The 72,089-nt window shown below is 43.9% G+C and overlaps 2 protein-coding genes across 4 annotated transcripts in view; one reads left to right on the top strand and one right to left on the bottom strand.

Moving 5' to 3' along the window:
- The window catches only part of GAD2 (glutamate decarboxylase 2), a 103,824-nt gene extending 95,928 nt beyond the window's left edge, over positions 1-7,896 (top strand). For both annotated transcript variants that reach the window (XM_083189238.1, XM_083189237.1), the window contains exon 16: positions 2,127-7,896. In XM_083189238.1, the coding sequence (XP_083045364.1) occupies positions 2,127-2,300 (174 nt within the window). In that variant the 3' untranslated portion in view covers positions 2,301-7,896. The remainder of the gene's footprint in view (positions 1-2,126) is intronic.
- Positions 7,897-36,577: 28,681 nt separating this feature from the next.
- LOC146081183 (uncharacterized) lies at positions 36,578-67,992 on the bottom strand. 2 transcript variants are annotated; one of them, XM_083189235.1, is made up of 5 exons: positions 67,219-67,992; positions 65,310-65,856; positions 46,275-46,813; positions 40,457-40,523; positions 36,578-39,668 (listed from the first exon to the last, which is right to left on the bottom strand). In XM_083189235.1, the coding sequence occupies exons 2-5, from the start codon at positions 65,848-65,850 to the stop codon at positions 38,149-38,151; spliced, it is 2,667 nt and encodes an 888-aa protein (XP_083045361.1). In that variant the 5' UTR covers positions 65,851-65,856; positions 67,219-67,992; the 3' UTR covers positions 36,578-38,148. The 2 variants fall into 2 exon arrangements, with proteins under 2 accessions (XP_083045361.1, XP_083045362.1); XM_083189236.1 differs by having other exon boundaries at positions 67,470-67,992.
- Positions 67,993-72,089: the final 4,097 nt, after the last annotated feature.

The following is a 72,089-nucleotide window of genomic DNA, read 5'->3' as shown; positions in this document are numbered from 1 at the left end:
ACATACGTGCCAATTGATATTAATTTTCTGTGTGACTACAGCAGGGCTAGGGACACCTGGCATGATGGGTAATTGGTGCCAATGTGCCACTTTTCTATAATTTACTAGTTCCATCTATAGCCTCAATTTCATGCTGCTTTCCATTTACCGCCTGGGCAGGTCTGTGTACACAGAGAGCTGCCCCAGATTGTTTTATGATGACACAAATGTATTATGGAGCTTCTGCTACCAACAAAACCTCCTTAGCAAGTCATCTCTCCCCACTCAGTCAATGTTTAGATGGTTGCTGTGCAGATTCTTGTTTTACTGTACTATGAGTTTGGATGCTGGAGGTCAATATATGGAAAGAAACCCCATTTCATTGTGGGAGACCCTTACATGATCGTTACTATCTAGCTGTGATTATAAGTGGCTATATAATAATATGTACTTACGCAAACATTGCGCAAATACAGATTTTGAATTGCAGTATGGAACATTGAACAGTAGAGCAGCATGGATGGTGTAATGGTTAGCATTACTGCCTAACAGCGCTGAAGTCATAGGTTCAATTCCCACCATGGCTCTAACTGTGCCGAGTTTGTATATTCTTCTCCTGCTTGTGTGGGTTTCCTCTGGGTACTCTGGTTTCCTTCCATAATTCTAAATCTACTAATGTTTAAGGACCATACACACAATAAGATAAAGTAAAATATATCCTTTCAGAAATACCTGTTCTGAAAGATATCTTTTACTTTATCTTCTAGTGTGTGTGTACACTTGATGTCATTTACGATGTGCGACCCCACGTGTCATTAAGGACCCCAGCAAGTCTAGATGAAGGGAGGTCCTCGTTAATGGCCATTGCCCCCTCCCCCCTTGACCTCAGAGCCTGCATCAGCAAGTGTGTATGCCAGTAAATCAGGTTGGAATGGCAGTTGGTGTAACTCACCATTTGAATTGTGAACTGTGCTGCAGAGCCTCCTCTGAAGCCTCCACTGAATATAATAGAGAAATGATAGCTAAAATCTAGTTGCTATGGGCAACACTACCACCATATTTGCACTAGAGGAATTACATGATCATTGTGTAATAAGTCCTGGTGGCATTTTTGATTCAGAGTATAGCTACCAAGAGAAAGACTGATGCTGGCGTTTCCATGTTCCGGGCTTGTTTCTCTGATCCTAAAGACTGGAATTCCTGTTTGACCCTGCTGTCTGCTTTTCTCCATTGTTGGTCTCTGACATTTTCCTGTTTGGCCTCTCTTAACTTCCATGAACATTAGTCTTCTTTATATTCGGACCCCTCTTTAAGTTAACTATTGTCCTTCTCAGCCGTTCCTCTGACCATCTTAGCATACATATGGTGATGCTCAGAATGTTCCCGAAGAGTTTATCGTTTGTTTTTGATACTGAATACTGAAGTGATGACATTACAAGAATAGGATTAGAATTGAATGTATCAGTAGACAGTAGAAAATAGTAAAACCGTCAAGGAGATTATGAACAAATAAACATCTGCTGATTACTTATGACATGCATATTTTGTATGCCAAAGCTGTATCCATTTTAAAGGATAATCCCACTCGCTTTCATCCCCAACAAAGTTCCCCTTATACAGTGTACATCATTTCCTATAAACATTAATAAATAGAATCGCCTAGCAATGCGGACTATTGCAATGCTAAATTGAGCAGTATTTTAGCAGAAAATGTAAAGTTTACACAGCGTCTAGAATTGTATTTATGCTGAGTGACAGGTTCAGGAGCAACAGTACAGGGCCTTACTTTGTTCATCCAGTATAATTATTTATTAAATTCTCCTATGCATTTTCAAAGACTTTCCAAGATTTGAAGCCGAGTTCTAGCTGCAATCATACACACATCTAGAGAAAGAACATTTAATAAACTCATTTAATTCTTACACACGGTGCGATTAAAGCCCCATTTCTAAGCAAGCTGACTAGATCTGGCTTCAGCTCCCAAATGGAAAAGTGGAAAGTCTGTAGAGGAAGGACAGGAGAGTGGTGGAAGGAGGTGGAACATCTTCCTAGCACTTACATGCTGACGCTCTGATGTGGCATCTATAATGCGTTTGTCCATGCGTAAACCCCCATCTGTACCGTTATGCTTCTTTGCCCTTATGCAGGTGGCTCCTGTGATCAAAGCCAGGATGATGGAATATGGAACCACCATGGTGAGCTACCAGCCCCACGGGGACAAAGTAAACTTTTTCCGCATGGTGATCTCTAACCCAGCAGCGGCTCATCAAGACATTGATTTCCTGATTGAAGAAATTGAACGTCTCGGACAGGATTTATAAAGTTATCAGTAATCTGTTTGAAAGTCATAGGTACACAATAGATCTGTTAGAGCTGTGTGGATATACAGTATATGTAGTGCGTTAAACAGTAATTCTATATTGTGCCGTATTACTTGAGTATAGACGTATTTGAGAAACACTTATGCCATTTAGTCTTGCTTTTAGACGATCAACTTGCTTCCATTCAGACCTATAGGTAAAATGATGTGTGTTAAACAAAATAATTACTACAGTACTTTATGTGACTGTACCTCGCATAGTAAAAAGATCAGGGCATTTCAAAGTATACTTCCTAGGGCAATGACACAAGAAGAAATACATTACAGTATATGTATTGCCTTTCATAGTGTTAGAATGGGGTTTCTAATTGACATTTGATATATTTCAAAGATATAATTTTCCAAAATAATCTATCTATATCTATATATATTACAAATATCCTATTTTATAAAAGTACAGATTTTATTTTGTATGGGTTATAAAAATGAGCATAAGGATAAATATTTAAGAGGCTTTTAAAAAAAATGATATAATCAATGATGCACTGAATACATATTTTAGAAGTAGGTGGAATAAAAAAAAATTTACAAGTCATTCCATTGATTGCTAGTTTAAATCTGAAATTTATTTTGAATGTGAATGTTCATACTGTATGTTATCTGTATTTTTCATTTGCGGAAGCGAAAACTGAGCTGGGTGTACTAAAATCACAGGGAAATCAGAATTAGGACTAGATGGAGGAACCCTAAGAAAATCATTTCTTCTTGAACTCTCTGCGAAAAACTTTCCTTTAATTCTCCTTTCAATAAGCAAAATGTCCAGTGAGCGAATGTAATGATGAGCATACAGTATTAAGCAGATTTGTATTTATTTCAAACCCAAGAATGCAATTAAGTTGCAGTAAAACAACTTTGAATAATTGTGCACTAACTGCCACCCAGGAACCCAGGGTATTGTCCATTAATATATTTTTCCCTGGGCTGCATAATTAGTTTATCATCCCAAGCTGAGAACAAGGACTGTGTGTCATATTCCAGAGGTGAGTACAGCTGGCCACCTCAGCCACCCACAAATTTAATTCTGGGGGACCCTTGGATGCCTGATGCCAGGGAACGCTCTCCACAACTGATCCCAGTCTTGCCTTTTGGACCAAGCTACTGGCTATACGTTAGGGATGGCCATCAGTGAGTGAATTATTGATGATCAACATAGATGGTACCATTGATGGTTATCCTAAATGGAATAAATTATTTGCAAGGTAACCATTGATAGTTTCAACCACTGATGGTTATCCCTGCTTTTCTATTGTCCAGACTTCAGGCCAATCAGATCCTGAGTACAGGGCTTCATGAATGCCAGGGTGGAGCTATGGAAAAAAAAATTGGGTAAATTCATATTATCTATGGCAAGAAACCATATGGTTCTCCACCCATAATGTTAAAAGTATTCACCATCAGGCATAGACCATAAATGATTTTAAAACATTGATGGCCGATGGCTATCCCTACTATAGGCTTACCTAGCTACTGGCTCCGTCACAGTGCCACCACGATGAAGTATAGCCCAGAAGTACAGCGCAGCATGGGTGACATCATGATGTCATAATGAGCAGCAGAGCAAGTCCTTCTCTTTACCAGGTGACTCGGGCCCTTAAATATACTACTGAATTGTGAGCATTCATATAAACTGTGGCTCCTCATTGATCCATCAGCCAACTTAAAGTGATCGCTCAAATTTGTTTATCATTTTAGGTGCACAGATGTCCGGAGTAAGTCATGGCCCTGGTTAATAACATGCAATGCCCATGTAAATACCCCTCGTAGCCTCAGAACTAGATGCACAATCAGTATGCACTGTGACCAGTACTTGATGTACTGTATGGTGATGTTACATTGATGATGTCATACCTATTGTATATGATGATAAATAATTTCTTATATATGTTTTACAATGGCAAAGTAATATGACGCTTTCTGTTGTATTTCTCATATTGTTCTTTAACGCTGGTGTACCCAAAAGTAAATTATTAGTATTTAAAATGGCTGAAATATCTACAGTCTGCATAAATATAAAGTATACAGTTTTATCTGTTTAGATGCATGCGCTTTTACATGTTTCCTGCAGCTTATGGTAAGATGAAGTGAGTCTAATGGAGTCATAATCAGTTCTAATTTTAAATGGTGTCCCCTCTAAATCAATTTGCTTACTACTCTATGTTATTATCAACAAAAGGGAGCCCAGGCTTGTGAATGCTGCTAATTTCAGATGATTGCTCTGTCTAATTTGGCTATTTCTTCTGCTCAGTTTAAAACCACTGAAGCCGAGTGATTGGAAGTTCTCCTCGTTAAAATAAATGTTCCACATAGTGCATCCTAGCACTGTATACATACATATTAGAAATCAAAATCATTCATCAGCTGTTTACTGATTTGTAGGACATATGTTTCCAGATATCCACCAAACTATTAAAATCATTACAATACAAAAAAAACTGTCAGGGAGCCCGGATTAGCATAATATAGACCAATTGCTCAATTATTTTACAAAGAAGGGAGAATTACGGAGTCCCCGGCTGTGAGATCCCAATTTGCTTTCAAACCTTTTCTGTCCATATTTAAAGTGATTTATTTGAAACTTATTTGAAGATTGTAGTTATTTATATATATTTTTTGTGAAATTGAATTTAACATTTTACTATTTTTTAATTTTCACTTACTGGTCTTGTTCCCCATGAATATATACTTTTTCAAATTTAAATTGTCAGTTTTTATTGTTTTTTTTTACCAAGGATAAAATCTGTCCCCAAATTTTCAGGAAGGAAATACTGTGGTTATAATTAAATTTTCTGCAGCTGTAATGGAGATGACCCTTCTGTAACCTGTGTCATGTCCTCCTATCTATATGTGTATTGGAAGAATTCATGCAAATTACTTTTGCTGACCATTTGTAAAGCCTTTCTGATTTATATATATATGATCGAACCTTTGTGGCAGCAGACTACTTATTGCATGACTGATCGTGAGTGCCGCACCTTCGTCTGATTATCACAGCACCTACTGGCAGTGAAGGCACCGATCGCTGAAAGATAGTGTCACTGGGAGTGCCGGACCTTCCTTCTCTATATATATATATATAGATATATATATATCTATATATATATATATATATATATATATATATATATATAAATAACATGACACGTCCCCTGTTCCCAGTGACTAAATGCTGACCAGTGTCAGATTATCACAGGGCAAATTGGGAACCCAGGGCCCCCCAACATAGCTACATCACCAATGTTGGGGCCCTGTGGTATATGTCAACTGTGGATTCTGTGTGGCATATTGTGTACTAGGGGCACTGCAGTGTCTTCAACACATGTGAGGTGCTAGAAAAATGTACACATTACAATTATTGCCAATTTTATTGGTAGAAGCCTCCACAAGTTAATTGACCTGTTTTCACCACAAAATTTAATTTGGACCTGATGTGTACAGGATACTGCTTCAAAAAATATCACATTTACTGATACACACTGTTTTACTGTGACCATTTGGATGATGTGATATGACTTCAAACTGGGCAATACACAGATGAGCAAGAGAGTTACTTACACTTTATACTCACTTGGAAACAAAACTTGGACAAGTGGAGAAGTTACAAATAGTAACCAATTACCTAGCTTTAATTTATCAAGTACATAGTTAAAAATTATAGCTACAGTAGAAGCAGGGGTGTAACTAGAATTTTAATGTTTACTTCTTTCCCAGTACTCCACTGGAGTAAGCATTCACTGTGCTGCCCAGTGGCCATGCTTACTGCATTTTTAATACAAGCATTAAGCCAGATCTACTTCCATATACCTTTCTTTGCTTATCAAACGCTCCCTGCTTCCTCCATCCATATGTATCTTGACCGTCCTCTCCAAAGCTGTCTCACTGCTCCCTCCCTTCATATCGGACTGTCAAGACCATCCTCTCCAGTGCTGTCTTGTCACATCCCTCCATATCCATGATTATTACCCCAGCCATAGTTATCTCACTGCTTCCTCTCTCCATATCTGACTATCTTGACTATTCTCTTCAGATATGTCTCATTGGGGCAGATGTATTAAGCTTTAACAAGAGATAAATGCAAGGGTGATAAGGAGAGATAAACGTCCAGCCAATCAGCTCTTTACTGACTTTTTTCAAACACAGGCTGTAGCATGGCTCACTGCTACCTTCCTCCATATCTGACTATCATGACCATCCTCTCCAGAGCTGTCTGTCCAGCTACGTGCCCAGCTCTGCACTGACTGGAGCCTAGCGGAACACTGAGCGTACTAGATTACCCTTACTCTCGGCCGGTTCCTAGACATATGCACCTAAACGGTTCTAATAATAACTTATGGTGCTCTTAAAATTACATGCCATTAAACGAATATTTTGATTGTTACTCATAACCAAAATTAAAAAATAGCACAGACTTTGACAGATAATAGGATTGGTTATAAAAAATTTAAAAAATACTTACATTATGGTACACATACAGTATCTGCTGCCCAACATAGCCGCCATTTGTTCTCACTCCAGAAGATAATTACAATTATTGGCAAAAAGGGCTAACTGGCACAAAGGTCGAATTGGCATAAGAGATGGGACTTAAATAAATCTACACTTCCATATATGACACAGGTTACAGATGTAAAATAATTTTGAGCTTATTTTGTAATATGCAACTTTTTTATCAAATAATCCCTTTAAATGCCTCGACATTTATGTATACTGACTCTTTTTGTTTGTTTGTTTTTTTAGATAACCCTAGTTCAACTTTATTTCCGAAAATGTATAAAATTCACGTTACTGTGCAATATCTTTAATTTAAAAAAATATAAATAAAGTGCAATGTGTGGTTCTGTTTCCTGCACACATGCATTGGTGTTGATCTTATGTCACGCAGATGTGAATTAAGAAATAGAAACAAATTTGTCTGTAACTGTGTTGCCTTTCTTATATTTAATATTACTGTCTCGTCACCTCAGATTGAGGTTGTGTATAGTGTGGCAGTTCAACGTGTGTTGATGTATAAGCTTTGTACAATATATTATTGAGATTAGTTTTATTTTTAGTACACTTGTATTATTCTATGTTGTTATTGTGAAACTGGCTTATTACAGATTTTTTGGAACAATGTACTTTTCTTATGAGAATCGCTGTCGATAGCACAATATATTCGAAAATCATACCCTTTACCCCCAGGATTAGCTGAATATTTTTAATAAATATTTGTGATAGAAGCACTGCCATTCAGTATCAAAAATAGACCAAATATGCCCTGTATTTTAGGAGTAACCGCACATAAATGCTGTATGGAAGCTCATCCACTGGTGATTGTGATTGTCCTACAGTCAGTAATACGTTCTTTTTTAGTGTCTAAAGCGTGTGCTTACGGGTCTTTGTTAATTCCTGAAATTGTTGTGTAATAAAGAAGATTCTGTTGTCTCTTTAATGAGGGAAGAGCTACTTCTGTCTACCAAATACACGTGTTTTATTAAAGTGTTGTATTTTACCAATGTTGTCTATTTTAAATCTAATAAAGATCTACCGAAGCCATCATATTTTATTGTTACTTTTGTTGTTTTTTATTATTATTATTATTATTATTATTATTATTATTAATTTTACCACTACTACAACTGCTATTATTATTACTACTATAATTATTACTATTATTATTATTACTACTACTACTACTACTATTATTATTATTATTATTATTATTATTATTACTATTACTACTACTAGAACTATTACTGTTATTATTATTAGTAGTAGTAGTAGTAGTATTTTTATTATTTTTACTATTACTACTACTAGAACTACTACTGTTGTTATTATTACTACTATTACTACTACTATTACTACAACTGCTATTATTATTACTACTATAACTACTAGTGTTAATATTATTGGTATTATTATTATTATTAGAATGAACTGTTATTATTCTGAATAATAATCACAATAATAATAATAATAATAATAATAATAATATTGTTGTTGTTATTAATGTTATAAGGCATAGGTTCCCAAATGCGGTCCTCAAGGCACCTCAACAGTCCAGGTATTAAGTATATCCATGCTTGGCCACAGGTGACTTAATTAGTAACTCAGTCAGTCTGATTTAATCATATGTGATGAGCCATGGCTATACCTAAAACCTGGACCGTTGGGGTGCCCTGAGGACCGTGTTTGGGAACCTCTGTTATAAGGTTTTTGCACTACTTCTCCCAGTGGAATAAAGATACCTTGTACATTGCAGTGTCGACATTATGAACATAGCTACTGTCAACCATTCGACTGCATACATCGTATTGCTGGTGTCTTCGATTCAATTACGACTCTAAACTGTACAGTGTATACCCCAAATGTTCATGCTGGTTTCTTCCAGGAGCTCTGATTATCTGCCATGAGTCCTAGTCAGAATGTTGGAGTGTTTGGCATCTGATACAGAGAGACCATTGTGTGTGCTTTTGTGACTATGCTATGGAGTGTGGAATTTCCCAATAGGCACATGAGGCACATGCCTAGTATATGGCATTAGTTGGGGGTGGCACTCGGATGATTGTGTTTTTACTCTCAGACCAAAATGTATCAGTAACTGCTAAATATTACCATTGTGCTGTACCATATGCCAGCTTGAATGCAGTGTAAACAGGTAAGACATGTACATACTGCCCATGTAAGCTGTATGCATTACCATTGGGCCTAGGGACGCACTCACCCCTAAATCTGCAGCTGGTGGTATGGAAATTATGTTGAAGCATAAATGGGAAAAGTCATGTATCGGAATAATGTATGATGCATACGTTTCGGTGCTGTTTAAATAAAGTATAATACAGTACAGTACAGTACATGCCGTACATGGGACATATTAATTTTCTACCCACAAATTTTCAGGCTATAAGACACGGCCATCCAGGGCAAGATTAAAAATGAGGCGGATGGAGCTGCAACTCCAGGTCTACATATAATAATAGGCCCATTATCATGACACCATGATGATAACCAGACAGACACCAGCTGGCCACATGGTTGACCATAAATCATAGGTCATACTATTTTACACATTTATGCAATTTAGATATTATGGGAGTCATTGGGGCTTATAGTGCATGAGTTTTACATGGCTACAGGGCATTGGGACTTATAGTGTATGGGTTCTACATGCCTACATGGCACTAGGACTTATAGTCTATGGGTTCGACATGCCTACATGACACTGGGACTTATAGTCTACAGGCTCTACATGCCTACATGACATTGGGACTTATAGAATATGGGTTCTACATGCCTACATGACACTGGGACTTATAGTGTATGGGTTCTACATGCCTACATGACATTGGGGATTATAGTGTATGGGTTCTACATGCCTACATGACACTGGGACTTATAGTCTATGGGTTATACATGCCTACATGACATTGGGACTTATAGAATATGGGTTCTACATGCCTACATGACATTGGGACTTATAGTGTATGGTTTCTACATGCCTACATGACATTGGCCTTACCTCCTCAACTTCTTAAAAAAGGCACTTGAAGATTTTTACTTCTAGGCCCATTAGGCCCTTAATCAGGCCATGACACCACCTAGGAGTTGCTGGTATTCGGATAGGTCAACCTATCCGGTAGTCAATAGGCCAACCTCGTATGGCCAACATGCATTAGGTCGACATGCAAAGGGTGTACAGTGCTTAAGGCTGACAGGTACAAAAGATTGACAGATTCAAATGATTCAATGGTCGACACACAGATGATTAACATGTTTTTGAGAGGTTCAACTTTTCCATCCTTTACCACCATCCACGTGACCTTTCCCGGAGCAGAGCAGGAAAAGCAGGACAATAATTGGGCTTATATGTGGCTTTAATATAGGCATACCAAAAAATATATATGCATCAACCTTATGACTGTGTCGACCGTTCATTCCTTTCAACTTTTCCATCTGTCTAATTTTTCCATGTAGACCTAAAGACCCTGTGGACTTATACCATGTCGATCATACAGTATGTGGTCAACCAGGTGAATGTTGACCTAATTATAATCTGCTTAATGAACCATTTCCAGCCTACCTTTGCTATGTTTAATAATATATCCTAGCATAATTTACAAATACAGTTGGAGACGCTCTCATGTGAGCGGCACCTAGCACGCTGATCACCATCCCCAACGGCAAATGTGGCGCAGAGACGCGTTGGACGTGCGAGCGTGTGAGCGTGGCAACAACAATGAGAGTGGCTATCTATGTAGAGATAGGGTTATGGTTAGTGTTAGGATTAACAGAAGGGAGGTTAGGGTTATGATTAGAATTAGGGTTACCATTAGAGAAAAGGTTAGGGTCACCATTACGGATAGGGTCATGGTTCGCATTAGGGTTACTGTTAGAGATAAGGTTATGGTCAGTGTTAGGGTTACCAGAAGGGATAAGGTTAGGGTTATGGTTAGCATTAGGGATACAGTTAGAGACAGGGTTATGATTAGTATTAGGGTTACCATTATCGAGAAGGTTAGAGTTACCATTAGGGAGAAGGATAGTTACCATTAGGGTTAGGGCCATGGTTAGCATTAGGGTTACTGTTAGAGATTGGCTTACGGTTAGAGTTAGGGTTACCAGAAAGGGGAAGGTTAGGGTTAGGGCTAGTGTTAGGATTACCAGAAGGGAGAAGGCTAGGGTTATGGTATTAGAGTTACCATTAGGGAAAAGGTTAGAGTTACCATTAGAGTTAGGGTTAGCATTAGGGTTACTGTTAGAAATAGGGTTATGTCTAGAGTTAGGTTTACCAGAAGGGAGAAGGTTAGGGTCACCATTAGGGTTAAGGTCTTGGTTAAAATTAGGGTTACTGTTAGATATAGACTTATGGTTAGTGTTAGGGTTAACAGACGGGAGAAGGCTAGGGTAACGGTATTCAGGTTACCAATAGAGATAAGGTTGGGGTCACCATTAGGGTTAAGTCATGGTTAGAATTAGGGTTACTGTTAGATATAGGGTTATGGTAGTTAGGGTTACCAGAAGGGAGAAGTCTAGGGTTACGGTATTCAGGTTACCAATAGAGAGACGGTTAGAGTTACCATTAGGGTTAGGGTCATGTTAGCATTAAAGTTACTATTAGAGATAGGGCAGGCAACTCTAGTTTTATTTCTTCACACAGTCCAGTTCAACCAGCTTAAGGTAATGTTTGCTCTTTGTTTTTAGCTCACATTGATACCAAATTAAAAACAAAAAAATATATAAATGGGTCCTGCTTGCAAAAGTATACATTTTAAATGGAAATGGAGAGATGCAGAGAAGGTGTGGGGAGCAGAGTAGTGGCATGTAACAGTAGAAGAGAGGTGGTAGGCTTTAGTAACACTTAAGTTTATAGGGCACAATTCCAGGCTAGGAAGTTATGCAAACGCATAGTTACCTCCCCTCCTGCATTCTGCAGGAGACTCCCTGAAATAACAGCAATCTCCCTCTCTCCCTCATTAGTCTAGCAATCTCCCTCATTTCACCTGGCCCACATTACACTGTTACATTTTTTGGGAAAAAATTTATGAGAGATAGATATATTTACATTGAATCATCAGCACCATTTCCCAGCACTTTACAAAGTATAGTATCTCTTCTAAACTGCTTTGGGGCTCATCTACATTTGTATATAAGTCATTTTACAAGATTCCTCTCAGATGTAGCAGTACACCCCCACGCTTCTAGGTGCCACGTTCACAATCTCTTTTCACAATGTCTCCATGGGCCTTATTCTACTTCAGTCTTTCTGACAAAATCCTTCTTAGATGGACAAAACCATGTGCACTGCAGGGGGTCAGATATAACATGTGCAGAGAGAATTAGATTTGGGTGAGTTATTTTGTTTATGTGCAGGGTAAATACTGGCTGCTTTATTTTTACACTGCAATATAAATCTCACTTTGAAGTAAAACCCCACCCAAATCTATAGTGGAGATTTCTTTCAGAAATATTTTATGTTTTCTTTCATACGTATTTATGGCTATGCTAGGGGCTAATATTGCAATACCATTGGTACTACCTTTCCATACTAATTAATAATAAATATTAAAGACAACCTTTTCTCTATCCCCTAATATGGACTTCATATATATGTTTAGTAATCCAACATGTCTGTCTAGCTAATTATAGTTTAGTTTCCTCAGTAGACTGACTGCTATTAGCTTGTTTGGATACAGAGGTAAGAGGGGTATGTTTGTAAAATTTTGGGGGAAGAAGTTGTAGATTTTGCACATTTTATGTAAGGTTTTTAATTTAACATTTAAAAGAAAACCAAACAAATTATTCAAAGCACAAGCAGATCATTAACAATATACAGTAGCCACATAAATAAAAAAAAATTGTGGCATGCCAGCACCAGTGCTATTTTTCAGCAGGAGCCAGCAGGAACTCAGTTCCTGAACCTCTAATTAAATATGACATCATCAGGAACTGAAAATCTACTTTTCATAAGATAAGTTTTATTTTAAAGTCACCTGTGAGTGCCTTTGTTTCTAAATGCAATATATACATCTATCTCTCCCTCCCTCTCTCTATTATATATGTTTTTTTTATTTAATTGATCCACCCCCAGACCTGAAGTTCCTGAACCTATTTATCCGGAAAAACAGTACTGGCCAGCAGTGTTCCCTCTAAGCTGTGCGCACGTGCGCGCGCACACAACTCAACAAGCGTGCGCACAGACATTACAACAGAGCGCACAAAGCAGCAGTGGTCCCTTTTTGCAGTTGTGGACTCAATTAATGTGTGTTTCACCCATTAACTACATTGTGTGCTGTGTTTTGAATGTTTAAATGTTTATTATCATTTTGAAGTAAAGTTAACACAAATACTGAACATCATTTTCCAGTTATATATAAGTGACGCACAAAAATTAAAATTTCCTTCCAAAGTTGCACAGCCAAAATCTTTTGCCGCACACAGCCTTCGTAAAATAAGAGGGAACATTGCTGGCCAGCACACACATTTATCCATTTAATCTTAAATTGTATTTGAGTGCAGAAAACAAACTTACTCTACATAAAATGGAAGTGTACTGTTTTAGCCACAAGATGGCGATATGCTAAAAATAATCAAAAACGTAAAAAAAAATTGTGTATGTTATATACTGATTCTGGTAGTTGAACTTATGATTTAATTTTTTTGACATGTCTACTTAATTCAGAAACAACATTGTAGTTTTTTTTCTCTTTATCCAATTCAGAAATGAATAAGAAATTATCAGTTAACAATTTAAAATCAAAAATTAATTTAACCATTTTCTAAGAATACGAATACGAAAATTTGTATTTGTATTCTTAATACGAATGAATATGACATTGCCGTCATATTTAATTTACAAATTTGTATTCCGGAGGAAAATTTACAAAGCACTGCTTCGTATTTTCCGATGGTGTATGGATTAGTATTTTTAAATACAAATTTGTATTTAGTTGTCATATATTATATACTGACGCTTAGTAAATTAGGAATCATCATTCTTTTGTGTGAGAGACACTGGCATTTTTAACAGATATTTTGAGGATCTCTCAAAGCAATGTTGACACTCAAAGGGTTAAAGAATTTTTTATTTTTGTTCAATAAAGGAAATTAAAAAATACGATTGGCTAGTAAAACATAATGGGCAAAATGTGATAGAGGTCGATTTTTTAGACATGTGCGATTTTTGGTGAAAAACGGACAAAATTGCATGTTTTCCAAAAATCGTACATGTAATAGGGTGCGATTTTCTGTAAAAAATCACACTTTTTGCCTCAAAATCACACATTTTGAAGTGGCGATTTTTAGTCACACTTCAATTCGTATCCAGATGTTTTCCCATTATAAAGTATACAAATCATATATGTAATAGGATGCGATTTTTGGTAAGCGTTACCAAAAATCGCAAAAAATTTAGGTTCTGACAGGTGAATTTAACAGAACCATGCACAGATCATGGTTCTGTCTTTAAAAATGTGTAAAAGTTCACTAAAATGAGCATAACCAGCCTTGGGCTCATTAAGCCGGACCTGGTTCCAAAAAACACGGATGACAAAGTGTAGGGGTCCCTCGTATTTCTGAAACCAGCACCGGACTCTTGCACCGGTCCTGGTTCCAAAAATCTGGGGGTTCCCCATATTTTGAAACCAGCACCAGGCTCCAACAGCCCGCGGTGTCATGCCACAGCCGGGGGACACTTTTTACATAAGGTCCCCCGGCCATACCATTAGCACCTTGGCTGGTCAGCCTTGGACGGGGTACCTGGGGTTCCCTTGGCTTTGGACGCCAGCCTGATAGGGTTAAATCATTTATACATAACATTGTTTTATACAGGTGAACTACAAGTACCAGCAGGCCTCCCCCGCATGCTGGGACTTGGTGAACCACAAGTCCCATCATGCGGGGCATTAATGGGCCCGCTGGGACTTGTAGTCTAACTGTAAAAAAGAATGTTAAAATAAAACATACAACTTTATTACACACACACACCTCACTTTTACACCAACATACTTACCGCACCAGGGTCCAGCGCTGCCTTCTTTCTCCACAGCTAGCTCCCTGCGGCGCTGCTAACAACTTTTATAGTGCTGTCCCAGCACTTTAGAGGCTGCTAGCGTCCTTGGCTCGATGCATCTCCATGGAGACGCATAGCTCAGCCCTGATTGGCTGAAAGCATCTCCATGGAGACGCATCAAGCCAACCAAGCTTACAGCCTCTATAGCATTGGGACAGCGCTATAGAAGCTGTTAGCAGCGCCGCAGGAAGTCGGCTCACCCCACTGTCAGTGCTGGACCCTTTTCTTTTCATTTTGTTTTTACACAAAATCACACATTTTCATGACTAAAAATCGCACATTTGCATTATTAAAAATCTTTAATTTTCATGACTAAAAATTTCTTAAAATCACAATGTTTAGTGAAATCGCAAGCCAAAAATCGCACTCTATTACATTTGCGAAATTAACATAAAATGTACGATTTTTGCACATGCGATTTGATGCGAATTTTAAAGATGACCAAAAATCGCCCCCTATTACATTTCGGTCAAAATTTCCAGCACAATATTAACTGCCTATGTTCTAAAAATAGCATAATCTTCTCCCACTATTTATGATCAGAACTTTTTATTAGCTCTATATAAGGTTTCGTTAGGTTGTACCTTATGGAGCTGTGGAAAGAAAGAGGAAGAGAGAAGATAAGGAAAATATGGACATAAAATCCAATCCACAGTATTCAGAAAAGTATGACTGGAAGCCAGGGCCATAACGAGGTGCCTATAGTGGGTGCCAGAGGCAAAACTACCATTGGTGCAGAAGTTGCATTGCACCAGGGCACCTGAGGATAAGTGGCCCACTGCTGCCCCTGTCACCCTCTTCCTGTCACACTCTGCCTTCCCGTGCCTCTCACTGTCACCCTCTGCCTCTCCCTGCCACTCACTGCTGTGAACTTGGGTTGGGATGGAAGTCCTGGGCCCAAATTATATTTTTGCACCAGGACTTACCACCCTCAAGTTCCAGCACTGGTGAGTGCTGCTGTCTATGGTGTAAGGCCAAGTAGATAGCCAAAATAAAGTTGTTACTGGTCTAACATGTAGAAGTGGTGGCTGAGAGGAAACATTAATGCTGCACCTACAAATGGAATTTAATTATTTTAACACTGGAGAGGGTTCATGTGCAGATTTCTCAGTCACCCCTGAAGGAAAAAAATGAAACCGGCATATTTCAGGCAGTACAAGCCCCTTATTTTAGATGTCATATTTCCAAAGTTAGTGCCAAAAATGTGGTGACCGCCATCACAAAGCTGGAATAAAGCCTCATGGATTCCTAGGTCAATTACTGGTTTGAAGCCCCCAACTGATATTTCTACAAAGATATCTTAGTAGCATATTTATTCAATATTGGGTTGTAGAACTGAAAATGACAAGTTCTCATCGTCATTTATCACAGCTATAAGAAATAATAAGGTGCGTTAATTTATTAAAAATCATATCCATGGTCGCTGCTATGTGTTCGAAGTAAAGTGATCACTTCACTTTTCTTTGGGGACCCCACCTCCTGGTGACATGTAGTTAAATGGTTAAATGCTACAAGCTGTTTCTTAACTGAGGTCACGTTGATTAGATTGCAGATGAATGTTGTCTGCAATATGCCCACGTGTCACTTTGTTATTGGAGCATCACAGTGCTGTATAATCTGTACAGTACTTAACTAAAAAGCTATTGATACCTTATCAATAAATACCTACTGTGGTTTAGTGTGAACTAACCTATTTCATCACATGAACTACACACCTACCAACTTGCAGACATCTACCAAAAGGCAGTGCACAGTCTGCTGACCACACACGTGTTGGTGGATATTGCCAGAGAGAAAGTAATGCTATCCTTTTTTTTTTTATAAAAGACGTACAAGCTGTTTAATGTACATTTTTAAGCCAGGTACTCTACACCTGCATCATACTGTGGACCTGTGACCCAATTATTTCATTTTTCACTAAACACATAATTACTGTATACAGCATTTTGGATAAAGTCATTTCCTGCTGTACATAAAAATAAATACATCACATCCGACATTATGTGTAAGAACATAATGATTCTTTCCATGTCAGCAACATGTGGTAATGTTTTGCTTAATGTCCATGTTCCTGAGTAGCTGGTATACACAGGAAGATTACAAAGAGCCATGTGCACAGTAAGAACACACAAAGCAACACTACAATATAAGGGTTCTGCAGTGTTGATATACAGTAGATGAACAGATCACAGGAAAGAGCATGAAATGTGTTTGCAATACCATGTTCCAAATGATTTGGAATATAAACTAAGACATCCACAGTTATGTAGGGAATTTTCAGCTATCGGATACTGTTCCACCTTGCAGGAAAGGAATTCCATAATGACATTATATCAGGGTTGCCTTACTCGTGTGCTGCCCTCTCCCGAGAGAGGCAGGGGGGTGGGACCGCTGACGGGGTGGGGAAAGGGGCGAGACAGGGTGGAGATACAGTGATGTAATACATTTTGGGGGAGTGGCCAGTGCAAACGCATCCTCGAGGTCACACCCCCCTGCCGTGCAATGCCGGTATTGCATGCTTTGCACAGCAGGGGGTGGGGCTACAATGGCGCGAACGTGTCATTTGGTTCCACCGCATCTGAACTGCCCACTTTACTCATTAAGTGGGCTGCCAGGCAGTTGGGGTGTCTCTCAAAAATCGTGAGACTTGCCTTTCCTTCCAGGGGGCTGGATTTCCATGAACCCCCTGGCTTTTTCGGGAGGGTAGGCAAGTATGAATTATACACAATTGCAATCACAGCACGATGCCCCTAATCCTAATCATATATTTAGGGTCAACAATATGTTTACATGGATTGGTGGGGCATTGTTACCATGCAGCTACTAGAATGGTTTTTGCATTAGTATTTCTCTGCTACACCTAACCCTAAACCCTACCACTAATCATAGTCAGGGCCGGCTCCAGGCACGCTCCCATAGGACAGTGAGGACACTAGCCAGAGTGTCTCTCCCATCTGTTGGGACAGTCGTGGAGTGGTCTTTACAGTAAATGTCCCATCTGACTGACCAAATCTGAGACCTACAGTATGGGAGGTTGGGGAGCTTTAGAGGAAATTGTGTCTAGGCCCATGTGCTAGAGATGACCATCCCACCACTGAAGAAAGCCACGATACCTACAGTATGTAATGCACCTGAGATTTCTATAAACAGCAATATCCAGGGGCTGATTTGGAATTAAAAGTGGCCCTAAAAAATTTTCTCTGGGTCCTCACAAGTGGCCTCAGGTGGGCGGCACCAAATCAAATGTAGGCGGAATCAGCACCAAAACATGCAGTGTTTATACATCACTACACATGTGCGGAAGCCATTTATTTCAATATGCTTGGCAGTCTAGTGGCCCCCAGACCTTTCAGCTGCTGTGGCAAACCCAGTCCTCCACATTTCAAATAATACCTAATACAGGTCGGGTATCCCGTATCTGGGCATCCCGTATCCGAATTATTCCAAAAACCGTGTTTTTTTGGAATAATTCAAATTTTATTTCCCCCCCCCTAACCCTCTTTTAATACTTACCAAGTCCTCCGGTGTCCACAGCAGGCCTTCAGCATCCTCTCCGGCGTCTCCAGCGATCCCAGGAGTGCTTTGCGCGAAGCACTCCTGGGACCGCTGGAGACGCCGGAGACGGTGCTGGTGGCCTGCTGTGGACGCCGGAGGACTCCATGGACGCCGTGGGACCATCGGGGACCCACCAGGGGCAGGTAAGCATGACAAAAAAAAAATTATTCCAAAAACCGGAATATTCCCTTATCCGGAATGCTCGTGGTCCCGAGCATTTCGGATAAGGGATACTCAACCTGTACTTTGTATTAGGTTTGATTCGTGCCACGTCATGGACAATACAGTACAGACAATACAGTACCACGCTTCCAACATTTGGTGTAACAGGAACATGTTTGTTGTGTTTGGATCTGCCAGTGTTACAGACTTGCATTACATACACAGTCTGCTAAGCATATGACAACAGACTCGAGCTTCAGTAATGTCTTCAATTATGTATAAAAGCCATTGTGTCTAATGAAAACTGTTTTTACTTGTGATCTCAATAGTTATAAATAACTGTAACGGCGCAGCATGTCCCTGGCAGATGTGATGTGACAAATGTGTTCTGGTTGTTGGTCCCATCTGCTTTCTCATTGAGTTATTATTCCATTTAATTTACCACTGTGAGAAATGTGTACATGTCTATAGTACATAGTGTATGATTTTTTTTAGAGCTCAAGTTAAAATAATTATTGTAAGGATGAACCTCCCATTCTCCACCCACATAGTAAATCCATTGGAGGTAGGGAGGCCAATCCCGAGATCGACATCGGCAGGATCCTGGGATTTGGCAAAAGATGCTGGGATTTGAATTTTGGGATTGGAGCCTCCGATCCCAGGATACATGGGAGTAGATTGTTCATGCGCAGGTGTTCCATCCAGCATTGAGGATTAGTAGAACTAGGCTCAGATGATGCCGGAGTGTGCGGCATTTATGCAGGCAGTAATAGATAACCATAACTGATTCAATACAAGGTGCATATATAGTATAAGTGTAGTATAATGGGGGTTATTCTAATTCAGTCGCATCACCCGTGCAAACGCACGTGTGACCGATGGTGTGCGTCTGCACGTGCGCAGATGCATTTCTGCATATGTGCAGATGCAGGGTGCGTGCACCCACGGAAACCTGAGTGCAGTTGAAGGCGGTAATCTCGTGTTGGATTCTCGCGAATCCGGCGCCATTTCCTCACGCGCTTCCACAAGCTGCGCACAGCTCTGCAGTGCAGGGATCTGGGTGTGTTATGCAGAGGGGTGTTGTGCAGAGGGGTGTTGTGCAGAGCAGAGGGGTGTGTGCAGTGCTGAGGGGTGTTGTACAGTGCTGAGGGGTGTTGTACAGTGCAGAGGGGTGTTGTACAGTGCAGAGGAGTGTTGTACAGTGCAAAGGGGTTTGTGCAGTGCAGAGGGGTGTTGTGCAGTGCAGAGGGGTGTTGTGCAGTGCAGAGGGGTTGTGCAGGGGTTTGTGCTGGGTTATTGTACTGGCCCTGTGTTAGGCAGGCTGTCAGTCAGTGTAGTGGGGTACAGTACACATGCAGGCTGTCAGTCAGTGTAGTGGGGTACAGTACACATGCAGGCTGTCAGTCAGTGTAGTGGGGTACAGTACACATGCAGGCTGTCAGTCAGCTTTTTTTCAGTTTTTTGTTTATTTTTCATTTTGGTGTGTGGTGTGCTGCACTGCAATCCAATACACCATATACTACTGTCATAAGTTTAGTGTGTGATTGTTCTGCCTTTATGCAATGTTATACAAGTCCAGTCCATAAAAAAAAATAAAAACATTTTGCTTTTCTTTATTTTTTTGTGTTTACTGCACCCCAATGGCTGTGACAGCCTTGAGGAAGAGCTTCTATAGCTCAAAACGCATTGGCAGACACTGCAGCACTCATCCCGGACTAGGACACCTTCCCAGCCTCACTCATTTGGAGCCCCTTGACTCATTTTTACCTGTTGTTATGTCATTTTATCTTTTCTTGTATTGTCATTCCTTTTAAAGTTTTTCTTATCAGTCCATATTGGACCAAGTGTTATTTTCCTAATAAATTCTTATTTGTGAACTAAGTAAGCGCCTGTGGTACCTGCAACCTCCTTAATTCTATTTCAAGCTTCTGGGTGTTGGGGACACCTAGCAGGACACCGGGGCAGCTAAACTGAGTGGAGTGCTCAGAGGAAGGTGACAACAAACTATCGTGCTGCAAACCTTGGCCTAAATTGAATGAAAACAACATTGTGGGCTGTAAAGTGGTCAAAATTGTCTGGAAAGGGCTGAAAATGAATGATATTGAGGTTAATATTACTCTAGGGACAAAAAAAAATGCAAAAATTACGTGATTTGGGCGTTTTTTGACATTTTTGAAAAAATTCCAAATCTAAAGCTTTTCACTGCTGCTTCAAAGCCAAATCCAAATCCCGGCATTGAATCCAAATCCAACTCTTCGGCCCCGACACTCATCTCTACTGATAATACAAATGCCTATAGTTTAGCTGTGGGGCTCCACTGCTTACCTATACCTTCTGCTACTCTCCTCCCTCACCCCCAACATTGACCCCCCCCCCCCCTCTGGGAACATACAGCACTTTTTAAGTGAAAGGGGGGCGGTAATGTAACCAATCAGATAATATCTATTATCTTCTAGAAAAGTGGTTCTCAAAGTCGGTCCTCAGGACCCCACACAGTTCATGTTTTCCAGGTCACTCGGCAGGGGCACAGGTGCACTCATGACATATTTTAAAAGATCCACAGGTAGGGCGAAATACATCACTTGTGATTCTGTGTGGAGACGTGAACTGTTGGGGGGTCCTGAGGACCGACTTTGAGAACCTGTGTTCTAGAAGGTGCTGTATAAATAAGAAATTGCTTCTTATTGGTTTCCCATAGCAACATTCCCATGTGAAATAGAACTCCCATAATAACACACACCTGAGAGTGAGTTATATAGTAACACTGCTACTTACTTGCAAGGAGCTACCTATCTGTATTTTGCTATCTAAGCTTCAACTGCATGAAATGACCACTATATGCTCACTATAGACTAGGAATCTTACATGCTGATCCATAGGTGCCGATTCTGTGGGTGCTCAAGGGCCCGAGCACCCACGGAAATTGTTGAGCACCCACGGGCCGGAGTCCTGCTGCTGGGCCGCCATATTAACTTGCTAATTTGCAGCTGCAGCACCCACATTGCCGGACCCGCCACCTGGGAAACAGTATGCTGGGAAGAGTGTATTCTGTCCGCGGAGTACTGCACTGTGGGGGCATTTATGTACCTGCACTGTGGGGGGCATTTATGTACCTGCACTGTGGGGCATTTATGTACCTGCACTGTGGGGAGCATTTATGTACCTGCACTGTGGGGCATTTATGTACCTGCACTGTGGGGGCATTTATGTACCTGCACTATGGGGGCATTTATGTATGTGGAACTCTGTTGCCGTAATTTGAATATTGGAGACAAGTGTCCTCGTAATATATATTGGTATTATTTTGTGCCCCCCCCCCCCTTCCCCATGAAGCCACTCCTCTATATTTTTGGCTTGAGCACCCACCAGCGAAAACACAAATCATATGTGCTGACCCAAGGGATGACCGTAACCCACTCCTCCTCCATTTCTTCTACTTATTCCAGTCCTTTCTCTTCTTCCTGCTTGTCTTCCAGTGTTGTACTGTATGTCTTATTCCTTTTTAACACTGAGAATCCCAGGTGGGTAGTGGTTCCTTCTCTTGCCCATCACTAGTGACCCTCCACATTACACTGCTCTGTGATTGCTGGAAATCATCCTTCATTGTGCAGAAGGGACTGGACATAAATCAGGTCCCCACACTTATAGTGAGACACATTTTGCACCTGCTAGCGACACTTCTTAGGGAATAGACAAACTGTGCCCAATTTTAAATTTAGGCAAGCACCTTGGCATCCATTTGGCATACAAGAAGGCACAATTGCAGGCAAAGTTTTTGCAGTTTGTAAATGACTCAAAAATAATCATGTCTCAGGTAACATCAAATTCTCTGTGCATAATTGCTCTGAGCCATATTATTAACAGCTTAAAGAGTTATATACAGCGGCGGATTTTACCTCTGTGGAGGAGGGGGCTGCCGTGATGCCACTCCTCCCTTCTGCTGCCACCGTTGTTGGTCTCCGGTGCATGCACAGTAGCATCTTCGGTGCAGCAGCCCATAGAGAGGCATCCCGGAGGGAGAGAACACCTTCCAATGGGACTGCCTTTGTGATTGGCAGGTCTGACTTCCAATAGGAAGTCACTGCCAGTCACAGTGAATCCAGAGCAGTCTCACAGACTGCATCTGGCTTCGCACAGTGGCAGTATTTACCTGGGGGGGGGGGGGGGAGGCTGCAGCCCTGCAGCCCATAGGTAAAACTCGCCACTGGTTATATATTCACAAAAAATCCAATTGGCACTATTAAATCATAGTTTAGGTTTTCCCATGAAACACTTTTGTAACCCCTGGTTAAAATGCCTGTAATCAAAACTCATACCCTATGTTAAATACCAGTAAGCATATGAATTAACTAAATGTAGTGTTCTGTATGGCTATGTTTTAAAAAATGTTTATATATATTTTGGTGTGTTGGCGACACTGTATATGTCAGATTTCATTGATGGCAGTGGACTTAATTGTTGGATGCTATATACACAGTTCACAGATGTTGCTGACAGTTGAAGAGAGGGCGTAGTGATATACAGCTGGGAGTGATTTGCCCTGTCAGAGGAGAAGGGGAGAGGGAAAGAGAAAAGAGAGGAGTACAGGATGAGGTACCTGTGAGGACTCTATGGAAAGACTGCCCTGTGTATAAGAGGTAGAGCTGTGAGGTACCTGTAAGTGAGGGACAGATACCTGTACTTTCACTAGGAGAAAGGTGAGGCATTCCTGTGTGCCTGCAGATGGAGCTAAACCTGGCATGTCAGTTGGCTCAGAGTAGAAGATGGAGGAACCAGGATAAAGTAGCCAGCCCTTAACATGAGAACTCATTGGAAGATGCTGAGCAGAGGGACAGAGGAGGGAGAGTGGTGAGTTATACCACCCTCAGAGTCCCATATAAGGCCGAAAAGGTGACACCTGGAGTAAATAGCAGATATATTGCAGAAGGGGATAATACAAGGGGAGTGACAGCCTCCTAACAATAATGTTTCCCAAGCCTTTGCCAGAGATAAAGATGGTTATTCATGCACCAAGTTGAGCACAACTACAGAAAGCTAATTTACAGTGACCGTAAAACACTGACAGAAACGTTATAGCTGCGCACAGAGAGAGGTAATGTACAGTGACAGAGCGTTGTAGCTGCGCACAGAGAGAGAAGTAAGTTACACTGCAGCAGTAGAGACTCTTGGCTGACAGACCTCAGGGGTAATCTGTCTACAGCGCATCGGTGAGAATGCATTTGTTACCAGCTATCTGCATGGGACACGTAACTAAGGGAGGATAATTACAGTCACAGGGAGAGAGACAGATTTGAGCAGTAAAGTATTATATTGTACTGATGGTACTCAAGGAAGAAAGTGGATTTGGCTCAATTTCGAACACAAGTTACCTCAGAAAAGTCTGCTTATTACACTGAGATAGTGACATTATTTATTCACAACTATAACAGTACTGAGGGAAAGCACTAAGTAGTTATTTCTAGCTACTATTCTGATCCCAAGAGAGAGTGACCGCTTCAATGATATTACAAGCCTACATGTAGGATACAATATTGCAAAGAGGAGAATATTGCCTTTGGTATTAGAGACCCTGTGGTGGATTACAAATACTTCATAGAAGTTATACTCCTATTATTCCCGTACTCACCTTACAGGACTCAGGTGGGCACAGTAGTGACTTAGGAAATCCAGCAACAAATATGTGGAACACTACAAAATAATCCAAGCGCTTATATTTTTTTAGAACTAGTGTACACTTGCAAATACTAATATTATTGCGCAATAATAATTCAAGGTTAATTAATATCTATTTATTGGTGTTGGAAACTGTTCTATTTCCATTGTGTCTGAAGTGAAATGTGTTATATGTTTTAGCACACTACCTTAGGAATGTATAATCGTTTAATTTACAAGGAGGCATCTCTGAAATATACTAAGCCGGAATACTCTGCAAAAGTTCCAGTCAAATAAAACGTTGGTGGAGGTTGATGCCCTTGTCTCAGCTAGGTCTGATGTGTGTATTTATTTATGTCAATGATATTATGGTTATGTAAACGAGTTGTAACTTTAGGGGTTACTTAATCTGTCTGAGGGTGATTCCCCAAGTTCGCCCTAATATCATCATCTAAATATTTAGATAGTCATACCCTATAACACCAAATCTTGGGGTGGAGGCACTTGATAGCACCTACACATACATACTGCAGAAGACAGCGTTACACTTTCATTAGGTTTGTGATATATGTTACATGTTTTTAAAAAGAACTGCTCTACCTATATATATTATCATTAAAGTCCTGACTGTTTAAATATATTAAGGATTTTTAAATATTTCTTTGATTTATTCATAGGATGTATTATAATATTTCTTAGAACTACTAGATTTCTTTGATTCCTTGATTAACATCTAAATTCAATGTGCTCATGAAGGGTCCTCGTACAATCCTCTATTAAACTTGCAATTACTTTGATTACGTTTGGCTATATATTCTTCCTGTATTTAAATTTAACAAGCCAAATCCATCCAACTATTCATTACATAGAATATTTATTATTAATAATTATATATGTAATGCATACATATTCCAGAAAGAATATTTACCCATTCAAATTGATCCTTGCCCCAGTGAAGTTTATAATGTACAGATGTAACACCGCTCATTCAGCCGGCAGCTGGCGATGGAATCGCCAGCCCCCATCCCTCGCCAGCCGCCAGAAGGGGGCGCATGCACACAAGGCGTTTGCACACCCTGTTCCGACCGAGCTCTCCGCCTCCTCCCATAGCCTCCCGGCCGGTCCCCGCTGCCTCCACGCACTCCCCACCCTAACCCTGTCCGTCTCCCTGAAACAGAGAAGGGCAGGGTTTCCGCTCCCCACTGGGACGGGCGCGCATATGAAACGTTCATGGGTCCCAGTCAGATGGAGCGTTTCTCAGCTGGCAATCATCATCTGGTGATTCCCGGCGATGAATGAGAGGTGCTCCATCTGTACAACATGTTAAGACACAAATTTATTTTCTGTCGGGATCCAGTATATTTTTGAAAAGTGGGAGGAAACTGGAGTATCCAGAGATAACCCAAGCAAACACGGGGAGAATATACAAATACAGTTAGGGCAATGATGGGAATCCAACCCAAGAACTTGGTGCTAAGGCAGCAATAAAAACCATTACACCAGCCATGCTCTTCAATTGTAGAACACCACTGATTATACCTTATTATAAATATCCCAGAAGAGCCATTGTTTTTTATTAATATACAAATAAAGTAATATGATTGTAGTAAATGTATCCCCTGTGGATAACTTCTGCTGATTGGAGGTTAGGAGCATAAAAGAGAACCCAACTAAGATAGTTTCATGCCACTTATTCCTTTGATAAAAGTGTAAGGAGGTCAGAACCATACTGGCCATCTGGCTCTTTTGGCAGATACCAGAGGGGCCAATGGCCTGTCTGTCTGGACCAGTCACGTCAGGGCTGGGCGATCAGCACAGCCTTCCGTCTCACTGTTTTTCCCCACCAGCTCGTCAGTAGCTACAATTCATATGCCTCTTTGCCTGCGCTTGACAGTTCTGTGTAAGAAGGAGGGCTCCCGGGACCCAGGCAGCAGGGGATGCGGTGGAGGGAGACGCTACGCTGGTCCTGCTCGTGTATATGTTGAGCGGGACCAGTGACCAGTGAATATTAATGAGAGGCTCCCCGCCCCCTGCTGTCATAAAAAAAAATTAAATATAATTTCATGAATAAAAATAGCATGCCCCTTCACAGAATAAAATTACTGATTTTTTGACACCAGATAAAAAACAAAAACCTTTTTTTGAAAAGATCACATTCCAGTTCACCTTTAAAATATGGAGATTGCTAAACGGTGACACGCGGCGAAAATCACGTTGAACGGTATTCGCCATCTGAGCATTGAATACACTCACGGCGAATTACTGCGAATGGAAGTGAAAATCCCATTAAAAAACAACAGCGAATTGCAGCGAGCATGAAATGGAGAACTGGCAAGCGAACAGTGAACATTGAATAGGGTGAATCAGATTTTCAGTGAAAAAGATTCACTGCAAGGAGTGAAAACAGCCCGATTCACCGTAAAAAATGGTGAATCCTGTGCATTTAATACTGCCCTTTAACTTGAGGGGCTGGAAAGTGGTTATTGGTAGCAGTGTAGGAATGGGAGGAGAGGCAGTTGGTTGACATTTTGTCCAGGGTGTTGAGAAGCCTTAAATCAGCCCTGGTGCCCTATTCCACAAATTCTTCATACTGCGATCTACAGTATTTATGATGCAGTACTAACCCCTTTCTCCAGTGTTTTAGCCATAAAATCTTATCTGGCTCCGAACTGTGATGCACAGTTTCTCCTCACCTTTCTCTGGTAAACCTTGAAGTGGAGTCAAGTTTTTGGCATAGTTGATTGTGGTGCACCAAGAATCCATATCACCACGATAAGCACGAATACAGATTGCTAGTTATCACTGACTTAGGGATTATATAAATATAAAGTCTTGCTTGCTGTTGTACAGTTAAATATTGACTTCTCTTAGTGAATCAATATGCTGTACATGCATTTTTTACAAGTCATGCACCTTGCTGATTGAAACTTTCATCACAAAATTATATTATATGCGGTAATCTTTCTAATGTTATTTTTTTATTATTTGGATTTAACACATGGTTTGAATGGCTTGTTGTGTGATGCTTGACTCAAAACATTGCTATGCTTCACAGAAAATACCTGATTTGAATCTAGTTCTCTCTGGAGAGTCTGGTACTTTGGATAAATACGTGCCGATAAATGAGAATCAGATGTGATTACCCTTTCTTTTCACTCAACAGGTTGCGTTGGCTTTGACGCAATCTGATTTAACCTTCAATAAATCATGCATTTTGCGTTAATTGCTGTTTATTAAACAAAATAAGCAACATGACAGAGTCACTTGTGATAAAGACAGCCCGAAGCGAGGAGGCCAGATGGCTACCAATCAACAATATCCAATATCAATTGAAGGTTTTGGTATTCTATATGTTTTTAAAAGCCTCTAAATTATGTGAAACATTAAAGAAAGATTTAAGAAAATATTATTTATATAATAACCTTTAATGATTTGTATAGGCATAGCTGTCACCCTGTGCTTTTAAGTGAAACAATTAAGTGTTTTGGAAGTACACAATGATAGTAATAGAGGTCGGGTCTCCCTTATCCGTGTATTCCAAAAGAATATTTCTGATTTTTTTGTTTTGTTCCCCCCCCCCCCCCCCCCCCCCGCGCTTTTTCATACTTACCTCCTCCTCTGATGTCCACAGCGGCCTCCGGGATCCTCTTCAGTGGCATCTCCGGTCCCAGGGGTGGGTACATTGCGTCACTGGCGTGACCGTGCACTTGCACAATGCACCCCTGGGACCTTATCCAAAACGCTTGTGGTCCTGAGCATTTCGAATAAAGGGATACCCAACCTGTACTCAATAAACATTTATTTAATATGAAGCGCTATAAATTACAATTAGCTCCCCAAATGAATGTAAAACATGTAGTTAAATTTACAGATAAAAGCGTCAAATCTTTTTTTTCTTTGGTGGGGGTTCTGCACATGCTCGAATATGCATATGTGCAGACCCCACATGCGAATGCCCTTTGCACGTATCACATACGCTGCGGCATTCGCGCATGCAATGGAGGTTCATGGGTGGAAGCAGGGGAACGGCCAGCGTTTTATGGGCATCCCCATAAAAACTATATATACATGTAGAGCGTGAGGTCCCAGTAATCAGAGTGCCGGGGGAAGAGTTCCCTGCCTCATAGCAGGATTCGTGCTGTTCTTTCTGTCAGCCTGTGCGGACAGACATTTAGGGCAGGTTGTATGTGCAGAAACCTCTCAGCCCTGTTTAAGCAGACAGGTTAGGTTGCATCCGCCTGCTAGTCGGCGCAGTGCGGCAGCTGCATCCTGGCACTCCCCACAGACTCTGCTACCCCAAGCCATCGCGGGGTCTGAGGGATGATAGTTACGCCACTGACTAAGGTGCACTTTCTCCATTCTATTCTCTACTTTTGGGCAGTTCCATTAGGATCCCCACAGCTCGTGGGAAGCCCTCTCCATTAAGGATGCACAGCAATGGTGGGGAAAATTGCTGGACTGAAAATCACCCAGTGCATACACACTGAGTGATTTTCGTCCGTCCAAACGTTTTTCCTGGGGGTGGATGGCTTTCCATAGCAGGACAATATGGAAAGCCATCCACCCCACTGCTCATCTGCTGGTAATACCACCAGATGAGCAGAAGTGGTCTGCGATGATGCAGGAATGCACATCAGTGCTCATTGCCAGGCGGCTTTTGAGCTGAAAGCTAGTTCTCTGTGTCTGTGTTTTTTTACATTCTTTTTTACAGGTGAACTACAAGTCTAAGGGGGCCCATTAATTCCCCCCCCCCCCTAACGCATGCAATGGGTGTTTTAAAAATTGTATGCATATCAGCCTTGAACGTGTGAAGCCTGGGGGAGGGTCCTCGCCCAGGGCTATCCAGCCACGGTGAGCATGATACGGCTGGGGACCTTATGTAAAAAAGTGTCTCCCGGCTATGGAATGACACCGTGGGCTGTTGGAGAAAAAACAAAGGTGGTCGATTGCGCTAATAGTTACAATATAATTATACTGGTATAAGTAGAGATCTAGTCAGGTGTGAATAAAAATAACACTTTAATTGAAAAATATCAATAGGATAATAATAATAAAAATTATTAAGAACAATTAAGACAATATGGAAAAATGGTCAATAGTCAACCATTTATAGTTGAAATGTTGTGTCAGTCCTTGTAAGTAACCCAACTGGGTATTTTGAGTGGAATCCGGAGAAGAGCCAATATTTGTAATCCCCACTGTATTTTCGTTGGAGGGGAACGGTACTGGTGTCACTTTTTCCACAGTGAATTGCCGGGCTATTTAGGAGGTGGCGTGCCTCCAAGATGACCTTTGTGCCACAGATGGTGGTAGTAGAACCAGTCCACTTTGTCCTTGGAGACAATGTCTCAGATGGAGAAATGGGCTCAATTCTGCGGATCCACAAATGGGGAGATGGAATTCGTCTGGCAAGGATTCTTCTGGCTAGGGTTTGGATGACCAAGTGTCCTGTTTGAAGGGAAATACCAACGCGTTTCGCTGGCTACAGCAGCTTTTTCAAGACCTTTTTCAAGAAAATGCACCCCTACGCCACCCCCCAAGTATAAACATGAATCCGAAGCGTGGCGAGCGCAGCGGTACACGTCCTACGACCTTTTCATACCCCCACTATCCACGTTGGCGTAGAGTTGATCTTATAAAGTGTGGCGAGCGCAGCGAGCCACCGAGCCCGAAGCGTGGTGAGCGCAGCGAGCTCCGCGAGGGGACGCGGATACCTGTGAAGCCCGCGAGGGGACGCGGATACCTTCACAGGTCCCCTCGCAGGGCTCGCTGCGCTCACTGCGTTTTGGGCTCGGTGGCTCGCTGCGCTCGCCACACTTTATAAAATCAACTGCACGCCGACGTGGATAGTGGGGGTATGAAAAGGTCGTAGGACGCATACGCCCCCCCCCCTCGCGAGCACGCTGCGCTCGCCACGCTTCGGGTTCACGTTTATACTTGGGGGGTGGCGTAGGAGTGCATTTAAGCATTGTAAGCACCCATTAGGGTGCTTATACAATTTATAATTGCATCCCATCGCATTGTATGGCATTGTATGCCATATACAATGGCATATATTTTTAAAATTGTATGCCATTGTACAACATCGGCCAATATCGCGTCGCATCGCATGCGATATGGTCTGTGATGTGATGGGCGCCGTGATAGTACACAAGTACCAATGTTTGGAATACATTTTATATTATTGTTACTATTGGAAGTATTATTAAAGATACAGCCTTGAGAAAGACCCATTGAATGCAGGGTCGAAACGCGTTGGCAGGAGTGAAGTGGCAGCTTTTTGCACCAGCTCAAGGAGACACCAGGATCTTACCTTTGGTATTCTACACCCAGGACTGCTACCCGGGACCAGACTGGTGACTATTATACCAAGCGCATGAACTGATTAACACCCAGTTCTGATACTTTATTTGGAATTGCACCTTTTTATCTTGACTGCTGGACTTTGTATTGCTGGATTCATCATTGTTTTGTTCATTTGTACTTTTATGTCCATGTATGTATATGTATATTAAAAAACTGGCTTCACTATTTTAAGCCTTTTCCTCTTTTGCATATACTGGAGTACACCATCAGACAGGGATACTCCGCATATGGGATTTGATCACCGTGCAAAAAGGAAGTATATATCTTTGCATTTTCCCTCATTGTATTAACCCACCACTATAAGATTATTTTTGACTCACTGGCGCCATCTGGAGTTACAAAACTGTTGTTGTTTATTATTAAAGATAGTCATGAATAAAAGGTTCTGGATTTTTTATTTAAGGTGGCCTCTTTTCAGGGTTGCCTACTTTCTGGCTGCCCGCTCTGGGAGAGGGCAGACAGCTCCGTGAGGCAGGGGGGTGGGGCTGCCAACAGGACAGAAAAAGGGGTGGGGGCTCGGCACAACATAAATGTGCTGTCTGGGGACGTGACCAGTGTGATTGCATCATCATGGCCACACCTCCCTCCATGCAATGCTGGTATTAAAGGCATTGCACAGTGGTGGGCATGGCTACAATGACACAATTCATGTCATTTGGTCAAATGGACCCCCCACCGAGGGGGAGGTCATGAGAGACTGGTCCCAATGCGGGGGACTTTCCCCCCTTTCTGGGTGGCCAGGAGGTAGTACTGATTTATGGGAGCCTCACGGCCATTCCGGATTGGTAGGCAATCCTGCCTCATTGGGAGAGGCATGGGGCCAGATGCAGCTTCCAACCAATCATCTCCTACCTGTCATGTCACAGATTGTGTTTATAAAATGTCAAGCAGGAGCTGATTGGTTTTTGACTTTTGAAGCTTAGTGCATCTGGCCCCATGGTCTCATAGTACAGCTAAGTTTACTTAACTTTGAGGGCGTTGCCTCATTTGAAAGGGTGTGGTCTCACAAAAAGCTCCCATTATGTCACTCTGTGGGTTTTCCCAACATTCCGGGCAGCCCTTGAATACTCTGGCTCTGACAGGAGCAGGGTGCAAGAATATCACAGTGCAGCACCTGGTTCCCTGACACCATAGAGGAGCCGGGATTTCTGTGCTACCCCATGGAATGGTAACACCCGGGTGTGGTCTGCACCCCCTTTGTGATGTCTCATGCGTACAGAGTCTATCCACTGGAGTCAGAGGGGCTGGGGCTTCTTAGCAGGTCACAGAGTCCTGAGACTTCCCCCTTTGGTGAAAGAATTGGGAGGAGTGGCTTATGATCACATCATTCTCAGGAAGCCATGCCCCCTTCTACCACAGATCACACCCCCTTTTCAAGCATGTGTGGCTTAGAATACTGGCTTAAAGGTCCCAGATGTTGGGAGGAATGCTGATAGTGTATCTCCTGTTTACCAGCATTCTTTGTGGTTTGATTGCATGAATTAAAAACAATGGCAGAAATACTTGAGACAATGAGGGCAAGTTCCAAAGGGACACAATGAAGGAGGTGGGTGGGAGCTGCTAGGCTGTTAGAAGTGAAAAAGAGGGTATCAGAGCCCTGCTGGATGCAAGCAGTGAAAGAGGGGATGGTGTATTTCAATACTAGCTTCCCAGCAGTACTCTGACACCCCCACATACTGCTTGGGTGTTGAAGGTAAATGATGGGCAAATGTATTGGAACTTACTGTAAGCAACTGACTGATATCGTCTATAGTTCCTGGAGTTCCCCTCCTTCCAAGAGGGAAGAGATTTTCCCCCACCAGCCTAGCACTACCTTTACACATGCATAAACTATATTGCTGATCAGTGGCGTAACTATGAATTGGGCGCCCCCCCGCCATTAATGGGGGGGCGCCCCCCGCCGCACCTCCCGCCCGCAGCCTTACCTGTATTGCTGGTCCCGTCCCGGCTCCCTTGCTTCATTCTGGCTTCATTCTTCTGCTAGTGAGACGGACCAACACAAAATGTCCGCCCCCATACAGCAGACAGTTTCAGAGAACTCTCTGCTATATGGGGCGGACATTTTATTGTGGTCCGTCTCACTAGCAGAAGAATGAAGCCAGCAAGGGAGCCGGGACGGGACCAGTGAAGTCAGGTGGCCGCGGGGGCTGCGGTGCTATAGTTACGCTTCTGTTGCTGATACCAAAAGTGTGCTAGTGCGGACGACATGTCCTTGCACCAGAGTAATAATTAACTTCTTTTGATACATAATTAACGGGGGTCAGATAAGCATTAAGGTGAATGCTCCCCATAAAGACAATAATTATATACAGTACATCAGTCCCCTAGCTAAATTATTACACTACTATACTGTAAGTCTGAATTAATGAGAATTCATAGAAAATGATCACAAAAAGTGTGTACATTCGTAAAAAAGTCCAACAAACTTTTAAAAAATACATAAAAGCAAAAAAAAACAGTAGCAAAATCTTATAAGCAGATTATATGGTAGTAACTTCCACAAAGCAATGCGCTGTATTTTTCACTGCACTGATAAATATTTAGTACTAGCTGACCCACCCGGCGTTGCCCGGGAAAACCTGGGGTTTCTTTATTTCCAAAATTGCTGAAAAATGTCATCTTACAGTATGCTGTGCCAAAGACCTAAGATTGTAATTTGTTATAGATTCCACCATAATGTTAGAATGTGTTTGCATTGATACTCAATGACGGCAATGAAATCAGGTGTGGTGTTGTTGTTTGAAACACAACGCTCCTGAGTTGATAACTTGTATGTGTTGATGAATTCCATATCCACTCCTGAGATTTAGCACCTACTGTATGACATACCCTCCAACATCTGAGGGTCAGAAATCAGTACAAAATCAGAAAGGGACGTGGCCACACCTCCATTTCTATACTTTCAATGGTACAGTTTCTAGGGTGTGTAATTACAGGCGCTGAGTGCGTGGGGACCCGGGGTGGGCATTACTTACCGCGCCATAATTAATAAAAAATTCACTGCTCCCTGCCAGTGCCACTCCCCTCACCTAACCTGCCTGCAGCAGTCTCTGAGGTCTGGGGATCTGTAAAGCACATGCACCGGGCATCTCTACCAAACAGTGGGGCAGTCCCTGAGTGTGGAAGCAGGTCCGTGGGCCTGGCCACATGATGTCATGATGCGACGCACGCTACCCGCACCACTGTAATGCACCACTGGGAATGGGTGCAATGGGCCAAATTCTTCCCTACACCCGCCGGGCCAATCCACTGATCCAGCCATCACAATCATCAATGGGTGCATTTATAAGGTTTGAGTGTAAGAAGTTGAAGAATAAGTCTGAGAAAAAGATTTGCCATGTTAAAAAGTGTACAATTTACTCAATAAATCATGAAAAAAAATGTAAGTGTACATAGAAGTACAATCAAGAAATTAAAGTAGGATTAAAAAATAAGTTCTGATTCAAACTGATAATTGTTTGGATGGGGTGGGTTGTGAAACAAATCTATAGGTGTGGGTATGGATATTGTGGGCATAATTGGTGTTTGTTACACCTACAGGGGGTCCTCAATTGATGGGAGTTTCACTACAGTGTCACGGTCACAGTGTCACCATAGGGGGATTCCCAATTGGGGTCCAGGTGGTCTTTTAGGTACCCTTTACAATCCTGTAGGTGTCTTCTCCTTGAGCTTACGGTCTCCCTTAATGATAGTCAATCACTGAGGGAGACTGTAGGCTCCAGGAGAAGAGACCAACGGGATTGTAAAGGGGTCCCTAAAAGACCACCTGAACCCCAATTGGAAATCCCCCTACGGTGACACTGTAGTGAAAATTTCTCATCAACTGGGGACCCCCTGTAGGTGTACCAAACACCAATTATGCCCACAATATCCATACCCCCTCCACCTATAGATTTGTTTCGCAACCCACCCCCATCCAAACCATCATTTCTTGATTGTACTTCCATGTACACATATTTTTTTCACGATTTATTGAGAAAATTGTACATATAACGTGACAAACCTTCATCTCAGTCTTATTCTTCAACTTCTTACACTCATAACATTCAAACAAATGCACCAAAAGAGTCTGGGAAACCCTTAAGGCAGAGCAGTGCCTGATATCCAGTGTAGCCACTTTGTATTGATCAATGGGTGCATTGGCCAGGACAAAGATTTCTCAGTGCAACTGGCCGGGGAGCGCAGTGACAGGCTGGAGGACTGGAGAGACGGATATGGGGTACAAAGTAGAAACGGTACATTAGGTACAGTTTTTATTTGCCGGTACAGACTGTTAAATAAACGGCAAATAATTTTTTATGTGTTCTGTGTGTTTGTTGTACTGTTTTTGTGTGTGTGTTGTAGTGTATGTGGTTGTGTGTGTTGTATTGTATGTATCTGTCCAATACGTAAGTGTGTGAGGTGTGCTATGTATATACAGTATGTGTGTTGTGTCTTTGTGTATCTGTGCAATGTTTAATTGTGTGTTTTGTGTGTGTTGTACTGTTTTTTGGGTGTGTGTGGTGAATGTGGGTGTGTGTTGTGCTGTTAGAGGTATGTTATGCGTGTGTGTTGTGTGCATCTGCCCAATGTGTAAGTGCATAAGGTGTGCTATGTATAAATCTGTGTGTGTAGTGTGCTGTGTGTATCTGTGCAATGTTTAAGTGTGTGTGTTCTGTGTATTGTACTGTTTTGGGGTGTGTGTTATATTGAATGTGGGTGTGTGTTGTACTGTGAGTGGTGTGTTGTGTGTATCTGCCGAATGTGTTAGTTTGTGAGGTGTGCTACGTATATATGTGTGTGTATTGTGCTTTGCGTATCCTGGCAATGTTTAAGTGTGTGTTTGTTGTACTGTTTTTGGGTGTGTTGTAGTGTGCATGGATTTGTATTGTACTGCATGTGGTGTGTTGTGTGTGTGTATCTGTCCAATGTGTAAGTGTGTGAGGTGCTCTACGTATAAATGTGTGTGTTGTGTGCTATGTCTGCGTATGTGGTGTACTGTGTGTGCGTGTACAATGTGTGTGTGTGTGATGTGTGGTCTATGTATATCCTCAATTATTTCCTAATTGTTTAAAGCCTTCACCATAATGTTAGAATGTGTCTTTCATACTCAATGACAGCAATGAAATCAGGTGTGGGGTTGTTCCTTCGCAAACGGATTCCCAGATCATCGATCTTTTCCCCAGAACATCAATGAAGGAAAATTAAAACTTGGTGTTTTTTAAATTTCTAAGTGAAATTTCCCAAAAAGGGCTTCGAGGTGCACACCACCGGGTCCAGAGGTATCTTGTTGCTGAATTTGGTGTGTCTGAGTGCCACGGTGTGTCCGCAATGCGACGGACACGCACACACACACACACACACACACACGCACACAGACTCTTCAACTTATTATATAGATGAATTATACAGGGAGTTCAAAAAGTGTTCTAAGCCTCCCCAGTGAGAATGTATGTTTGGGGGGGTATTCAATCTGGGATTCCAACTGTGGGAACATCCCAACAGTCATAATCCCAGGCCGCTTTCATTTCTCTTTACATAAACTCGACAGTCGGAACTCAAAGTTCCAACTGTGGAGTGGCGGAAAGTCTGAGGATTGGCGAAAACCACCACGGACTGGAGAAAAACGGGCAAGAATTTGACAATCTGCGGCCATTTCTGACAAAAAGTCGGATCTGTTTTGTCGGAAAATGCCATTAAAACGGCAGCATTAATTAGGAGAGCACCGCTATTTTCGCCAGGTTTGAAGACACACCGCCCCCCTTAGTAGTAATTGTTTTTAAATACTCTACTTACATTTTTTTTAAAAACAACAGAATTTGTTATGTACTTATCCATATTAAGTGTTGTACCTCACTGGCCTCCCACAGCTGTAGAGGAGATCTGCAGCCAGAAACAGACTATCCGAACTCCATGTATAATAAATTTACTTTTTTTTTTTTCAATAACAGAATCAATATTGTTTAAATGTTTATTTTCCAGATGTATGCAGGATTTCAAATAGACAGCAGGTCTCTGGCAGAGACACATTTATTACAAAGTTCTTATGGATGATGCAAGACTACTGAATATCTCTTCCATTAAACATCAACAGCCACAATGATGTCCTTAAATATTCAAAATAATTAGAAAATAATGATCTTATTATGCTTAATTTTTAAAATTGGAAATATAAATTATACAATTATTACTGCACGTTGTATAAATAAGTTTAGGCTTAATTCACAATCTCACATTTATTTAATACAAATACAAATTTTATTTAAAAAAAGTTTAAAATATATGATATACTGTGTTATTAAAATAAATTTAGAAATCTAATTCCATAGGTAACAAAAAGTGTCATGTTAAAAATGCATTTATTATATATTTGAGTGTTTGCATTATTTCCAGCATAACTTGTATATTTTAAAAGTTTTCTTATTGTTGTTTTTTATACATTGGATTGTAGCACATTCTGCTCGAGAACTTAGAAAACTATTTATAAGATATGAAATCATTTGATATAATCCAAATGCTGTCAGCATAGATAATCTCACCTCAATATAAGCACTGTTCTCTATTGTGCCTCCTACATTTTCTTTTACAGTTAGAAAGTGAATATTTAAAAAAAAATTAAAAAACAAGAATTTTTTTCTTAAAAAAAACATAAATAGTTAAGCATTAACAAAAACAGGGTGTGGTATGACGCTCCGATAGTCAGTAGTCCGACGGTCAGTATACACTGCAGGCTCGGTGGCTCGCTGCGCTTGCCACAGGTTCTATTCTCCCTCTGTGGGGGTTGTGGACACCCATGAGAGAGAATAGCCCCTGTCAGTCAAGATCCTGACTGTCAGGCATTTAACAGTTGTAATTAAATAATTCTTGATCATCAGAATCCCGACTGTCGAAGCATCATCCGACACACCAAAAACAATCCTATAAAAGGGAGCAACCATGTTTGGCCATCAAAACAGGCCTGATTCACCCTAATTTACTTCTTGCAATGGTTATTCAAGGTTATATGTCTTTGGTACACATTTTCACCAAGTACTGTAGAACGTGTTGCCTATCAATTTGTATAATTCCTGCATTGTCTAGGTAATCAACAGTTAACAGGGAGACCAATGTGACGTGAAATCCATAAAATGTAGTCTATTACATCTTCTGTTGGTCAAATATTGCAATTTTTTGTCTTTATTCTGCTTAAATAATGCGCAGAAAATTGAGTCTTGGGAAAAGAAGAATTCCTGATTTCCAGCTTTCCAATGGAAGAAGTATTAAAAGGATTTGTGCATTAAAAATGAAGAAAAATTGGCACCACAAGCAGGGGAGGTGGCAGTATGATAAACTACAATCCTTCATAGTGCGTTCTTCAACAGAACAATATCATATTATGTTTCCACAAGACTCTCAGTTTTGGTGGTCAGTTGTCAAGAGGTTTATTGCTGAAAACACCAATGTCAACATCACCTTAAACCATTCGCTTATCAGAAACCTATTAAGTACAGTTGAGTTCATTTGAATTAAGTTCCAACATTTAGGAAGACTACGATGAGACCCATAAGACAGATAAATTAGTCCCTTTGTCTTGAGCGATTTGGTTGATTCTTCCACGTACACAATCAAGTGAAACCGACAACATTGTGCCATTTTGCACATTAAAAGATGAGCGAAGGGACACACTGGTCCATTGGCTTCCTTCTGGCATATGCCCACCAATTTGTTGAGCAACTATGGATGGTTGAACATCATCACTTATCCGTGTATTTAATGTCACCTTAACAATATTGCATGAGTGGATTAATTTCAGGTTGAAGGAAACACTAACCCCTCCATTTTCTGCAAAAATGAAATATTTGTGGGCAAACTGACCAGTAGTGATGAGCTGAATTACTTTATTCTGTGGGAAATCCTGGTTGAAGTTCAAGAGTTTATTTCTGACTGCTCCTGTAGGTAACCCAGTTCTAGATACCGAAGCTGTGATGGCGGTAGAAATTGCTGTTGGAATCCAGATAAGACTTAGCATACTAATGCCTGAGTTTTCGCCAAAGTATCGAACATTGCATTGTGCTGGAGATAGAACCTCAAAACTTATGATATCTCCGGAGCTGACTATGGTAGCACCAGATGCTGAGATTGATGTGTCTCTGTAGTTAACACCTGACTTAAAAACTTGCATTAACTCAGAATTTGATCCATTTCTGTTGATGTAAGAAATCAGTGTGAAGCCTTCACGCACACATGTTGGACCCATGGAATATAGAGCTTGTTGGAAAACAAATTTAACAACACCAGAATCGGTGGACTTGATGCTTCTTCCATCGTGAGACAAGCTGATCATGTAGGGATCAGATACAGAGATGATTTTAAAGGTTGGTCGATAGTTAGTTTGGTAATGCATTGCCGTAGACATCTGCGCAGTCATAGCCACCGCTCCTGTGTCATGTGAGAGCCAAAACAAACTGAGTGGTGTGTTTAGCTCATAAACATGGAAGTCTTTGCTCTGGTTGCAGAACTGATTTGGGCTTTTGAGAACGACAGATAAAGTTTGGCTTGGCTCCACTTCTACTGCACAACTTATACTTGTACTCTGAAAATATTTTCCCTCTGGCTGTTCAATCCTAGAACCACTTAGCTCATAGCCTTCTTCACTGTTGTTGAGCTTTAAAGAAAGTTGAAGAAAGTTCCTGCAATTATGTTTAACTGCAAAGTTAAGGTCAGCCCATAACAAGCCGTGTTGTCTGAATATAATCTCATTATCTTCTGGGGTCAAAATTTCACACTGCACCTTCTCTCTGATCTTTAAACTGAGCCCTGGGTATATCTGAGAGTTGGGCGTTTTAGGAGAAGGCATGGACAGGCCAGCAGACCATGATTCACATAATTTACTTTCACTGACTGCTGTGCAAACAGTGTCACTATCAGCAGTACAAGGAAACGCAACAACCCCTTCTTCACAATCAGAGCAGGCCTGGCACTCCTGGAGCTCTTTATTAAAGAAGTACTGGTCACCGCAAATTCCCAGAGCTGCATCCTTTTCAGCAACTCCGAGGCACCTGAAGCCACCTGGTGAAAAAAACATACTCAGAATGTTACTATAAGAAAAGTGCGGCTTTACATTTTGTGACAACAATGCCATTTTTTTTCTACCTTATGCCCACCAAACGTCTTAACCCTTTGCAGTCCAATTTTTTTATTTTTTTTGCAATTTAAACAGTTTGGTTTAAATGTTTCAATTAATTGTATTTTTTTTTTTAATTCAAAAATAGTCTACATTGAATGTTGAACGATGTTTATGTTCTTATTTTCAAGTGGGTCACCATTGGATCTGCTACTAGCGCTAGGGCTGTTGAGCCAGACCAGACGTTAGACCTGAAAGGGTTAAAGCTTATATTTCTCATTTACAATACATTAATATATATCTACAGTAATAGTGAATACTTGCAAATGATTCAACCCTAAATGTACCAATCATTAAATGTTTAGAAGTCGGGGAATAATTATCAAAAATGTTTGCAGGATTTCCCCCTCCTCCCCATTAAAAACCTGTAACTGCGTTCAGAAACAGTGGTGACAAAGATGTCCTGATATTGGCTGTAGTCCCTCCTTCATACATATGGGGGGGGGGGGGGTCCTGAATATTTCAGGTTACCCCTCCAGAAAAAAAAACATACAATATTCTGCAAATATTCTTTATAAATAGGCCCTGTAGACACAGAACACATTGATCATTTTGAATATGCTTCCCAAGCATGACAGACGGACCAATGAATGTCACTCAGCAGGGGATGACTTTATAATAGAATACATAATATACTATTACATCATTTTTAGAATAAAATTGTAAAAAGTACCTGGTGTATTTAAGCACTTTATCCTCTCGCCACAGATACTTGGAGAATGCATACATTCATCTCTGTCCTGAAAAAAAAGTGCATTGAAAAATAGAAGCATATATTTCATAATCTATTAACAAATGAATGTGTACATAGTGTACTGTGTGCTGCATGTATTTCTGTAGAATGTATTGTACCAGCAGATGTTGGTTCTGCCTGGTGTCAGCCCAAGGACTTATTGTTTATGAGGCAATCACAATAACCAATACACTGCACTACTAAGATCTTCTATCATAGTATGGAATGAGTACAACCTACAATATGTCTATATGGACAGTTCCTCTCCTCAAAATCATAGCACCAAATACATGCAAAACCAGCTTAAAAATGTTACTTATTAGAAGTGCGCATAAGTTTGTTCGGTACTTGTGGAGTATCACGGCTCCCACGACCTGCATCGTATGCAGATCGTATGCTAAAAATCGCATCGCATCGCATGTGGCATACGATGGCATACGATGCGATGCGATGTTTTACCGATTTTGACTATTTTAGCTCAAAAATCGTATGCCATCGCATAACATCGTATGCCATATGTAGTGGCATACGATGTCATACGATGCAATACGATGTTTTACCGATTTTTGAGCAAAAATGGTCAAAAATCGGTAAAACATCGGATAACATCGTATGCCATATGTAGTGGCATACGATGTCATACGATGCGATACGATGTTTTACCGATTTTTGAGCAAAAATGGTCAAAAATCGGTAAAACATCGGATAACATCGTATGCCATATGTAGTGGCATACGATGTCATACGATGCGATACGATGTTTTACCGATTTTTGAGCAAAAATGGTGAAAAATCGGTAAAACATCGGATAACATCGTATGCCATATGTAGTGGCATACGATGTCATATGATGCGATACGATGTTTTACCGATTTTTGAGCAAAAATGGTGAAAAATCGGTAAAACATCGCATGGCATCGTATGCCATCGATGCGATACGATGTTTTACTGATTTTTGAGCCATTTTAGCTCAAAAATCGTATGCGATCGCATCGGATGCCATACGATGGCATCCGATGCGATGCGATGGCACCCGATTTTGCACTGAAATGCATCAGAATGCATTGAAATGTGTATTAAAGTAGTGAAATGCCCCCAAATGCCATTTTTCATAGTGCACCACCCCCACTATCAACGTCAACCCGAAGCGTGGCGAGCGCAGCGAGCCCGCGAGGTACGCATCCTACGACCCGCGAGGTACGCGGCGGTACGCGGCGGTACGCGTCCTACGACCTTTTCATACCCCCACTATCCGCGTGGAGTTCAGAATAGAATAGTGTGGCGAGCGCAGCGAGCCACCGAGCCCGAAGCGTGGCGAGCGCAGCGAGCCCCGTGAGGGGCCGCGGATACCTTCACAGCTATACGCGTCTCCTCGCGGGCTTTACAGGTATCCGCGTGCGCTCGCCACGCTTCGGGCTTGGTGGCTCGCTGCGCTCGCCACACTATTCTATTCTCAACTCCACGCCGACGTGGATAGTGGGGGTATGAAAAGGTCGTAGGACGCGTACCGCCGCCCCTCGCGGGCTCGCTGCGCTCGCCACGCTTCGGGTTGACGTTGATAGTGGGGGTGGTGCACTATGAAAAATGGCATTTGGGGGCATTTCACTACTTTAATACACATTTCAATGCATTCTGATGCATTTCAGTGCAAAATCGGGTGCCATCGCATCGCATCGGATGCCATCGTATGGCATCCGATGCGATCGCATACGATTTTTGAGCTAAAATGGCTCAAAAATCGGTAAAACATCGTATTGCATCGATGGCATACAATGCCATGCGATGTTTTACCGATTTTTCACAATTTTTGCTCAAAAATCGGTAAAACATCGTATCGCATCGTATGACATCGTATGCCACTACATATGGCATACGATGTTATCCGATGTTTTACCGATTTTTGACCATTTTTGCTCAAAAATCGGTAAGACATCGTATCGCATCGTATGACATCGTATGCCACTACATATGGCATACGATGGCATACGATTTTTGAGCAAAAATGCTCAAAAATCGGTAAAACATCGTATCGCATCGTATGCCACTACATATGGCATACGATGCCATGCGATGGCATACGATTTTTGAGCAAAAATGCTTAAAAATCGGTAAAACATCGCATTGCATCGTATGCCATCGTATGCCACTACATATGGCATACGATGCCATACGATGGGAGCCGTGATACTCCACAAGTACCGTTTGTTCTTCTGGCCTTGACTTGAGACCTTCATAGCAAATTTAAAGTCTTAACTATGTGGTGTAGATACCCAGGCATGATCTGCAAATACTCCAAGTATATAGATTGTCTCTGCTGGGGATATTCACGAGCCAAAGGCTCATTCTACCATATTGGGTGGGACTATCCTCTTATCACACCCTCCTGCTTGGTGGTAATGAATTTGGTCAAACAGATCATTGGGTCCCCATGGGTATGACATTGTATTTGATTTCATACTCTGAAATGCATTTGTCTCTCTGTAAGATAGTAATCCTAAAGCCTATGAATATTGCTGCTAGTGTCTTTCTGCCTGCATATCGGTGCTCGCAAATCCTCTGTTGCTGAATAATGCACTAGACTAGACTTTTATAGTGTACTAGACTAGACCTATGTATAACTTTCGTACGTTTTAACTAATCGTCTTCAAACTTTGCACACTGCCTTATCATCTTAAGGAACAATCTAAGTTCCAAGGTGGGTTTAATCGGACGACCCCTTAAGGGTGGTGTCATGAGAGTCAATGCTATTTCTGATGTTTTCATGCATTATGATATGTCGTTGGAAAGCTTATGGGGGGTATTCAATGTCAGGGGCACAGCTGTCGAGCTAGCACGACAGCCGTGCCCCTGTCCCATTCTCGTTTTGCTCGCCTGGAGCTCAGCAGTCAGGATTCAATGTCCTGGCCGCCGAGCGGCGAGAAGGGGCGTGGCCGCGAGCTGACGACGGAAATAGACGAGCTCCGGCCGGGAGCTCGCCTATTTCCGGCTTTTCTCGGCAGAACGAGCCTGACAGCTTGTGATGTCGGGCTCGTTCTGCGCAGAACCCCTGTTCAATGCTGTTGGAAGACAGCATTGAAGAGGGCCCCGCAGCCATCTCCCCCGTTGGGAGATGGCTGCGGGAGCACGACACAGATTGCATACCCCCCTATGACTTTCTGAATATAACCAGTGGCGCTGAAAGTGCCGCCGGACCCCTGTAAAGGAGGGCGTGGTCAGTGGGAGGGTGTGGCCAGTGGAAGGAGTGTGGCCACACCCCTGTAAAAAAATTGCAGAGGGTGCAATATATATATATATATATGATTTCCCCACTCAGCACAATGCACTGAGCAACATGTTCTGAGTGGGAGCAGGGAGTGGGGGCAGGGAGGCAGCCCCTGCCCGTTCTCTGCAGTGGGGGAGGGGGGCGCAGGATTCGGAAACTCTCCTAAGTGGACCCATAACCCCTTGAGAGGTGGATTTTCCTGTGGCAGGACAAACCTAGAAGGGCAGGTTTGTCCTGCCCAAGAAATACTCACCACAGAAGGGGCAGTCGCTGCCTTCTGCAGCAGCCCCTGCTCCCCTAGGGCTGCTGCTGCCAGCTTTGGCTGTTTGCGACCCCTTGGAGAAGTTCGGGGCCGCTTAGGGGTATTCTGGAGCGCTCGGGTGTTCGGGCACAGCCAAACCTCCCCTAGCGGCCCTGACCCTCCCCAAGCAGCAACAGGGAGGATCGACGACGGGGCGGTGATGGGGAGGATCGGCAAGGGGGGATCAGTGACAGGGGGATGGCGGTGCACCAGTGGTAACCCTTTCTTTATGTTGGGATGTCCGGAAATTTCTCGGGAGAGCCCGTTACTATAGTGCAGCTCAGCCCGAACAATTTCCATACCACCGGAGGGGTTAAAGGCCTATAAGGGTCCATTAAATGAAAAACATTTTCACTTCAAAAATTTTCAGAATTGCATAATTACATAAAACACCTATTACTATGAAAAACATCTGGATACGAATTGAAGTTGGAGAAAAAAAATTGACAGGTCAAAATGTGCGATTTTCACGGCAAAAACTGTGATTTTTACCGCATTTTGCATCCTATTACATTATAGGTGAGTTTTGGAAACCGTGCGATTTCAGACTTATAAATATTTCATCCCCTTACATGTCACCCCATGGTGTGAGTGAGGTGCAGGGTCCTGGGCAACTCTGCTAGCACCAGCATCTTTTTCACACAAAAATGTGTCTTAGAGCCTGATTCAGACACGTTTCCTAGATTGCGTATGTCCCCAGCCTAGCTAACATGTAAACGCCCGCCCCCCCCCCCCCCCGCACCTGAAGCAGAAACACATCCCCTCACATGCGCTGACCATCAAATTATTTTTCTGCCATTCATAATGAAGAGTCGGCCTGGACTGACTTCTCATTTACACGCTTTTCCCCGAATTGGGGGGGGGGTTGACATAATGTGATGCATCAGAAAACTTCATTGATACATTTTTACCCGATAATGGGGTAAATTTACTAAGATGGGAGATCTATTGAAGATAGCATAGCAGCCAATCAGTTTCTACTTCTTATTTATTTAGCGAGCAATCTGATTGGTTGCTAAGGGCAACATCTTATCTTCAATAGAACTCCTATCTTAGTAAATTTACTCCATTATCAGGTGAAAAAGACGCCCAGTAGCAGCAGAGTCACATAGAAACCAGGTGTGCCAAGAGGGACTATTTAGTGTGGTTACAGTAATAGGGGTTGATCCTATTCCGTGCAAATGATTCGCAAGTGTGAAGGGTGTGAGATCGGCTTAATTCGGGTGATGTTTTCAGCTTTTAAATGCATGAAAACGGCACCCGAATGGCACCTCGCACCCTTCGGACCTAATGGGATCGAACCGCTAGTGTATGATGATACATCTGCACAAGCGATAAATAAATTATATACTGTAATATCCTTTATCATTGTGATTTACATCAGATGCACATTTGTAGCTTTTGATAGCAAACTGCCATGATGAATTCTGCAAGATTTAGCAACACAGTATAATAACACACGTCCCCTACCTGACCTGTTAACACACACTCACACCCTACCTGACCTGTGCCTGTACACTTACCCTGTCCCTTACCTGACCTGTTAACCCATACTCACACCCTACATAACCTGTACCTGTACACTTACCCTGTCCCTTACCTGACCTGTTAACCCATACTCACACCCTACATGACCTGTGCCTGTACACTTACCCTCTCCTTTACTTGACCTGTGCCTGCCCACTCACACTGTCCCCTACCTGACCTGTGCTTGCACACTCACCCTGTCCCCTACCTGACCTGTGCCCGCACACTCATCCCTACCTGACCTGTGCCCGCACACTCATCCCTACATGACCTGTGCCTGCACACTTACCATATGCCCTCCCATAACCTGTGCTTGCACACTCACCCTGTCCCCTACCTGACCTGTGCCCACACAATAACCCTGTCCCCTACCTAACCTGTTCTTGCACACTCACCCTGCCCCTACATGACCTGTGCCCACACAATAACCCTGTCCCCTACATGACCTGTGCCCACACATTTACCCTGTCCCCTACATGACCTGTGCCTGCACACTCACCCTGTCCCCTACCTGACCTGTGCCTGCACACTCACCCTGTCCCCTACCTGGGAAGTGGCAAGAAAATAGTTCCAAATATGAAATGTGATGTTTTTTTTTTTTTTTTTTTGTTGACAACATAAATCACTAGTCAGCTTGATAACATGTCAATTACACAGGGATTCCTCACCTGGCAAATGCGGTCAATGTTTTCAGAACAATCTGACAGTTGGAAGAACCCAGCAGGACACAGGGTGCACTTTTCGCACTGAGGAGGTGTCTTTTGGAAATTGCAAAACTCATCACTTTCACAAATGCCACAATCGGGCGGCGGCCTTCCCACATCCATCACTTTGGCATCCACGTCCATCTTGTGTACAGAGTAGGTTTTCTGGAGGTGGTTTCGGACCTGGCTCTGCAATCCTTGAAGGTGAGCCTCAAAATACTGCTGGATGTCCTCCTGCAAGCTCTGGAAGGACATATGTTTGACGGTGTCAAAGAGGATGCTGTACTGGCCTTTAATGATGTCCATTTGTTCATACATCCTCCTCTGCTGCTCTATGATCTCTCGCTGTTGGTTTACCAGTAAGCTCTGCTGTTCAGAAAGTTTCTGCTGCAGTTCCGTTATTGTCTTTTGTTGGATCTTCAGTGACTCAACAAACTTCTCTTGTCCTTTGGCCAGTTGCAGCTGAAGGATCAGCGCATCTTCTGAAGGAACTTCATTTTCCCCTAAAACACATAAACATTATGAGGAAATCTGTCATTAAATGCTTATTTATCATAAATGTACATACTGTGCTTCTACTTACACATATTGGCCTGCTATCATGATGCTTTGAATCATCATCATCATCATCATCATCTTGACAGCATTGTCTCAATAGCTGCTCTCTTTGACATTGCTAAAGGATAAGCCTGTAAGGGCCCAATTCAGACCTGTTTACGCAGCTGCAAATTCACAGCAGCCAGCTTTCAGTTTATACCCCTTTAACACCAGAAAATGCAGGGACCCATCCTGGAATATGGCCCAGGGATCATGCTGGGGCATTCCCGGGTTGGCCCCTTTCACACCAGAAAAGTCCCTGCATTTTCCAGTGTGGGAAGGAGGTGGGGAGGAGGCGGGATGGAGACGGGCAGGAGGTGTATTGCGGCGGAGAGTACTCACCCTGGGTTGCTGGTCCTCGGGGCAGGGCAGGATCGACACAGGCGGCGTGCTCTGATGACAGGTCAGACGGCGGGTGCAGATGACACAGCTCACCAGCTGCGTCATCTACATACGCTGCTTGTCCTGTCATCTGCGGCCGCCACCTGTGTGGATCCCCATCCTGACAGCACGCACCGAGGACCGGCAACCCAGGTGAGTACCCTTACCCCTTTCACACTGGCCAGGATCCTGTGCAAATATGTCCAAAATCCATTGTTACAGGCTCACCACCAAATAATTTTGGTACTTGTGTATTTTGGCGGCGCCCCCGATGTCCGTCGTACGATGAACGTATCGCATCGCATGCCATGTACCCGATGGCATGCGATGCGACGCGATTTTGACCCCCTATACCAGGGGTGGCCAACCGGTCAGAGGTAAAGAGCCAAAATATATTGGTAGTCAAGCTAAAGAGCCGACATCATGCCCGCGCCGAAGGCGCATGCGCCAAGAAAAGGGCTTGGTCTATTTTGACCCCTTGGGTGGGTGTGATACAAATATGCCTCCAATAGTGCAGTGTCATATATACATATTCCCCCAATAGTGCCAGATACACATATGCCCCCCACACGGTGCCGGGTATGCTCCTACGGTGCCAGAAAGCTGCTATGCCCCCACAGTGCCACAAACTGCTATGCCCCCACAGTGCCACAAACTGCTATGCCCCCACAGTGCCACAAACTGCTATGCCCCCACAGTGCCACAAACTGCTATGCCCCCACAGTGCCACAAACTGCTATGCCCCCACAGTGCCACAAACTGCTATGCCCCCACAGTGCCACAAACTGCTATGCCCCCACAGTGCAAATTTCCCAGCAGCAGCACTCACCATTGTTTCTGCTTCTGCCGGGCAGGGAGAGGACAGTCTGGTGTCGCCCTGCAGTCCTCCTGTCATGTCACCGATGGGAGGAGAGCAGAGCACAGCACAGCACACCGCGCGTCTCCTTCCCCCTCACTTCCCTGTGACTGGGCCGTCCACCAATCAAAGCTCGCTGGCCGGCTCCAGATTGGCTGCTGGCCCGCGAGCTCTGATTGGCGGACGGCCCACTCACAAGGATGCACAGTAAGGGGCAGGAGAGATGCGTGATGCGCACTCTCCTCCCCTCAAAAGGAGAAGGGATTCAGGGAACCGGCAGCAGGGGGGACTGGGACAATTGGTGGGCGGAGGGCAGCAGTGGGAGCAGGAGCCACACTTTACAAGGGGGAGAGCCGCATGAGGCTCTAGAGCCACGGGTTGGCCACCACTGCCCTATACGATTAAAAATCGTATAAGCACCCTAAAGGGTGCTTTTGAGCACCCTAATGGGTGCTTACAATGTTAAATGCACCATCACGCCACCCCCCCACTATAAACGTAAACCAGAAGCGTGGCGAGCGCAGCGAGCCCGCGAGGGGCGGTGGTACGCATCCTACGACCTTTTCATACCCCCACTATCCATGTCGGCGTGGAGTTGAGAATAGAATAGTGTGGCGAGCGCAGCGAGCCCGAAGCGTGGCGAGCGCAGCGAGCCCCGCGAGGGGACGCGGATACCTTCACAGGTAAACGCGTCCCTTCGCGGGCTTCACAGGTATCCGCGTCCCCTCGTGGGGCTCGCTGCGCTCGCCACGCTTCGGGCTCGGTGGCTCGCTGCGCTCGCCACATTATTCTATTCTCAACTCCACGCCGACGTGGATAGTGGGGGTATGAAAAGGTCGTAGGACGCGTACCGCCGCCCCTCGCGGGCTCGCTGCGCTCACCACGCTTCGGGTTCACGTTTATAGTGGGGGGGTGGCGTGGGGGTGCATTTAACATTGTAAGCACCCAATAGGGTGCTTAACATTGTATAAGCACCCATTAGGGTGCTTATACAATGTTTAATCACATTACATCGCATCGTATGGCATTGTATGCCATGTACAATGGCATACAATTTCAAAATTGTATGCCATCGTGCAGTATCGTACGATATCGCGTCGCATCGCATACCATCGTATGCGTTATGGTATGCGATGCGATGGGCGCCGCCAAAATACACAGGTACCATAATTTTTACACTGGCCACAAGTAATTGCATGTTCCGCGTAGCTCAGGACATGCTGCGAGGAAAAAAAGGCACATCAGGGCTGCTGATGTCACACTCCATCCCCTAACAGGCTTAGGCACGCCTGCATTTTTCCTGCCACCCCCTACATGTCAATCACCATGCATATGGCCAGCGAACACAAATAGTTTCAGGACTTGATCGCCGCCGGGCATTGTGCATACACACTGCACCCAGTACACATGTGCAGTTAACCCATAATTGGCCTCCAAGCAAATTTGCGGCCATCTGAGCAAGTTTTAATCGGGCCATAAACTATGCTGTGTGGACTAGTGCAGAGATGCAGCTGTGTGAGTGCAGAGATGCAGATGTGCGAGTGCAGAGATGCAGGTGTGCGAGTGCAGAGATTCAGCTGTGTGAGTGCAGAGATTCAGCTGTGTGAGTGCAGAGATGCAGATGTGTGAGTGCAGAGATGCAGCTGTGTGAGTGCAGAGATGCAGCTGTGTGAGTGCAGAGATGCAGCTGTGTGAGAGCAGAGATGCAGCTGTGTGAGAGCAGAGATGCAGCTGTGTGAGTGCAGAGATGCAGCTGTGTGAGTGCAGAGATGCAGCTGTGTGAGAGCAGAGATGCAGCTGTGTGAGTGCAGAGATGCAGCTGTGTGAGTGCAGAGATCCAGGTGTGTGAGTGCAGAGATGCAGCTGTGTGAGTGCAGAGGTGCAGCTGTGTGAGTGCAGAGATGCAGATGTGTGATGTCAATACCAAAAATTTTAACAGCCACTCCCTCATAAATTACCGTGTACCCTCCAATCTGTAGCACTCTCCTATGTGTGACCATTGCGTTGACATCAAACCAAAGAGGTGCCCCTGGATCTTTTTTCTCCGATGTTGCCTATTATTATTAGTCTGCCATAAATCATTGGGGGAATTTATTCCAGTGGACGACTCTAGCTTCAAACGCTGAAGATACTAATTCATACTAAACAGCGCACATAGTTTAGCTATGAGCTTCCTACAATGTAATCCTAGCATTAAGTGACCATCTAATTGAACGTTAAAGAGATGGGGAACATCTGTGCGCTTGTGGTCCCTTAGGCTATTATGAACATATGTTTTAAACACAACACGCAGTGAACAGTTGCATTCCTAATTATATCAGTGGCAGATCAGATACTTGGGATGGTGCTATAATACCCCAGACTGCAAGTACCAGGAAAACCAGCAAAAGTAACACAATGGTACTAATGTGATTTTAGCTGCTGGTATATTGGCAATTGTGAGAGTATTCTGTGCATCCACAAACCATTTACTTCCTTTTATTTCTTCTTTGCTCGTTGTACATTTTTATTCTTTTCACATTCCTTCCTTTTTTTCTTTAAAGACACTTAGGCCCTTATTCAGATCTGATCGCAGTACAAATTTGTTCTCAAAATGGGCAAAACCATGTGCACTGCAGGTGGCGCAGATGTAACATGTACAGAAAGAACTAGATTTGGGGGAGTTATTAGTTATTTTGTTTCTGTGCAGGGTAAATACTGGCTGCATTATTTTTACACTGCAATTTAGATTTCAGTTTCAACACACCCCACCCAAATGTAACTCTCTGCACATGTTACATCTGCCCCACCTGCAGTGCACATGGTTTTTGCCATTTTGTGAACAAATTTGTACTGCGATCAGATCTGAACAAGGACCTTAGGTGGAGATGTATCAAGCTAGAAGCTGATTATTTGTTAATTTACCTGTCTCCAATGCTCGATACATCACCCCCTTACACACAGCAGAGACAGCCATTGTGGTAACTAGGGATGTGGAAGCAGTACCAGTACCATCACCAGGGCACAATGCGGAGAAATCCCTATAGATTGTAAGCTTGCAGCAGGGCCCTCTTACCTCCACGTCTGTCTGTTTAATTTATCACTGTCTACAATTGTAAAACGCAATGCAATCTGCTGCTCTATATAAGAAACTGTAAATATATAAATAAGTGGCACTGTTGCTGTACAGGTGCCTATAATGAGAGACACCCAGTGCAACCCTGGGGGCCCTCAGCCTCATCATACTGGCCCCAACTTGCTGATATAATGACATCACATGTGAAGTGGGTAGAGGAGCTGACCCAGGATACATTATTGTCTTACTATGGCAATTCATGAAACTTATCAAGACAGTAGGGATTACTGACACCACTGAGGTACAGGGTGTCCTATGCCTCAGAACTGCCACTAGTTCCTAGTGATTGGCAAGGCTGTATGCGCTCATTGGTTCGAACAGTGTCTAGGTCAACCTAATGACCAAAAGTGGTCGACACATGAACAAGATCAAAAAGTCGACATGGTCAAAAGCCCGACATGAGTTTTTCATAAAAAAAAAAATTGAAACAGACTTCGTCGTACCTTATCGTCCCAGTGTGCCTATAGGGACAATATATGTCCAAAATGCACAAGCCATGCGAGGCTATGCAGTGCACTTATACAGTGTCCGCGTTAACCTATGTCGTCATAGACAAAAAAAAAACGTGAAAACTCATGTCAACCTTGCCCCATAACGACCTTTTCCCTGTGAAGCTTTTGCTTGTGTAGACCTTTTGACCTTTTAATCCAAAGTGATCTATGTTTCGGGGTTTGGCGATCCTGTCTTCGAGCCCGAAGCGTGGTGAGCCCCGCGAGGGGACACGTAATACATGTTAAATAATATGCATCCCCTCGCGGGGCTCGCTACGCTTCGGGCTCGGTGGCTCGCTGCGCTCGCCACACTATATAAAATCATCTCCACGCCGACGTGGATAGTGGGGGTATGAAAAGGTTGGGGGGGGGGGGGGGGGCATTAATAAATTACATTATATGTAATTTAATGCTATAGTACATTAAATGCCATTATAAGCGTCAAAATCGCATCGCATGCCATACCATAACGGCATGCAATGCGATTTCACTACGTTTGCGTATGTACTAAATTCGGGTGCCGTGATAATACACAAGTACCAGAAAGGGAAAGAAAAATTATATGTTTCAAACTTGCTGCATATGGAGAGAGGGAGCAGTGAAGATTGGAGGTAGGAGCAGATAGGGACTAAGCTGTCATTTTGACAGGCTTTTAACTAGTAAATGCAATATATGGTTGACAATGGGAGTATATCTGCAATACATGGCTGGCAATGGGAGTATATATATGATATATTTTGTTGCCAATAGATGTATATTTGCAATATATGGCTGTTAAATGGAGATTTTCTATGTAATATGTGACCATTGATAGAGTAGCCATTTATAAAATAATTTACATTTTGAATTTATTCTACTCTGACCACTGGCAGTCAGCATCAATTAAGAAGTGATAGACATCTCTCTCTCTCTCTCTCTCTCTCTCTCTCTCTCTCTCCCTCTCTCCCTCTCATATCCTCACTGTCTAATCCTGTCTAGTGACATACCAGCCAATGTAAAGTAGTACATTAAACAACAATCACTCACTACATCACAAGGAACATACCCCGGGGAAAGCAATTTGATACTCTGATACATAAAGCTGCCTTTCAGCAAATGTTACATCCAGTTGCCGAGTTCCCCGGACACATAAGATAATGCAGAACAGAGCGCTGTGTAGGTAATGAAATACTAATGCAGTCTCATAAAGAAACAGCTGTAGGAGAGAGGATCAGACAGAGGAATGGAAGATAAATTCACATGGAAGATAAATTCTTCAATTTGGAGTGTTTTCTCTCCGAATTAATGTGGGCACTTTAAGGAAAAGGAAATGCCTGCTGGACATATAATGCTAGTCACATCAGAAACAATCAAGTAACTAACAATTTCAGGGCGCAGCGGGGCACACAAGTATTAGTAACAATTCTGTAAATATGTAACCTATTTCCTGCTAGGTATAAAAGCTGAAGGCTGTGGAAAGGCCCATACACACTGGGCGACTTTGAGCTGTAAGCAGCTCAAAACAGCAGCTTTGAGCAGCTTTCAGCTCAAAGCCGCCCAGTGTGTATGGTCCGGCGATGAGCGCTGCTGCGCGCTCCCGCAACATCGCCGGGAAAGCCGCTCATCTGCTGGTATTACCAGCAGATGAGCGACTTTCAGGACGCTCTGCATAGCGCTGCGCTATGCAACGCCATCTTCCCCCCTCCGTTGGCGCCGGGCAGGGGGAAAGCCCCTCACTGTGTATACACTGATGCAATCATCGCTGTCCATACATGCTGAGCATAGTCACCCAGTGTGTATGGACCTTAATAGCAAGTTATGCTGCAAACACAGGCCCGCATTCTAGTCTACTCGCTTATTATTATCAGTCGTGCAGTTTCCCAATGGTCCATAGACTGAACATCGCATTGTCATACCTCCCAACTGTCACGATTCCGTCGGGACAGTCCCGATTTTCGGGTCCTGTCCCGACGTCCCACCCGCGGCAGGCATTGTCCCGCTGCGGGGGGTGGCAGTTGGGAGACCCCCCAATCTAGTAGAATAGACGCTGTGCGCATGCGCACAGCGTCTATTCTCGTATGAAAATGAGGTCGCGGCTAATTAGCATAAGCCGCGCCCTCATTTGCATACGCCCCGCCCCCTTTTCGGGCGCTCGCGCGGCTTCGCCGCGCGAGTGTCCCTATTTCATCCGGACACAAGTTGGGAGGTATGCATTGTAAATTCAATTGAGATGCAGAGGCATTCGGGGTGAGGGACTTGGTGGGGTGGCGGTGGTTGCTGGCTGGCGTTGCCGGAAACCGGGGCCTGTTGCTCCAGTCTCTCTTGGTGCATCCTGGTATCGTCACATTGCACCAACATACATTTTTTGGGGGAAATGGTGCGAAACATAGTAGAGTTACACCGGACCTGGCAGTACACTCATGCCAGGGATCTCACATGGTGTATTGAGGCTAGTTGTATGAGGACACATATGTACAGTACAACCAGATATCTCCAAGGATTGACCAGATCATCACTACAAGAAGAAATCCCACTACATTATTTATATCTCAGAGGATACCTATATAGGGGATGGTGCAGACTTGAATGTAAGTTGCCCTTAATTGATCCTGCATTGCATACAATGGATTGGGTATGGGTCATTGAGTAGACAGCAAGTTGCTCGAAAAGCATTAAGTCGACACCACTAGGTCGACATGCATTAAGGTCGAAATGCAGGAAAGTTGACAAGACTGAATGTCGACATGAGTTAGGTAGACAGGTCATTAGGTCAATACAAGCATTAGGTCGACATGGGGAAGGTTGACAGTCAAAAGGTCGACATGGGGTTTTTTACCTTTTTCTTTGTCCCGAATTTCGATACAGTCAACATGGACACTGAAACGTTGGTAAAAACCAAACCAACAAAAAATGAGCAAGTGACAGTGTATCTGCATACATCCCAACAGAGGTGGGACTCCAGCGCGCATCTGAGGAAAAGGTCTGAGGTAAAGTGGGTGGAGTCTCTCTGCACTCCCTGGCTGTGTCACTGTGGGTTACGGTATTAATGGTAGGCAATGTCTAAGTTGACAATCACTTGGTCCAAGTACATATATACAGTATGCATCACCGATCATCTACAGCAGGCATGTCCAAACTGCGACCCTCCAGCTGTTGTGAAACTACACATCCCAGCATGCCTTGCAATCATTTAAGCATTCCCTAATAGCAAACTGTGGCAAGGCATGATGGGACTTTTAGTTTCACAACATCCATACCTCCCAACTTTGCGAGTACAGCAGGCGGGAAGCTGCTGCTGCGCGCCGCAGGCGTGCCGAAATTTCCGGGGGGCCGTGACCTAATTCGGGGCGTGGCCTATACTCGTGACTCTCCCGGGAGGCCACGCCCCCATTTTGCCGCTATGGGGGCATGACCCAGAGGCTCTGTGAGCCTCTAGCCATGCCCCCAGCCCCCTGGCTGCGGGAATAGACGCTGTGCGCATGCGCACAGTGTTTATTCCCCGCTGCTTAGCAGCTGACGGGGGGATTCCCAACAGCCCCCCCACACCGCAGGACACTGCTGCCCGCGGGTGGGACAGCGGGACAGGCCCTGATAATCGGGACTGTTGGGAGGGATGCAACATCTGGAGGGCCATAGTTTGGACATGCCTGATCTAAAGGGTCTGGTCTGCAGTGAATTGTTAGGGCTTCAGCTATAATGTGTGACAACAGCTGGTGGGTTCGGGTCAGACTAAAATATTCAGCCATCTGCAGGATGCAGAATCAGTCTTTAGCACTGTGTCCCATCTCACGGGCCAGCACCCCCAGCTCTGTACACTTTGGTTTAATTAATTCCTGTCACCATTGTCAGTGCGATGTTTAACCAGTCCTATTCTTTCTGCGACAGATACTTCTGAACACGAAGATAATTATATAGCCAACGTTCTTACTGACACGTTATCTTGTGATGATGCCCACTGCAGACTAGTTACATTCATGTCATGTAGACCAGTGACTGAGATGTCTCTGGCTCTGCATTGTCTGTAGTTGCCTATGTTTGATATTGGCCGTGTGCATGATGAAGTAATGCGATGCTATGCTCACCACACAGGACTGACTCTACATCAGCAGTGAATAATGTACTGTGTGCTTGTCCACTTCCTGGATGCCTCCTCCAAACTTGCCCATCTTTCCAGGAGATACGGTCATTGGGTTCACAGTATGTTGATCGACAAGCATTGGGTCGGCACCATTAGGTGGACATGGGTCAAGGTCAACATGGGTCTAGGTCGACATGGGTTTAGGTCGACAGGTCATTAGGTCGACACAAGCATTAGGTCGACAGTCAACATGGGGTTTTCACTGTTTTTTGAGACGACATGTGCCGACGGGCAGTATTTCGTGCCCTACCATCCACTAGGGCATTGTGGGAGTCTGGGAGGATAAAAAATTTGCTGAGCGCAGCGAGGCACCGTGCCCTAAGCATGGCAAGCGATGCGAGGGGATGCGGTGCACTGGAGACTGTGTCGACATTCGGGTCAAAAAAAGTGAAAAATCCCATGTCAACCTATTGACTGTCGACCTAGACAGTGTCGACCTAATGCTTGTGTCAACCTATTGACCTGTCGACTTAAACCCATGTTGACCTTGTCCCATGCTGACCTTTCCCCATGTCGACCTAACGGGGTCGACCTAATGCTTGTCGACCAACATGCTGTAGACCAAACGATCCCAACCCCCTTCCCAGAGGCAGAACTCTGGGAGGCAATGAAGTCATCTGCCACCGGGCTCCTGATCCCCTTCGAATTTGAATCAGTTAATTGAAAGCAGTTGATATTGTTAATGTGGCTGACTCCCCCTTATAACATCATTTTTGCAAGTGTCACAACCTGTATTAGATCCCATGACCTTACTGGAGACAGACACCTTACTGATTAAGCTACTTGGGGGGGCACCAATACTTATCTTGCCTCCGGGCAACTGGGATGAACTTACACCACTGCCCCTTCCGAGTGGTTGGGAACATAACATATGGAAACGCCCAGCGTTTCATGGGCATTCTCATGCTAATGAGGCCATGACGTGGGTGCAGGGGGCGGGCAGCTGACCCGGTGATGTAATTTCCTTCCCAGCGTGCACACATATGTAAGTGACTTAAGATATATACCGTATGCTTCGTGTTCATAGCTAAATTCTGTACAATACTGAAAAATAAATTGGTGCTGTTAAAAAAATACAAAATTTATAAATAAAATGCCATAATAATAATAATATATTTTATATCACATAGAAGTAAGGCTTAAATCTACCTTTTGCACCCCAAGCCCCTATAACATCCATGTTCTATATTTTCATTCTCCTTAAACAATCGCCCATTTATCTGACCGTGTGCATTTGGCTCAATGTGTCCCCCACTTCCTCCCTCTCTAACCTCCTGTATTTTTTCGAATATATTAATATAGTTAAAACTGTTGATCATTTCCTCCATTGGGAGCCGTCATCCGTGTTCCTGTGAAAGAATCCACACCAGGGGCGGATTGGGAATTAAAACCAGCCTGGGAAATATCTTGAAGCAGCCCTGAGGGGGAGGGGGGGGAGGAGTTGTTGCGCGCCGGAGGCGCGCCCGTTTTTTGGGGGGTGGCCTATCAATATGGGGGTGTGGCCTATTCCAACGAGGCCACGCCCATTTTTTTGCAGCTGTGGGGGCATGGCTGGTGGTTCTCTGAGCTGCTGGCTATGTCCCCAGCCCCTCAGGCTGCACAATAGGCACATGCGTACAGCGTCTATTCTGCAGCCTGTGGGGCTGGGGAGATAGAGACAGGGGGAGGGTGACAGGGGGACTCCCAACTGCCCCCACTCCTGCCCCGTGGGACACTGAGTATGGGCCACCTCCCTTGAACACATTATGCACCATAACAAGAGGGACATTTTTTCTATTGAAAAACCTGTACACATTATGAGCCAATATTCACATTATGCCACATGGAATGATCCAAAATTCACAAAATGCCGCACAGAATGAGTTAAAAAAAAAAGCTAAAGTTCACATTATGCAACGGAATGAGAAGACACAGGGTGAGAGGGGGTTGGTGCAGGGTGAGAGGGGTTGGTAATGAAGGGTGTTTAGGGGGTGACGAGGGGTGAGAGTAGAGTGGCAGGGTAGAAGAGGATGCAGGGAGGGAGGGAGGGGGTCGGAGGGTGGCGTAGAATGCTGGGAGGGGAGATTCAGGGTGTCTGAGAACGAAGGGATGGAGAACTTACACAGGGTGGCACAGGACGCAGAGTGTCAACACAGGAAAAAAGATTGACAAGCACTAGGTCGATATGGACAAAAGGTCGACACATGAAAAAGTCGACATGAGTTTCACACGGGTTATGTTGACATCTATGGATATGGACCCGCCAATTAGTGTAATTGCATAACCTTGCTCAGCACTCTTTTACCATTTCCAATTGTAGAATAAACAAGTTATGTGCATGAAAAAAATTGTGAAAAATTCATGTTGACCTTTTATGTGTCAACCATTGCCATGTTAACTTAATGCATTTGTCAACCTTTTGTCAATGCCAACCTAGTGCATGTCAAAATCTGAAATCCATGATAAATAGAATAAAATAGTGTGCCACAGATGAGATGAAGTATATTAAGTAATGAAACAGCAACATATACAGTATACTGAGCAACATATCAGCATTATTATAAGCAGGACATCAGTTATACTAACAGTACATTTGAATCCTCTCACTGGTCAGGACATAATGCCCACAATCTGTTCCACTGAACAGCAGTGGTTTGGGCAAAGATTAACTCAGTTCACTGCTAACCACATAATAACACAGGGTGTGTCCATGGATTGAATGGACCATACTCATACCACTTTCACATTGCAAAAACCTGCTTTCAACCCGATTTTCTAAACGTGTCTTAAAACTGGTCAAAAGCCAGTTAAACCCCTTTCATATTGCATGGTTTAAAGGTATATTGCAGTTTAAATACCGTTTTGTACCTTTCAGATTCAACCCGTTTCACCCATAGAAAGCCATACAATGTCATTTTAAATTTTTTTTCCTGCTTGTGGGCGGGGATCAAGTGTGGGTATCATTTGTAGCAAATTCCGTTTCTGAGCTGTTCAGATTGCAGGGAAAACGGCTCAGAAACGTGTAGGATCCTTCTTTTAACACGTGTCAAAATACCGGTTTTCTGTAACCGGTAAATTGACAATGTAGCTTTCACATTGCAGCTGGAACCGTTTTAAAGCACTAAAAAAACGGCAATATACCGTGTTACAGCTGCAATGTGAAAGGGGTATTAGAGGAGTGCAAGAAAACTCCCCAAATACTGCCAGGCTGCTGGATATTCCATTCCAAATAAAGTTACATATTGTAGGTAATTACCTTGGGCTACATTTTTGGTATGAGTACCCCGTATAGTACCCAAGGAATAACTGCAGATCACATTTCCCTACTTTAAATTGTTCTTTCTGAGAGATTCTAATAGGCAGATAAATAAGGAACAAATTACTTCATCAAGCGCCTGACATGCCCTGTTCAGTTGGGTAGTGGGTGGTATCCTGAAGGTATAACAGCTCTTTCCTTATATTGAGAAGAAGTATCTGTGAGAGTGGGAAAGCCTGATTTATGGGAACCAATAATACAGCAGAGTTGCCACAGCATATTTGCGGCTGGAAATGATTTTCAAGGTTTTAGAAACCCACATCTTAAGGTTAAAAACTGATATAGAGGTTAAAATAAGCATATTATCATATACAGTATCTCAGTGGCGTAAGTTCATCCGTGACACCCGGAGGCAAGAAAATAGCTATAGAGAGGGAAAATGAGATAGGGGGAGCAATGGAGAGAAAGAGAGAATGATAGATAGGGATTCATGGAGAAAGAGAGAAACAGGTGTCAGATGGGTGAGAGGGGTGTCAGGCAGAGAGGGTTCAGGCAGAGACAGAGGGGGGTAAGGTAGAAAAATGTGAGTCAGGCAGAGAGAGAGAGCGAGAGGGGGCTAAGGCAGAGAGAGGGATGAGAGGAGGAGAGTGAGGCAAAGAATGAAGAGGTTAAGGCAGAGAGAGAGAGGTGAAAGAGGGGGTTCAGGCAGAGAGAGGTGGTGGTAAGGTAGAGAGAGGGGTGTCAGGCAAAGAGAGAGACAGAGAGGGGGCTAAGGCAGAGACAGAGGGGTCAGGCATATAGAGAGGGGGGTGAGGCAAAGAACGAGGGGGGGGGGTCAGGTAGAGAGGGGTCAGTTAGGTAATGCGCATGAATAGCTCCTGGTAAACAGCAGCCCCCTGACCTTAGTGACACCGCTGGAGCTGAGTGCTGGGAGCCGCAGTAGCTGCCGTGCCACTGCTACCTTCCAGGCCTCCTGTCGTGCCCGCCGTCCTGTCATGGAGCCCGGGGCTGCAGGTTTGAAGTTTCACTGGACAGGCACTAGCTCTGCAGCGCCGGCAGCTGTCTATCACCGCCTGCTTAGGACAGCCTGATAAACAACCAGCGGAGCTGCAGAGCTAGCGTCTGTCAGGGGGCTGTCGCGGATACTGGTGCGGACGGGGGTGAAGCCCGGTGATCGAGAAATGTGCCCGGTGACAGGGCGATGTGCCCCTTCAGGGCTTAGCGCCCGGCGGCTGGAGTCTCCGTTGTCTCCCGGAGTTCCCCCCCCCCCCCAAAAAAACCCTAAAAAAAACTAATTCTTGTTAATTCTGTTACGCTTCCACCATAAAATGTATTTAAATACTTTTAACTCGTCCCCACTGTGAGTCATTACCCATCCCCAAGATCCAAAAGATCATAGAGCCGACAGTGATATCACCCCTCCACCCTGCGTTATTATTTGTTCCCCATCTCCATTACATTAGACCCTTGCACAAATCAGCCTAAAGATGCTTGAGGGGAACTAAACTCCCCTTATTGCACATGAACCACAGAGTTCCATTTGCAAGGCATTCCATAGTGCATATTTGAAAGTGATGTCATCAAAAACAGACCCCTGCATCACTTTCAGGAGATACTGTAGATTAGCAGCAAATCTGTTTAGTCGTGTATGGATATTACCATTTTGTCAAAGCCCCATCGTGCATCTTATATGTTATTACAGACCCACATACCATCAGGCTCAATTCCTCTTGATATAGCCGCCTAAGCTAGAGATGTGTCGTTCGCGAACGATCCGGTTCTTTTGAACGGATCCATCAAAAGAACGAGCGAGCCGTCGATCCCAAAATGGTGATCCGGATCGGTTTCGCTTAGCATTACATACAATACAATGCACATTGCATTGCTTGAGCTCAGCACTGCCCCCTTTGGCAGCTGAGATATTTTCTTCTAATTGGCTGCTTGTGCTGCTGCTGCTGCTGCTGTGTCACGTGCAGATCTAGATTCTTCTGAATCTGGAAGCCCTGAGGGAGGTCTGGTGACTACACATCAACAGCAGACTAAGCAGAGCAGAGGCATTGGCACTGGCAGGCATTTCAAGATTGCTTCACCTGAGTTCACCAGTAGTATCACAGAAAGGTGTGTAGTAGAAGTATGGACACACAGACACACAGACATAAATTAGGCAGTGCACATGTGTTTTTTTTTTTTTACTAGATCTCTGTTTGCTGGGCTGTGTAGTACATTTAACTTTAATTTGGAGGGGAAGGGGGCCTTCTTTTAACTTTCATTTGGGGGGGGGGGAGGGGGGGCTCGGCAATGATTTAGTCTCCCTTGGCAACGAGCAAATTAATACCCCTTTTACACCGCTGCAAAACCCCGGGTCTTCAGCGGGTCAGACCCCTGTCAGCGGCAGTGTAAATGGGACACGCCGTGTCCCTTTATACGGGACTTCTACCCAGGTCCTGGGAACTGGATTGTTCGTCAGACAAGCGTTGGTCAGACAGTCACTAGGTCGACATGCAGAAAGGTCGACATGGGAAAAGGTTGACATGGGAAAAGGTAGACATGGACGTTAGGATGACATGAGGAAGGTCATAAGGTCGACATGGGGTTTTCGCTGTTTTTTGACCCGAATGTCAACACAGTTGACATGGACACAGTTGGAAGTGAGAATCGGACCCTCGCATCGCTCGCAATGCTTTGGGCACAGTGTCTCACTTCGCTCGCCACACTATTATAATCTCACTCCATGCCCTAGTGGAAGGTAGGGCATGAAATACCGCCTGTCGGCACATGTCGGCTCAAAAAACAGTGAAAATCCCCATGTCGACCTTATGACCTGTCGACCTTCCTCATGTTGACCTATAACCATGTCGATCTTGTTCCACGTCGACCTTTCAGCATGTCGATCTAGTGTTGTTGACCTAATGTCGACCTAGATCAGTCGACCAAACGACTATCTATGTTAAGTGCACCACCTAGGTCAGGGTTAGAGAACCTTTGGCCCCAGCTGTTGTTGGACTACACATCCCAGCATTCCCTGCAACAGTGTTATCATGGCCAAATAGCAAATTGTAGCAGGGCATGCTGGGATGTGTAGTCCAACAACAGCTGGAGGGCCAAAAGGTTCCCCATCTCTGACCTACGACTTTGCTCTGTTTCTGGATTCCCTCTTAACGAATGATTGCTATTACCTGTTCTAAACAGGTAAATGGGCAAGAAAGGTGCTTCCACACAGGTAATAACAATCAAACATTAAGAGGGAAGTCCAGAAACAGAGCATTGTGTCCCTCCTGGAAAGGGTCATGTTGGGAGGTATGGTACACTAACTCAAACCATAAATAACTGTCTTTTTTGCACAAACTGATCCGTAGAGCCGACCAAAGGATCTAGATCTTTTCAGCGACCGACCCGGGTCGAGCCGGGTCCGCGAAAAGATCCGTTTTGCCCATCTCTAGCCTAAGCAGTCACTCCTCAGCCTTCCCACGGAGGCAGCATTAGCATTATAGTGGGCGGGTGCGCGGTGACGTCACACGCGCACCCGCGATCGCGATGCAGCCGGGCCACCTCTGCACAATAGCTGCGGGAGGAGCTGCGTGCGTCCGCGCATGCGCAGCAGCCCTCCCGCGGCCATTTTGACTTTGGAACAACTCGAGGCCGGCCGCGGCCATCTTTAAACAGGGCAAAATACACGGAGATGCCGCGGCCGGCCCTGTTAGGGAGGGAGGCGGCCCTTTACACTAAAAATATGCCGGCCCACCGGGAAACAGCCCGGTTTCCCGGTGGGCCAATCCGCCCCTGATCCACACAATGAATCAGACTACAGTCCGGCAGTTCAGCATTGGACGATGAAGCCGCTGAGATCTCAGACACATACATTCAAGTTTGGACTTGCCGTGTGGAATGTATCAAGTGATCCACCAGTTGGCCCCAAGCATGTGGACCCTGCCTGTCTGACACATGCAAAACAGGGCAATTCCCAGGACCCTTCCCCAACTATCTCTGTGCATTATGATGTTATTGTGTAGTTATTGCATGTTTAGCAAATGAAAGCATTCTGCCCTGGGCTTGTCAGATCATTATCCTTGGCTCCAATGAATATTTTTTCTTTGTTTTCTTGAGTTTGTTTCTCAGTTTCAGATGTGGAACGTGCATTCATCTGTATGATGGGCGTTCCCATATGCTAAGGGGGCCACCCACCACCCCACATCCCTGGGTTTGTGCACCCAGTGGTCAGAGTATTTGCAGTGGGTGCACGCACCCTGCATATGCTCATGTGCAAAAATGCACATGGGCAGTAACAAAACATCGGTCTCCGTGCGAACAAATGTCCACAGCTCCTGTCATTTCAGATGCAGTCTCTGATAATGACAGTTATGAGCTGACTTGCTGGTACTTTATCACTCTTTATCGCTCTCCACTTTATCACTTGTTGAGGCTTAAGCACATTTGTCCCACAGTACATTGCGTCATAATAACCTGGAGAGGAGATTTAACATCATCTGCCAACGGGTCTGGAACCAGGAGACCATTAGGAGATTCAGGCAAACTATTCAACGGACATTCCCTATATCTGGACGTAAGCTTTGATCAATGCTGGTTATATCAACCCCCCATTGGTGACTTTTATTACTCCAACAGGTCCCCCCCTTTTTAAATTTGCATGTTATTATATGTAAATTTTATGTCATTAAATTGTTATTATATTTGATGCATACAGTCGTTATTGTGGTATAGCGCTGCTTCATCTTTGTTTTACCTGGAGAAGAGACACTGCTGGCCACTCTGGGGGGGGGGGGGGGGGCAGGGTCGAGCTGTCATGTCATTAGGACCTGCCCCAGGGGTTGGTACTTAATGATGTGAATCACGTCATTAAGTCCTGTCTCTTAGGTATGGCACAGGGATCATGGTTATTTTCTCCCCATTGTGTCCACTTTGCTAGGAAGCGGGTGGGAGTGTGAGAGAGCTGCCTACTCTTTCGGGGCATGCAGGGAACTACCTGAAAAGTTCTGATTCTGCCGCAATGCTCAAATTCAGAGTTGGCCATATTTATGAGGCGTAACTTCGTGCATTGCCCTCACTGTCAGGGGGTATTTTTAACCAGCTCTATGCTAGTTGAAAGAGACCAGTCTGAATTCATAAGGATCATTGCATATTCAATACCCCACACAGCCCACAACTCTGCACACCCACAGTCACTTACTTTCGCCTGTGACCCAGTCACTGTACGCACATTCCATCATTTTGATTTCACTAAGATGTGTATAACTATAAATTGCACATACTGTAGATGGAGAGTCCTGCTCCAATGCATCCGCGGTTACTTATCTTGAGAGCCATCCCCAAACAGACTAGAGTGTAACTCCGAAACAGCCACTGGGTATATATGCTACATGTACTATACACATTAGTATAATGTGGTGTACACATGGTGCAATTTGCACTATCGATTTTGACTATATAGTCAATATGGAATAGCACATGCTATGCATCACCCAATCCCAATTTGATCCCGATGCATCAGAATCGAATGTGGAAATAGGCTGTGTAGGACAGTCTACTTCTACTGTCTCGGAACAAAGGCCATGCTGCTCAATGCAACATGGCCCCTGCTCCTTCCACAGTGCCGTCCCTCCCTCACTGTCAGCCGATGCCATCCCCCCACTGGATGCCGGCGACCGCCTATATCGCAACAATGCCGGTATTTTGCCCAGCGGTGGGAATGGCTACAATGAAGCAATCTGCGGCATTTGGTTCCGCGGACCCTCCCTACCTAGGATTGCCAGCTTTGCGGGGACCGGGAGAGGGACCTGATTTCCGGGACCCTGCCGGCCATTCCAGGAGGGTAGGCTACCCTGTATATTACACAGTGTTTATATAGTATGCCTATGATGTGAATTACCAGCCTTTGTACACATGTAGCGCAGCACATAACTACACAATATAATAATGCTGCTAATAGTGCTGATCAGCACTGAGTATCCAACACTAAAAATACTTTCTAATCTATAGAGACCACAAGAGAGAAAATCGTTAACAAATTCTGTCCTTAACTCTCTTCAAGAGACTACTGTAATAGTTACAGTACCTGGAAAAAATAACCAATAGGTCAGACTACTGAGTAGGATATACTGTACGAGTAATATATGCTATCTCAGAAACTCTAACTATGTTACTACCAATTCTCCAAGGTGTCGTCAGCTGCTGAGTACATTGCACATTTACCTGGTTTGATGTCGCAGGTGAGCTGGACTCCCAGTGGTGCTCCTCCTAGTTCCGAGTTCGAGTACTGTTGATCTGGTGCCTCTCCAATAAAATGAGGTGCCCTATCTGATAAATGCACCAATGTCTGCTGCCCTTCCGCAGGTGCACACCCTTCCCCAGTGCAAGAGACTCTGCCCCGAGACTTCAAGCGGATCCGCAGGGGCAGTCTGCACTCTATGCCTTTACAATCCCTGCTGACATTGCTGCTGTGGGGTTGAGTTCCTGCCCAGGCATCCGCGCCACCAGAAAAGTCACCTCTTGCTGGAGCTGAGGGCTGATGGCTAGCACTCCCAAAGTGGAAAAAGCCTTCACTGCTGGCTGTGTGTCTATGGGAGCGTGAGGTTTTACACCTGGCACCCATACAAGGCTTCTGCTGGTCATTATCTGTGGAGCTGGTGCTGCTGCAGGGTGTCCCCCCAGGACATCGCTCTGCAGGGATTTCATACCATATAAGTAAGAAGAGCAGACAGCTTAGCCATGCACTGGACCACCAAGTCACCATGGTTACCTGCAAAAACATACACAAACAGTAAATACACTAAAAGATAAACTCTGATAAAACAATAACTGCTGACTAACATGCTAGAAATGACTCTTAAATGGCATATGCCACCCAACCACATTGGCATACATGACCCAACCACAATGGCATACATCACCCAACCACAATGGCATGCTCCATCTAACCACAATGGCATACACCACCCAACTACAATGGCATACACCCCCAACTACAATGGCATGGCACACACCACCCAGCCACAATGGCATGCCCCATCTAACCACAATGGCATACACCCCCAACCACAATGGCATACACCACCCAACCACAATGGCATACATCACCCAACCACAATGGCATGCCCCATCTAACCACAATGGCATACATCCCCGAACCACAATGGCATACACCCCCAACCACAATGGCATACATCTCCCAACCACAATGGCATACAACACCCAGCCACAATGGCATGCCCCATCTAACCACAATGGCATACACCCCCAACCAGATTAGCATACACCACCCAACCACAATGGCATACACCACCCAGGTACAATGGCATACACCCCCTAGCCACAATGGAATACACCCCCTAACCATAATGGCATACAACACCCAACGAAAATAACATACACCACCCAACCACAATGGCATACATCCCCAACCACAATTGCATACACCATCCAACTACAATGGCATACACCACCCAAACACAATGGCATACACTCCCAACCACAATTGCATACACCATCCAACTACAATGACATACAACACCCAACCACAATGACATACACTCCCAACCACAATTGCATACACCATCCAATTACAATGGCATACACCCCCTAACCACAATTGCATACACCATCCAACTACAATGGCATACACCCCCTAACCACAATTGCATACACCATCCAACTACAATGACATTCACCACCCAACCACAATGACATACACCACCCAACCACAATGGCATATACTACACAACTACAATGGCATACAACACAATGACATACACCACTCAACCACAATGACATACAACACAATGACATACACCACCCAACCACAATTACATACACCACCCAACCACAATGGCATATACTACACAACTACAATGGCATACAACACAATGACATACACCACCCAACCACAATGACATACACCACCCAACCACAATGGCATATACTACACAACTACAATGGCATACAACACAATGACATACACCACCCAACCACAATGACATACACCACCCAACCACTTGGCTATGGCAGCTATTCTGCTCTAATACAAAGAATTCAGCAATACAAAACGTGTGTCTGCAATTGTCTGCTATCTGGCATTAGAACACTTTCTTTAGCTGGAACGAACCTTTAGAGATGCGTTCTTGCTGAGTATCCTGGAAAGTCTTGCAGCAGTCAGGTCGTCTGTAATACTACATCCAATTAATGACTGATCATCAGTTGAGAGAATTCAGGTCTATCCAACCTAGTGACCTCTTCCAGAAAGCTACAAGCTGGGGAATGTAATGTGCAACATTCCTCGGATTTCATTAGCTTCAAATTTCCCAGAGACCACCCATTAACCCTCCCCTCACTAGCTTAAAGTATTCTGAAACTTACTTTATAACTACAGTGTTCTTGTTACTTCAAACATCCATATACATTTCTTCATTGGCATAATATACATCCATCTCTGCCACTTTGTAGAGTCCACTGAAGTTCTTCTTGCCTTAATTAAGAGCGTCCTGGGTATCCCCCATGCTGTCAGTCTGACAGAGCAGTGAAGAATAAGGTTAAGTGTTAGTGACTCCAGTGAATGTAAATCCTGGGTTTAGCCTAATTATGGAAGCCAGGGCAGGAATGCTTTCCTCTGTGTAGTCAGTCAATCTCTCCTTTCAGACTGAAGTTTCTGAAAAAAAAAATCCCTTTTCTCTCTGAGGTTCAGCTATAGTCAAGTTGTTCAAAAGCTATTGGATTTCCCGGCCACTTCCTGCATTTTTGTGGGGAGAGATAATTTACTTACCAAAATAAAAACAGGAGCCAGGAATAGGTATATATCTAGTATCCCTCTGTTTGCTTACATATAAATGAAAGCATAAGAAGGAACATTTCAGGATCTCGGTTCTCTCCATGCCGCCTAGGAGAATCTCTTCTTTGTTTCTGACCGGTAGAACAAAGGATCCTGGAATGTTTCCATGGCAAAGTGCAAAAGCAAAAAAGTTTTGGAGGAATTTGACAGCACTTGTTTCATTTACCTTATATTAAATAAAGTCCATCCCTCAATGGGGGGTTTCACAAACACATCTTGTTTAGATAGCAATGACTGTTCGTGGGTTGTATGCAGTGAGCCAAAGGGAGGAATAAGTAAAAAATCTCTATCTATCTATCTATCTATCTATCTTTCGCTATGACACACAAAACAGATTCCATATACACAGGAGCCACACTCATCTGATTGGCTCCTCACAGGCGTGCGAGACACTTGCGTGCCCTATTCACGGCAATGGACGGGCGAGCATGTGAGACGTTTGCGCATCCCTGTCCCAGCACCGGCTGTTTAGCGCCGGCTTACCAGATAAGCGTGGACCCATCTGTATGACTCTTGAACAATATACATAATTGTTTCACTACAGTATATTCAAGACTAAATTGATGGCTTTCAAAGTAGTTGAACATGAGCATTGGGATACACTGCCTCTTTGAGTAATACATTATGGGGGAAAATTTACTAAAGCTTCTAAAAGGTGATGTTGCCCATAGCAACCAATCAGATTGTGCCACTAGCCCTCACCGCACAGGATGACTCTCCTAAAAGGAATCAGACCAGTGCTGCTCTTATATCTGGGGGTCATAAGTCTTACTAGACTGCATGAACAGAGAACGGGAAAGGGGGGTTGTTAACGATGCACTGGAGCATGCATCGTTAATGATATATTGGGTACACACTGAGCGATTTGCTCTATATATTGTTAACTATATCGTCCATATTGTTAACAATATATTGCTCAGTGTGTGCCCAGCTTAAGACCAGAAACAATTACAGTGTTACGTTGCTGCAACAAAGTTGTTAAACAATAGTGAGTGATGAACCATTCCATGCGGAGTTTGTATATTTTCCCCGTACTCACGTGGGTTTTCTTCTGGGTACTCCGGTTTCCTCCCACAATCCAAAAATATACTGGTGGGCTAATTGGCTCCCAACAAAATTAACCCTAGAATGTCTGTGTGTGCGTGTACATGTGGTAGGGAATATAGAGTGTAAGCTCCACTGGGGCAGGGACTGATGTGAGTGTTTAAATATTCTCTGTAAAGCGCTGCGGAATATGTGTGCGCTATATAAGAAACTGATAATAAATAAATAATAGCTATGTATCCCATTTCATTATAGCATACCTCACAGAAATTCTGCAGTTCCAATATTTTGGCTTGTCCAATGGTCCTTTGGTCAGAGGCAAAACATTAGTCCCAAGTCACAGGGGGGCTTGGGAGGTCCTGCACTGCCACCCACTGTGGACGCACGGGTCTCTACTACATGCTGCATCATTGGGATGTTTCCCTTAACAACCGCTCACCGCAGCCGAGAACTCAGATGTTGGTACATATACTACAGTTTATGTGTATTATTATATTTGATGCTGATATACAATGCTAAGTTTACTCCTGTTTAATATAAAACTTTTACTTTTGTTTTGCGTTTTTTTCCTTTCAAAATGAACCCACTAAGCAATCCACGTTTGAAAGCACACAGGGTAAATTATTAAGCGGCACAAGGGCTTAGAGATCTAAACATATTTATAGAAAACAGAGGAATGGCAAAAATCCGGCATGCTCCGCTACAAGAAAACATTACCTCCTCTGCTTCACTGCTTCCCCTCTTTAAGCCCTTTTCAATACATTTCATACTGGGATATTCATGGATCTGGGTTTAAATTTGATAGCAGCACAGCAGGAGCATTCATAAGTGATTCAATACAAATGCGCATACAGCAGGAAACAAACATCTATGATGCTGCTGGATGGGAGCAATGCATATGGATAGGACAAGTAACTAGGGATGACAGGTAAGTTAACACTGGTAAGAAACATCCGTGTAAAGCCCCATACAATTACATTGAAGGACATCACTCAGAAGGGCCCTCCTGAGAGATATTGTTTCTAAAATATGGTTAGTGCGTAGGCTCCCCATTGCCTACGGCTGCCATATTTTGGGTCGCAATGGCCGGTGTGGTGTCACACAGCTGCCACGGCCCTCCCCCGGAGCAGCCTGGGCATGCCTATGTTTTACGGGCTTCTCCCAGTAAACACAGCGTACCACCCCCAATTGGAGCCTAAACTGCAATCGCAGTTTAAGGGGGTATTCAATCTAGGGTCACGACTGTCGGGCTGGCCCAAAAGCCGTGACCCTGTCCCGTTCTCGGTTGGCTCGACTTGAAATCGGCAGGCGGGATTCACTGTCCCGCCTGCCGATCGGCGAGAAGGGGGCCTGGCCAAGAGATACAGCCATGGATCATCGAGCTGCGGCCGGGAGCTCGACGATCCACGACCGTTCTCGGCAAAACAAGTCCGACTGCTTCTAAAATCTGGCTTGTTTTGCCGAGAAGCCTGTTCAAGCAGCATTGAATAGGCTCCCGTTGCTATTTCCGATGGAGGAAATAGCGGCGGAATATTGAATAGCCCCCTAAGTGTTTATACATACTGATATTTCAGACATCAGTGACCAGGTTTAAATTAGGCCCTATATCGTCAGCAAACAGCGATATCCTCAAAGAGGTGCTGGGCGGTGCTATAGCATGGGCTGAATTACCAAGCAGCTGCAAAAACACGATAGTTAAGGTGCCCATACACGCTCCGATTCCGGCGTGCGTTCTGGGCTAAAATAGCATCCATCACATCGCATTGCATGCCTTGTGCATGCAATACGATGCGATGAAAAGAAAGTACAAAAAGTATGTGCAGCACATACTTTTTGTACTGTGCGATGAGGTGCCCGGGAGCGCGCACCTCAAAGCACACATCGCACCGCCGGGATCGGAGCATGTATGGGCTCCTTAAGTCCTGTATAGTAACAAAACAGAAAGATAAATAAAGAGGACCTTTTGACTGTCGACCTAACCCATGTCAACCATATTACCCTGTCGACCTAATGACCCTGTGGACCTAACCCATGTCGACCTAGACTCATATCGACCTTCCTGTACTGTATGTCGACCTAAATGCATGTCGGCCTAATGGCATTGACCTAATGACTGTCTAACAACTTGCTGGTGACCAACTGATCCACATCTTGTTTGCTTAATTTGGTGCATGGGAATATATTGATGTCCATTTCTATTCTCTTAGCTGCACAAGCACTAGAAGGAGGACACTTAAATAGAATACAGAGATTTTATCCCATGAACACGTGATCACTCAGGCCCTTATTCTGATCGGTGCGGCCGGATCCGATTATGCGGCCAGGACCGTACGTGCGAAACCCCGCCTTCCATACAGATCGCCAACTCCGTCCGTATGCGGTAAGAAGCTGGCCGAACTGACCGCACGTGTATTTTTCACGGAATACGCCTCCTCCATCTAAGGGAACCTCCCCCATCATTCGATGGTCGCAGACCATCGAATGCAGGACCGAGTGCTCCACCAGCTCCCGCAACCTCAGACCACACAGACATTTTTCCGTGCAAAAGCAGGGATCTGGGCGGGCAGCTGACATCCGGCGATGTCATATGTCCACCCCCTACACGTGCGTCACGACCGCATTACCATACGTACGCCCAGCGTTTGCATGGGAACGCCCATGAAACGCGGGGCGTATGCATATGGTAATGAGCCCAAATAGCCCTTCACGCCCCTCTCCACCCCCTGTTCGGAGTGTTCACATATCATGCGGGATTTGGCCGTACGCCCCGCTCGCACATGCGCAGAGACGCCTCTGCACATGCGCAGACACAAAACATCGGCGGTCCGAACGCATGCGGATATATCCGCACCGACCAGAATAAGGGCCTCAGATCTCTCTGGATGACCCCAGTATACAAGATAAACTCAGAGGAAATGAGAAAATGTGGTTTTCTGTAGATCAGCGATTCTCTCTCTTATGTTTATAGTGCTTAGTGCATATTATTGGGATCTCATAACAGAATATAATTGGATAAACCGGTAATTAATCTAATTTTTTTTTTTAAAGAAATCTCTGTTATTTGGAAACAAGATAATGGGCTGGGAATGATTAGTGTATTACTTGCC

Source organism: Crinia signifera, chromosome 5, assembly GCF_055691185.1.
Source record: "Crinia signifera chromosome 5, ASM5569118v1, whole genome shotgun sequence".
Classification (NCBI taxonomy): Eukaryota; Metazoa; Chordata; class Amphibia; order Anura; family Myobatrachidae; genus Crinia; species Crinia signifera.
The sequence above is the reverse complement of the archived record's forward strand: the minus strand, read 5'-3'. Positions and strand labels throughout refer to the sequence as shown.

Excerpts from the sequence above, each read along its gene's own strand:
- LOC146081183 (XM_083189235.1), bottom strand. The coding sequence starts at position 65,850 with ATGGTGACTTGGTGGTCCAGTGCATGGCTAAGCTGTCTGCTCTTCTTA. Across the intron at positions 40,524-46,274 it reads ACATTGACCGCATTTGCCAG|GACAGAGATGAATGTATGCA; the intron begins GTGAGGAATCCC and ends CTTTTTTTTCAG. Across the intron at positions 39,669-40,456 it reads AAAGTGCTTAAATACACCAG|GTGGCTTCAGGTGCCTCGGA; the intron begins GTACTTTTTACA and ends TTTTTTCACCAG.